This window comes from Rhinolophus hipposideros (assembly GCF_964194185.1).
Source record: "Rhinolophus hipposideros genome assembly, chromosome: 20".
Classification (NCBI taxonomy): Eukaryota; Metazoa; Chordata; class Mammalia; order Chiroptera; family Rhinolophidae; genus Rhinolophus; species Rhinolophus hipposideros.
In genome coordinates, this window is record NC_138066.1 from 38,887,432 (window position 1) to 38,948,379 (window position 60,948).

The 60,948-nt window shown below is 51.1% G+C and overlaps 1 protein-coding gene across 1 annotated transcript; it reads right to left on the reverse strand.

Moving 5' to 3' along the window:
* Positions 1–27,260: 27,260 nt before the first annotated feature.
* On the reverse strand, positions 27,261–51,087 carry WNT9B (Wnt family member 9B). Its single transcript, XM_081028294.1, has 4 exons — positions 50,949–51,087; positions 33,929–34,185; positions 32,308–32,573; positions 27,261–31,453 (listed from the first exon to the last, which is right to left on the reverse strand). The coding sequence occupies exons 1-4, from the start codon at positions 51,026–51,028 to the stop codon at positions 30,980–30,982; spliced, it is 1,077 nt and encodes a 358-aa protein (XP_080884420.1). The 5' UTR covers positions 51,029–51,087; the 3' UTR covers positions 27,261–30,979.
* Positions 51,088–60,948: the final 9,861 nt, after the last annotated feature.

Sequence of the window (60,948 nt, forward strand, 5' to 3'; positions counted from 1 at the left end):
GGTCGGACAAGTGCTACGATTGCTACAAAGGACCGTTTCTCTGGAGAAGAGTAAGAAGTGTTCGTGGACCAAATAACATGAATAGGGCCTTCAAGAATCAACAGCGTGTTTGATTTTCTGATCAAGACGGCAGAGGAGGTAAATGCTGTGCTTCCCTTCTCTCATGACCACATCAAAATTACAACTGAACTACAAAACCACCATCATTGAGAATCACCTGAAGTCTTGCTGAACCAAAACCCTACAACTAAGGACATGCAGAAGAAGCCCCCTCGAGGCTGGGAGGAGGGTCAGAGATGCAGAACAGGCTGGTCCCACACCTGTGTGTGACCATTAAAAATCTGGGGACCTTGACTGCAGAGGTCCCCTTTGGAGGAGCAAGGGGTCACAGTGCTGCACCAGGCTCCCCAGCCCAGGGTGCCAGTGCTGGGGATAGAAGGCCCCATAATTTCTCGTTGTGAAAACCATGGAGATTGTGGCTGAGTGGGATGGGGGACACTACACTCTGAGGCTCTCCTCTTGGAGGGCCCGTGCATAGGCTTACAGACAGACTCACTCTGAGCTTCAGCGCTGGGGCAGCAGCTCAAAAGCTGAAAGGAACATATCGGGAGGAACTGAGTTGTCTGGCTTTAAGATGAGGGCTGGAGGGGCAGCTTTTTCTTGGATGGAGGCATTGTTTCTTTGATGAGCCCTCCCCCTTCCTAGTGTACAGACACAGGCAGCCACCATATCTGAGTCTTCATCATCCTGGCCAATGCCTTTCATTCGCCTCGCCGTAGTGATTCTGAGACCATGCCCCACCCACCTTCTGGGCACACACAAACCACTACCTTGGTTCATGCTGCAGACTTTCCTAAAGTCTCTCAACTGTTCAGAAAACCCAAACAAGCAGCATCTGACTTCAGCATGTCCCTTACCTCTGGCTGAGCAGCCCTAAGCCCAGCACTAGCAGCAGCTGGCCTTGGACTCTCAAGGCATCTGCAAGCACAGTGTGGGTGGTGGCCATGTGTGGCTCATGACAGGTGGCTCATGCCAGGTGGCCCTGGGCAGGGCACAGGCTACAGCTGAACTGGCCTGCAGCAGGTCCTCTTCCAGGTGGCCCTGGGGTTGGCATGCCCAGTGGCCAGCTTTGAAATGAGCTGGAGCATCACCCAGCCACCTCCAAGGATTACACACCCAAAGGGCACTCTAGGCAGACACCAGAGCCCTGCTAAAGCAAATTCTGCTCCATAAGATCAGCCCCTCTACAATAGCTTCTTCACTGTAGTCAAGGCCAGTCCACACAACCAATGAACCTGAGGATCACTCCCTCTCACCGATGTTCAAACAGCAACCAAGGTTCTTATATAACAGGAGGACACACACGAGCCACACAAGGGACACACCTGGAGCACCCAGCTCTGGTGACCAGGGAGACTGTGCCATTGTGCCCCACAAGACACCTACTGCATAAGGCCACTCTTTTAAGACTGGGAAACACAGCAGCCCTACCTAATATATAGAAACAAACACGGGGAGGCAGCCAAGTGGGGAGACAAAGAAACATGTCCCAAATAAAAGAACGAACAAAGCTCCAGAAAAAGAACTAAACAAAATGGAGACAAGTAACCTACCAGAGGCAGAGTTCAAAACACTAGTTACAAGGATGCTCAGTGATCTCAGGGAGAACTTCAACAAAAAGATGGAAAACATAAAAATGAGATAGAAAACATAAAAAAGAGAAGCAGTCAGAAATAAAAAATACAATAACTGAAATGAATACTATATTACAGGAAATCAACTGTCGATAGGATAAAGCAGAAAATCAAATCAGCGATTTAGAAGATAAGGTAGCAGAAAACTTTGCTACAGCTCCCATCAAGAGGTGGATTCTAATTCCATTTCTTTTTCATCTGAACTGATCTTTGTGATTTGCTTGACCAATAGAATGTGGCAAAAGTAAAATTCTGGGATTTCCAAGGCCAGGTCGTAAGAAGCCTTGCAGCTTCTATCCAGCCTCTTGGAGCACTGCCTCTGGTAGCCCTGAGTCACTTGGGAAGAAGTCTGACTACCCGAAGACCATATGCTGGACAGGCCGTGTCTGTAGGTACTCCAGTCAACATGCCCAGCTGAGCTCAGTCTTCCAGCCAAGGCTCCAGAAATGTAAGTGAAGACATCTTGTACCCTTTATACTAGTCTATCCATCTGCTAAATCCTACCAAGTGATTTCTGCAGACTCTACATAGAACAGAAATTTGCCCAGCTGAGCCTGTGCCTGAATTTTTATCCCACAATTCAAGAGATATAGTAAAATGGATGATGTTTTAAGCCACTGAATTTGGGGATAGTTTGTTATACGGCAATAGATACCTGACCTCAAAATGTTTATCATCTAGTTGGGGAGAGAGGGTTCAGGGCTCATGAAAAGATAGCAATGCAAGACAATGTATGAATGTGCAATGAGTAGTAAAGACAATTGAGTTCTGTCAGAATGCAGAAAAGGAAGAGATCTCTTTGAATTTGGATGATGAAGGAAGACTTTCCAGAAGACATGGGATTTCAGCTAGACCTTAAAATACAAGAAGGATTAAGACATATGGACAGGCAGTCACAAGTCATTCTTGGCAAGCAAAGAGGTAAAGTTGGGAAGATGTAGGTAGTCCCAGGAGGCAGTCTGTGGTTCCTCTTGCTAGAGCAGAGGGTTTCTGCAGTAGAGAAAGATGAAGCTAGAACAGTGAAGTAGAGTCTTGCTGTGGACAGGAATAATGCTTTGCCTCCATCCTGTGACCTTGGGGACTGGTTGGAGGGCTTGGGTAATGACATCGTGACTATTTCAGGAAAATCACTATGATGCTTCATGCTCTCTCCTTTTATTGGAACGTTGAGAGATTCCCCAGCGTCCTACAGTTCCTGGATTTGACAAACCAATCCATAGTCAGCCTGTTTGTTTTCTCTGTAGTTTGATAAATTTGGAATGCATCCTCCGAAGAGTCTTTTTGGTAAGTCCAATTTAATGAAACAGTTCTTATCTCTGAAACTACTTTAACCTGTTGTATGTCTCTGGACATCTCAATCAAATTGAATAGAATAATTCTGTTATCCCTCCTACGAAACCATCATTGCTCCCTATACTCCCCCTGCCCTGGGTTCTGACCCCTCCCAGTGCACCCTCTGTTCCTGTTTCCTCCTGACCTCCCCCTTTGCCCTATTGTCTATCTCACCTGTGCCAATGCTCAAACGTCACCTCACACACTTGGTGCCAGATGTGAATGTCTCACTTCCTCTACTAAACTGTGAAAGCCTGTTGGAAGGCCCTCACCGTTCCTTAACCTCTCCCTTCCCTTTCTAATCATCCTCTTCAATGTTGCCCAAAAGATCTTTCTAACGCAAAGGTCTGATGTTAGATATACATCAAGACTTTTGATAGCTCCCTGGTGCCTACAGAACACAGTGAGAAACACACTTGGCAGCCAGAGCCTCCTTACGGGCCACATCCCTGGTCATTTCCCTCATCCTAACTAGAGTAATTGCTGCTCTTCTCACAAGGGCCTTTGTGTCCTCTGGCCTCTGCATGCACTGTTCCCTGTGCTTCAAACACCCTCCCTTCTGTCTCAAGCCTGATGAACTCTCGCTCATTCAAGTCTCTGCTCTGGTTTCACCTCCCTTGGGGTGCACCCCTGACACTCAGGCTGAGCTGATACACCTTCCCTGTGCTCCTCTGGCACGGGATGTTCCCTCTCAGCATTTGTTACAGGTGTCACAATTCTCTGTCCACTAACCTGAGGGCAGGAGATGTATCTTTCACCTTGCATTTCCCCAGCATCAGGCTCAGTGACTGGTACAAGGTAGGTGCTTGTCAATTATCTGCTGACCTGAAACAGACTCTATTTAATCAACTCATTCTCCTAAGTATTCTACCTGCCTGCCATTTCAGAAGCCCAGAATGATTTGAAAGTTGACCTTTCGGCAATTATATACTATGTGATCAGTGGAGCCATATTCTTGTGGAAAGAATCAGCACTTGAAATAAATGCAGAGTGCTAAACAAAATGCCTCCTCCTTAACTACTTTTCCAGCCACATCTCATTCTGTGCTCATAAGCCCCTGGGGGGAGGTAGGACAGACATCACCATCCTTGTTTTCTAGACCAGATGCTGAGCTTCAGAAAAATTAACTTGCTCTCCCAAGCTGACCCCGGGAGAGGGGAAGTAGGCCCAGGCTGCAGTCACACACTGCCCTCCAGGTAGCTTCTGCTTCGTCTCCCCCCAACGAGGGCTTGCCACAGATAAGACTCCTCTGACGGCTTCCGCTTGGAACAGCAACAAAACCCCACTCAGCCCCACCAAAGCCAGAGAAATATAATCTCACCGCCTCTGGGTTTGCTCCTCAACCCCTTCGATTAAAGCTGAGCAGACAGAAAAGATGACATTTCTGAACTCTGAGGCTGCAATGAGCTGAGAAAAACAAGCATCTGTGGCCCCTGCTAGGACCCACCAGGTGGAGGGGATGTTGCCCCGGGTGCTGTAGAATGTGGGGAGGAGTCACCCGGGAAGCCACCCTCCAAGGAGAGTCCATCAGCAAATTGTCTCATCTAGCCATAACAGCCAGGAGCAAGGGGGGGGGAGTAGGGGTTTGTCCGAGGAGAGCCAGTGTATTGTAAACATGATAAAAGGGGCTGGAAAGCCCCACTTATCACTGACTAATGTGTCCCCAGGTCATGGGGGAGTTGGACCCCCACCAGCAGCCCTGTGCCGGGAAAGAGAATTCCTGATTAACCCCATCACCTGTGAGCCGGGCCCAGGGCAAAGGTCTGGCTTTTCCTCTTGCTAAGTGATTCCCATGGTCGTTAGGCATCCGTGGGGCTCAGCACAGTTTCTAGCCTGCCCTCTGCCAGGCTGCACAAATGCCTCTGAGTCCCCTGCTCCTTGGAGCCACATGGAGCAGAGTGGGTACCTGGGCTGGAGGGGAGGAAATCTGAGGAAGGCAAAGATAACAGGAGGCTGAGGGCAGGTGCAGGCGGAGGGTGGCGCTCTCCTGGTTAATTGTGGGGGAGAAGGAGGCTTGAGCTCCTTCTCATGGAGCAATGGGTTGGCTTAATTTACACTTGAGGGACTGACTGAGAGCTTGATTTCTCTCGGCTCTTAAATCTAATGGTCTCATTCATTCCTTGCCAGCCCCTGTGTGCAGTTATCTTAATTTATAGATGAGAAAATGGAGGCTCAGAGAGGTTAAGTAAAATGCCCCGAGTTACGCAGTGGGTAAGTGGCCGGCTGACACCTGAACTCAGGCCTTGCCGACTCCCCGCCTGGGCATTTCAGCATCAGTGGGACCAGATGCACCAGATCAGCAAGTGTGACAACTTCTCAGGGATGTTTGGTCAGGTGAGTTCTACTTTCCTCTAAATGTGCTTTACCCACATACACCCAGGGAGCCTTCCAGGTCTTATCTCTGTCTCCTCCTTTTGGGCCCCCTTTTTCCTGGACCACTGAGACAAGGGGTAGTAGACAGAGTTCAGGCTCTGATACAGAGAGCCTGAGTTTGACTTTCCAACATGGTCCTTTGGGCCAAATCAATTAATTCCTCTGAGCCTCAGTTTCTTTATCTGTTAAATAGGGACAATAACACCCGCCAGGTTGAAGGAAGAACACATGAGACGGGAAATGCAGGGCTTTGCACAGGATTTGAGTGTTAGCTATTGTCACAGTGATTGTCGTGGGACCTCCTGAGTCAGTTTCTTGCTCCAGTTGTTGCCACCTGGCCCACCTGCCTCTCTAGGCATATTGCCTTCAGCTTCATCTGCCTAAAACACCACCTCATGCGTATCTCCTGCTCAGGAACCATCAGCCTTTCTACTGCTTTCTCAGCCTGGAACTCACCTTTCCTGGCCTGGCCCACCTCCCACTCCCACACCTGCAGCCTCTGCTTGTTGCCCCGCTGTGGGCGACGATCCTAATGAGTCACGATCCTACTTGGGGTGTCCAAACACACTGCGTGTCCTCATACCTGTGGGCCTGTGCTGGCTCCTTGAAGGGGTCGGTCCCCTCTCCCAAGCTGGCGCAGACCCCAAGCTCCCCTCCTGCGGGCTTCCTGACCACCCATCTTGTCGCAGCCTCTCCGCCCTCTTGTCTTGTCATTGTTTGGGCCTCAGCAGTCACGTCCTGGAAGTGTTGGTTTTCCTCGTATGACCTGTCTCCAGGTTAGATCATAAGCTTCTTGAGGACGAAGCCCTGCTAGTGTCCTTCAATGAATCTGGTCAACTAATCTAGACCAGAAGGGCAGTGGGCTTAAGGGGACGTTCTCCGGAGTCTCCATCCACATGTCAGAGGAGGGTGCCTTTCCCGCCAGGTGTGCCCTGGGAGCAGTGACACTTTGAGGATCTGGCTTACTGGAGGGCTCAGTATACATCCATGAATTGACTTGAGCTGTGGCAGGCCACTGCGGAAGGGGGATTGTTTTGCCAGGTGGCAACTTTGTGGGACCTGGCAAAGAGTGCCAACCTAGAAACCTCCTATTCTACAGCCACATACAGTTTCCTTGAGCATGCAGGAGTGCCTGTGTCATCGCCTTTATCTCCACCGTTCAGTGAGTCCTCACGGTTTCAGGTGTGGGGTGGGGAGCAGGGCTGTTGAGTAATTTCCTTCCATGTCCTTGATAACCAGTGACCTGAGAGCCAATCAGCCCGCTCAATTCCCCACAGAGAAACTGAGGCCCAAAGAGGGGATGTGACCTGCCCAGGCTTCAAAGCCTGGTTGGGGCTGGAGCTACATGTCCTGACTCCAGCCCAGTGCTCAGCTCAGCTCCCTAGCGCACACTGCCCCTTGGGGGACACACACGCAGCCATGCCCTGCAGACAGGGATTCTGGAAGAGCGGAGAACAGTCTCCAAGAAGACATCTCTGAGCCCCTCTCCAAGGCCCCCCAAACCTGCCAGGCCTTGGTGCATCCTGTTTTTTTTTTCCTTGAGATGAAGGTGCTGTCCCCACGGCCCAAGCCACCTGGCTCAGGCTGCTCTGCCCCACACGCCACCACTAGCCACACTAGCTATTCAGCACTTGAAGTGTAGCTTGTGCCAGTTGACTTGGGCTGTAAGTGTAAGTTACACAGCAGCTTTCAAAAACATAGCATGACAAGTATGTGTACGGTCTCAATATTGTTTACATTGAGTCGTGTTGACATGATAATGTTATGAAAATGAATTGCAACTGTTTCTTTTTCCTTTTTGAATTTGACTTCTAGAAATGTTTTTTAATTTATTGGGGTGACAATTGTTAGTAAAATTACATAGATTTCAGGTGTATAATTCTGTATTACATCATCTATAAATCCCATGACTTCTAGAAATTTTAAATGAAATATTGGGCTCCCATGTAGAGCTTGTGCTACATTTCAAATCAGCGTTGGTCTAGAGTCCACCCTTGGGCTCCCCTCCGAGAGTGCAGGTGCCTGAGGGCAGACCGCTGACCTGGATAGTACTACCCCCACCACTCAGCCCTGCCAGCCTGACACCCAGGGCTGACACATGCTGATGCACTAAGTGGCTCCCCAGTTCCCCAGATAGGCTCCTCCGAGGTCCCCCAGATCCACAATCTCAGAGTGGGGTCTGAGGGCAATCAAGACGGACTTTCTGTCGGAGGACAATGGGGTTCCAGCGCCAGAACCAGGATTGAGGCAAGCCAGGATCACAAACACAAAATTTAAGGAGGCATCACTCCCTGGAGCTGCGGCTGACCCTAGGAACTTCACTTGTTGCTTCCCATGCTCCCAGCCCTGTCAGGCTCCAATGTGGCTCCTTCAGCAGGACCCGGGAAGGGGCTCCATGTCCGTAGATGTCTATAGCTGAACTCACTAGATTCCCCGGGTGGTCCTCCTAGCACCCACCTCCCACGGGCAAAAGTCCTACTCAACACCCACTTACTGGCCCCAAATAAGCCAAATCTACAGCCAGGGTCTCCTCACCCCGCTTTCAATGCCCTCCGGAGACAAGCTGCATTAATGGCGATAATTTTGCAGCTTTGAAAGGGAAGCACCCAAGACCCTGAGGCGTGGGGCTAGAGGAGCCCTCTGAGGAGAGGGCCAGACAGCAGGCATCCCTCAGAGGCCTCCACCCTGCTGCAGGCCATGGGACCAACGTGTCCCAACACTGACAGGCTTCCTTGCACAAGCCAGACCTCACAGAGTGAGGGGGCGCATGAGGAGGGGGGCAAGGAGGCTCGACAGGAGGGTCGGAGGCTCATCCATCAAGAACCGTCAAACAGCAGGGCCACAGACCTGCCTGAACGTTTGCCTTTTTAAAGAGGACTTCTACTACGGCTCCCCCACCCCCAAAACCTTAGCGTTCTGGAATCAGGCACATTCCATTGGTGGGGGATTAAGGGGTCGGCAACCCAGGCTGAGTGGCCCCCCATTGCCGCTCACCCACAATGCTGGGACTGAGCTCCCCTATACCACCCCCCAACTGGAGCTGTGGTTAAGGGGCCCAGGGCAAAATAGAAATTGGTGGGGCCTTTTTGTCTGTCCCTGTTTTTAAGAAACTAGCATACAATTTGAGAAGCTATCTTAACTATCTTTTCTTTTTTTAAACCAGGAGAGCTGGGTTGCAGAGGGAGTCTCCAAAGCCTTATTTATACCAAGAGCTGGGGCTGAAGAGTGGAACGGTCTCTCAGATAAGAGCAAAGGACCAGCTGTCCTCCCCACCGAGCCTAATACCTGCACCTGGCTCCTCCTTCTGAAACACCAAGGGTCAGCGGGCTTCAAGTGTCCTGAGTGCTCATGGCCATGGTCAGGCCCTCCCTGATAGGAAGGACAAGCGCATGGACTTCATTTCTCTCCTTCCTTCACAAGGGAGTCCCAACTGGTGGCCTAAAGTCCTGAGAACAGGGCCAAGATGAACCTGAAGACTGGCAGTTGTTCATCTAGGCATCAGAAAGACCTGTGTCCAAATCCTGCCTCAGCCCCCTGCTGCCTGTTGACCTTGGCAGGTTACTTGAATTCTCTGAGCCCAATTTCCTTAATTAACTCCTAGTAGACTCCTGGTGTAGTGGAAAGCCATCTGGCCTTGCTATCAGAGAGACCTGGGATGGGTCAGTGGCCGGCTCTGCATCCTTGAGTAAGTTACTTAACTACTCTGACCTTCATTTTCCTTAGGAGAGTTTTGCAAGGATTAAATTAAATAGCGTATTGGAAAGTAGCTGGTACAACACATAGTGGCTGCTGCTCCCAGATGGAATTCATTCTCTGTTTTCTGCCCTTGCACTTCATAATATAGCTGCCCTTGGTACCTTCACAATATAGCTCCGAGCACCCTAATAGCCCTAATGGCAGTGTAGCTGTGGCATACTTATATGCTGGTCTTCCAAGAGGCATACTTATATGCTGGTTCTAGAGGGACGCTGTGACAGCACCCAGTGCACGCGTAAGCAATACTCTTATTTTTGTACCTTTGGGCTGCATGTTAGCTAAGGGCATCAACTCTGCAGCCTGAGTTCAAATCTGGCCTCTGTCACTTACCAGATGGTCAATCTCAGGGGAACTGCTTAACTTCTCTGTGCCTCAACCTCCTCATTTGTAAAATGGATATAATGATAGCACCTTGCTGACAGGGCTGTTGTAAGGTTTAAATAAGTTAATAGCTACAAAGGGCACATACTACATGCTACAGGAGAGTTTTGTTACATGGAATGTATTGACTGCCTTCCCCATCCCGAGATACTCACCATCCAACTGTGGGCCCTGGCTCAGGCCTTTTGCAGGCCCTGTTCTGTTAATTCAGGGAAGTCCTTTCTGACCTTGTGTCTATTTTCTTATGGGAGAGGGGAGAGAGCCAAGCTGTAGAAGAGGCCCAGGGAGGGCCTTGGGGTGGCCTCTGGTCCTTGCCTCTTGCCCCGCCCATCAACACTGGTCAGAAGCCAGAGTGTGCCGTTAGCTCCTTCCCCGGGAGTGGGGGGCTGGGCTGGGCTGGGTGAGCTGCTTCTCCCTTCTCAGGAAGAGACTGGCAGGCAGGGAACGCATTTGTAACCGCCCTGTGGTCAGCACAAAGGTGGCCCCAGGAGGAGCTTCCTCTCTAGGAGGAAGGGAGAAGGTCAGCAGCCCACATCCGGCCCTGCCTATTCCTCCCAGATGCTGTGCAAAGATGTCCTAGCCACTTCGTCATTGCTGGGCGGGGTCTTTCCTTCACACTGGGGCAGATCCCTTGGAGGACCCTGGTCTGCAGGGCTGGGCACACCCTCACAGCCACACAATCTACATACACACACACACACACACACACACACAGTCCAGGGGCTGTGGGATGAGGCAACCAGTTATTCACTTGACTAGTTGGCTTCACATTCCACTAGGCTATCCCAGGATGCAGACACAGTGCACCACCGAGGGTGACGACTTAACTGTCAGTGTTCATTGCCCAAGACGTCAAGGTCATAGGTCAATTTCTAGATAGAGTCATAGACTTCCTTCTCTTCCATAGCCACAGATGCCACCCTGCCCCAGGGCTTGCTCTCTCACACATGTGTACCATGTACAAAAGGGACCAGTTTGTGACTGAGCAGGAGGATGAAATTCTGTCTTCTTGCTGCTGCTGCACGCTCAGGCTGGGAGTGGTTATTCCAAGAATCACCTTCACGGGGGCTCTTTGGACTCTGCAATGCAGGCTGTCGAAGAAAGTCATCTCACTAGGGCCACTGTGGTTCCCCTTTATCCAATGTAGAAACGGAGGCTTTGGCCACGCGGAGACCTGTTCCAAGATCCTGGAGCTGGTTCCTTTGTGGTGGGGGTAGGCTGCTCCTGCTCTGTGTTTTGGGAGGTAGAAGCCCAGGTAGGGGGCCCCAGGAGTGCCTCATTTCCAAGGGAGAGGCAGAGTTCTGCAGGAAACCCCGGGCAAGGGGGCTCCAGTTTTCCTGCAGCCCCAGGCAAGACTCCGGCCTGTGTTCATGTGAAGGTTTCATGTAGGTCTTCTGAATCTAGGAATTTATGCTTCTTCAGTCCACTCTGACCTTGATCAAGGATAAAACGAGATTATAAGAGTAGATACTGAGACAAGTTGCTGTGAGAGATGATGAGCTCCATCCATCCATCCACCCACCCATCCAACCATTGTTGAGCACCCACAATAAGCCAGGCTGGGTGTTGGGTGCTGGAGATCCAGAGGTGAGGAAACAATGGTCCTTACCTTCATATTGTTTTCCAGTGAGGGAGACGGCATCGATTATGATAGAAGTACCTGGGGGCCCTGTTTGAAATAGCTTAAATAACAACGAAAACTTATCTCACATGACAAGAAGGCCAGAGGGAGGAGGCTCTGGGATTGGTCAATTCAGAGACTTAATGCATCACTGAGAACTCAACTTTTTCCTGTCTTTCCGCCTGCCTGCTCACCTCAAAGTGGCTGCCACATATCTGAGTACTACAGGCCAATACTCTAAATAACTGAAGCATAAAAGGAACCATTTCTTCTTGTAACCCTTTCTAAGAGAGAGGAGACGTTTCCCACAATCCCCAGCAGAACTTGCCTTCAACTCTCATTGGCTAGCATTGCGTCACCTGCCCACGCTCAAATTAATCTCTGAAAGGGGAAAAGGGATGATTGCACCCTTAACTGCAGGTAGAGGTCCCTTCCCTACAGAGGATGGGTGGCTCTTAATAACTAGGCTTCTTTTACCTGGAAGAAGGGGGAGATGAATGCTCCGTGTCTGTTGGCAAGCAGATCCCAGAGTTTTGTGTTTCTTCCCCCACCCCAGGGGCAACTTTGGAAACCCATCCCTGACTTTCTCAACCCCCTGCTCTGTTTGTTTTTCCCTCTACACTGAATGCTTGGCCACAAACTGCTCCTTGTTTGTTGTTGAAACTTGGCGAAGTGAAAATTTCCTGCCATAGTTCTTTCTCTCCATCTCGGTCTTACACACACACACACACACACACACACACACACACACACACACACAATCTAGGTGTCCAGTGAACTACTCTGAACCCTATACCTGTATGAGGAAACCGTCTGTTCCAGTGCATTGCCTTCCCCAGCAAAGATACCCATTCATTTCCCGCATTAGATTCTGACAGGGTTTGTACAAGTAGGCACACCTATAAGCCTCCATTTCTGCAAACACTTCACAGCCAAAGACTGGGCTTGATCTAAAGCAAAGGGAAAAGTGTGGTTGTTGTCTTATTTGATTCACCTAGCCTCACGTGCTCCACGTGGCCCGACCACAGGGAAGGTGCTTCTGAGGCCCGTGAGGGCCAAACCCTGGACTGACTTGGTCCCCACTCTGTCCTAGAGCCTAGAGCTTGGCCTGTAGATGATGTTCAATAATGAATGAATTAATGATGTCTCCAGCCCAGAGCACTTTTCGGAGATGAAATGAAAACAAACAAACAAAAATCTGCTGCAAAAGAGCTGGTAGGGATTAGCTAGAATTACAGTCTCCCCACCCTGCTGTGTCCTGTGATGCTGAACACGCATGAAGGAGTCGATAGAGAAAAGCAGACGTCACACTCTCTCATAAATGCTTCTCCTTCTCCCTCACCATCTTCATCCTCCAAGGATGACTACAATACAGGGGACTTGAGAAGTGGAAAAGGATGGGAGGAGGTTGTGAAGCAAGCCTCTCTAACAGTAATGATACCTACTCACTCCAGGCCCTGTGCTGTGTGTGTAACATACAGATTGTTGTGCCCATTTTACAGATGAGGACCGAGTCTTGAGAAGGTTGAGGGACTTGCTCAAGGTCCCTGAACTAGTAGAGGGTAGAGTTGGGGCTATACTCTCAAAGCCGTACTAAAAAGCCGTGCTCTGAACTACTCCATTAGACCACCTTTCTACCTCTGATGTGGGTCACTGTGAGAATTGAATGAGATAATAGTCAACTGACCTAAAAGTTTCCTGGTGTTTTCTAAATAACAGCTCTTTTGAGGTAGAATTCACATGCAATAAAATTCAGCCTTCAAAACTGTACATTCAGGGGCCAGCCCCATTGGCTCAGGCAGTTGGAGCTCCGTGCTCCTAACTCCGAAGGCTGCCAGTTCGATTCCCACATGGGCCAGTGGGCTCTCAACCACAAGGTTGCCAGTTCGATTCCTCGAATCCCACAAAGGATGGTGGGCTGTGCCCCCTGCAACTAAGATTGAACATGGCACCTTGAGCTGAGCTGCCGCTGAGCTCCCGGATGGCTCAGTTCATTAGAGCACGTGCTCTCAACCACAAGGTTGCCGGTTCGACTCCCACAAGGGATGGTGGGCTGTACTCCCACCAAGGGATGGTGGTAGTTGTACTCCCGTTGCAACTAGCAACGGCAACTGGACCTGGAGCTGAGCTGTGCCCTCCACAACTAAGTGACTGAAAGGACAACAACTTGAAGCTGAACGGCACCCTCCACGACTAAGATTGAAAGGACAACTTGACTTGGAAAAAAGGCCTGGAAGTACACACTGTTCCCCAATAAAGTCCTGTTCCCCTTCCCCAATAAAATCTAAAAAACATTTTTTTAAATGAAAAAAAAAGTGTACATTCAGTGGTTTTTAGTACATTCACAGAGATGTGCAGTTATCACCACTGTCTAATTTCAGAGCATTTTCATCGCCTCTCCCAAAACACCTATAGCCATTAGCAGTCACTCCCCTTCTCTCCTCCCCCCAGTCCTAGGCCACCACTACTCTCTTTCTGACTCTGGACTTTTCTAGTCTGGATATTTCCTATAAATGGAATCATACAATACGTGTATTTTGTGACTGGCTTCTTTTACTCAACATAATGATTTCGAGGCTGATCCATGCTGCAGCATGTGTGAGTACTACATTCCTTTTGATGGTCTAATAATATTCCACAGTGGAAATTCAAGGATAAGTGTTCGCCCTTGGGTAGGTGGGATGAAGAGGTGTGATTTATAGAGGCCCTGACCCCAGTGACCTGTCTCTGATATTGCTCTGCTCTGTCTCTGGGACATTAATGCTGCCTCCTCCAGGAAGTCCTTTGATCCTACTCCCCAAAGTACTTTCTGGAAAAAGAATAGCACATTAGGAGGCCAGGCATTGCTTTCCTTGCTGAACAGGCCTCACTCAGAGATAGTAACTGGGTGTGTAAGACCCACCCACATGACACACAGCACCTCTGTTTTCCTCTTTGGAAAGTTCACAGTGAAAAATAAAGAACAAAGAAAAATAAGAAAAACAAAACAAAAAAAATTTTAAAAAAAGAAAGTTTACAGTGGGAATCTAGGACCCAGGAAGTGAGAAGTCCTTTGGTTCAGGCAGTGGAAGAAGTGACCTAAGAGTCTCTGTGACATTTCATTCCCAAACAGTCAATAAAGGAAAACATACCAGAGCCCATACGAGGAAAACCCTTCATTAATGCCAGCGTGACCTTACGACAACGTTCCTCAATCTAATACGAGTTTATGAACGGACTAGACATCAGTGACTCTGTGGCTTCACTTCCTGGCTCAGGTGACCCTAGAGTTCTACTTCATGGCAACCTTCGATGGGCTCTTCTGAAGCTCTTGGTACCTGTGTCCTATGGGTCTAGGTGGTTCCAGGTGTCACTGGCACCAGGTAACGGTGTCCCTGGGTTTCTACGTGAAGGTGGCCCTGGCTAGTGGTGACGTCTGATTCTAGGCATCAGTGGCCCTTTGCTGCCTCTTGGAGGCAGTGGCTGTAAACTTTGGTATCCCTGGGCAACCTGGGTGCTGGTGACCCTGTGACATTAGTGATGGAGGCCCCGTGGTTCTACGTGCTGGCAGTCTCTGGCATGCAGTGACCAACAAATCTATGGGTGTTGGCTGGAGCCGGTCAGAGAAGAAGGGAAGAGGAGCTAAGCCGGAATTGCCCCACGCTCCTGAAGTGCAGCTCCTGAGCCTGCGTGGTTAAGCCCTGCGCTGCTGTGACCTCTGAGCTGAACTCTCTGGAAGCACTTGGTAGGGACAGGCACCGTGCACAAGTTAGTGACTATAAGTCACTGGGAGGGCAGGGCTGGGGACCCAGCCAGCAGCCTCTGCACTAAGCAGTGGCTGAACCCGTTGGGCCCCTGCCCTGGAAGCAGAGTGATGCCTGGGGACAGATGGCCCTGAGTCCTGTCACCCTGACCACTGACAGCTTAAGGCCACATCCCAGTGGCCTTTGCTGAGGTACAGAAAGGGGTCGCTGCTGAGGAAGGTGGGACCCAGCAGGTCTGGGCAGGTCTGCTCTGCCGAGGCCCGGCCCTCTCCTGGGTGGCTGGGGCACCCACCGTGGGCAGGAGAGCACGTCCTGAGCACTGGCTCCCACCCGGAGGTCCGGCTAATGACCCCGCAATGCATTCCGGCCTGTATTGGCAGGAATTGGCTGAGGGCAGACCCATTAGCCTGAATTCTCCCAATGCTCACACATCAGAGTGGAGGGGGGAGAAGTGAAAAGTTGAAAAAGAGCTAATTATTGCTTTTATCAGAGCGGGTGGGTTGATGGGTCCTGCCGGAGGGCAGCTAGGGCTGCATTAAAGATTAAACGCCAGGTGGGAGGGAGCAGGGCTCCTCATTCCACAGGAGGGAGGCCAGCAGGCCACTTTATGGAGACCTGGTGGCAGGCGGCAGCCTTAGATCTGTCAGCCGAGCCCTCTGTCCCAGTGCCCACCACGACTGCATTCCACCAGGAGACCCCCACGGCGCCCAGCACTTCCGCCTGCCACTGTGGGTGGGGGGGCAGCTAAGGTCCATTCTGCTCCCTCAAGGGATAAGGGGTCGGGTTAGCCTAATTATCCAATTGGTAGGTTTCCTGGCACCTGTCTTAGGGGGACTTAAATGATTCCTGCACCCCACCCAGTGACCTTATGTAGGACCTACAATGGAATTATAGGAGGCCTGGCAAGGACTCAAGGTCAGGGATCTGACCCTCCTTGTTATTACAGCAGGAGCCTGCGGCCCAGGGAAGGAAAGGGACTCAGTCAATCACATTGCTGTGTGGTTAGTCCCATGAGGCTGTAAGTCCCTTGAGGGAGGGGGCTGCGTCTTCAATTCTCGTCTTTATTCCTACAGTATTGAGGTTAAAGAAACTGGGTGATTAGCTTAGAGCAATCAAGGCCCGGGTGACTCCATTATTGCAACCCAACAGGATTTTGGAGACCCTGGGTGCTCGATGAGTGTCGTTTATTTGTTGCCTGGATGATGACGGGTAGCACCCAAGAGGGCCTGGTGATCATTTGGAGCATCTCCAAATCTTGAAGCTAATTCACGGGCCATAAATAATAGATGTAGGTGAATACCATGGTCCTGAGTTACCAGGTCAAACCAAGGCGTGGTGGGGACTGGGTTGCTGAGTGCCCCAGGCAGACTGAACGTAGGCAGGTGGTGACAAGGCAGCCAGCTGTGCCAATCCAGCTGTGCCAATCCTAGCTGTGCTAGTGTTCATTGTGTTTGTCTTGACAAAGATGTCCATCAAGACATCTCCACCCCCACAGAGACCTCGGAAACATCATGTCCACTCTCTGGCCCCACTAGCGACCTACAGTCCTACTGGCCCGCTCGGCTCTTCTGAGGATCTGCCTTTGCCCAGGAGAAGGAATTAGGCTCCTTGGTTTTTTTCTCTCCTCTGAGCTCTAGAAGCCAGAGCCTTTCCAGTTAGGTTTCTTCAGGTTTCCAACCTCAACTCAAAATTTGATGCTGTTCTCATCTCTCCCCATGGTGAGAAAATCCCCCAAATGACCTCCTCAAGTCAAGGGGACCCTGTCCTTGCCAGGACTTCCCATCCACTGTGCCACAGGCAGACACTCTCCAACCCCACTGATCTGGACTTGACTGGGCTGGTAGAGCCCAGATCACGTGTAGTGGATGGAATGACTGAGTCTGAGCAAGGATAAAGAAAAAGGATCTGGAGTTCACAAAAGACCACAAGCTGAAACTGCACTGGCCCACGTGAATGTTCTGAAAGTCAAACCAATATGATGCTGAATTGTTTTGAGCAACCTGCTGTTTGTTAGCAAGTGCTGCTAAAGAAAGCTGAGGTAGTCCTTTATTGAAGGATAGAATATTGGAGGGAAGCAAGGAAGATGGAAGGAAGAGGGGAAGAATTTTTCAGGAACAGAGGTGGATGAGGGCCAGGCCTTGCTCACACGCAGCTCAGTCTAGGGAAGAGAGAGATGCCCACAGTGCAGGGTGGTCAGTGCAAATGTAAAGGAAAAAGCCATCAGAGTGAGTGGTTTATTCTGGGGAGCATGGGGACGTTTTCTATAGCTGAGTCTTTGGGGCTGGGCAGGAGCAAGTTAGGTGGACAAAAGGAGGGAAGTCATTCTCAGCTGAACTGGGAGGAGCAAAGGCACAGAGGTGAGAAGATAAGACCTGTTCAGAGAGAGGTGATGGGGCTCAGCTGCCTAGGGCATGGGATACCATGAGCAGGGCCTGGAGACGTGGGCTGGGATGGTGGGAAAGGGCTGAGGAGTTCACCTGGGGATAGACAACCAAGGTTTTCAAACAGGGCTGTGGCATGTCCAGCCACCAAAAAGAGTAAAGGGACAGACTTGGAAACTTTGAGGACTGGCATTAACATTCACTAGAAAGAGAGACTATTTTGTTCACTTCCAAGAGGAGCTCTGGGGTCCCTGAAGCCCCTGCACGAGGTGCTTCTTTGGTCTGAGGGAGCAGAGCACAAACAAGAACCTGGATTTGCTATACTGTAAGCCTGGGCCTGCAAGAGGACACTGCAGGCTGGAAGGCTGTCGGGCCGGGTGGGATAGGAGACATTTCATGGCAATTCTCTCCCTAGTGTTCTCTACAGCCAAACTGACATCCTCCTAACTGCACAGACAGATGGAGAGGGGAAAGTTTGAGGGGCCCAGATGAGATTACTCGTCTTGGGTACCGACCAGAAGCGTTTCAGCTCTTGGTGCCGCCCATCTGGGAACGCTACAGAGGGTGGGGGAAATGACAATCCTCATCCATTAGAGAAATCAGAGTCCAGTGTCCCCACTCTGCTCATCTGGGCCTGAAGACCTTCTTTGAGTTCTTGCTCAGAATCTTCCATCTGTGACCTTGGCAAGGGTCTTCCCTCTCTGAGCCTCAGTGTCATGGAGGGTCTCTGGTCCCGCTCCCCGCACAAGAACACAGGATATGGTGAGGCCAAAAAGAATACCAACGGAGCCATGGACAGGGGGTTCATACCACTGTATTCTTGATGGTGGCTGGTTGAGACACAAAAGCAAACATCCACCAAGATCCCAATGAGGGGTCTTCCTGCACTCCATTCTCGCTGGTGTCAGGGTAAGACACAGGAAGTAGGATCCACACAATCTGCAATCCGCCATCCACGCTTGCTAACCCCACTTGCTAGCTGGAACGTGCCCTCTGCTTCACTGCCAACCAACCAACCAACCAGCGTAACCACGGCAGTTATATTAGTGGCTAATGGCCAACTAGTCACAGCTGATGGCCATCTACTACCCGAGCCCGCACTTTTCCATGTGATGCCAAGAGCCTGGAAACTGCTCTCTGGGACTCTGGCCCCACACTCAGTTTCCTCATCTGCAAAAGGGGATGATAACTCATGCCCTGCCTACACTGTGGGCTACTGCAAGGCTCAGGGAGAGAATAATCGCCACAGAAGACACTTTGTATACAGGAAGGCCCTATACGAAAATTCCATGTGATTATGAACACCACGTTATTACCTAGTCACAGAGCAGGGAGAACCCAGACACGGAATGTCCGGGTCCCACACCCAGATCTGTGTAGAGAGACAGCCAGAGAGAGCCCCTGAAACTCTGCTGGGGGCTCCTCTCCTCGTCAGATGTTCTGCCAGGGAGACAGGCAACCTGATTTCAAATCCCTTCCTAGCTTTTCCCTTCCTAGCTGTGTGACCTCGGACAAGTCACCTCACTGCTCAGGGCCTCAGTTTCCTTACCTATAAGGCAGTCATAGGAGTGCCTACCTCAAAGGGCTGTCATGGAAATGAAGTAAGAAGAGGCCTGCGAAGACCTGGCCCACAGCCAGTCCACGGAATATGCTCATCAAAGTGGTTGTTTGTTTGTCTACCTCCCCTCCTTGCCCTCAAGCCTCCCGCAGTTCCCTGCTCCCATTTTTGTCTTCTAGTGAGCCGCACTCAGGGTTCCTGAGGGACCCCACCGCTCCCTGTGTGTGGTGAGATCCCTGGAGATTACACCTAAGGAAGGTAGGCTTGTGCTGAGGCCTGAGAAGGGCTACCACGGACGATGTCATCTAGAAGAGACCCACCTGTGGCCGATGGCCCTGGACCACTGCTCAAGGGCCACGAGCTTCCCAGTTGCAGACTTCTCCACTCTGGGACACCTCTCAGACTGAGTCCCTAAGACACAGCTCCCGGTGCGGCTTCCTTAGTCACAGGACACTGGGCTGGGGGTCCAGGGTGGCGGTTCCAAGACACCAGCTCCCTGGTCTCTTGAGTGTCGTCCATGGAGGGGCTGCTCCCCCTGGTCCCCCACACGCCACCTCAGCTCCATCTCCGAGAGGCAGGAAACCAGGAAAGCCCATTTGGGGACCTTACAGTCCCACATTCCACCTCCTCCGGAAGCTTCCTTCAGCTGCGCAGCCCTTGCCCCTCGTGGAGCACTTTGGGCAGAGCTGGGAAACCACAAAAATTTTCAGTTGTAATGAAGGAACATAATGGGCTCTAATCTGAAGTGACAGCAGAATGGTTAGTCAGCAAAGAGCCTCAGGAGCAGCAGGATAGCAAGGACCGAAGGGGACAGAGGAAGAGAAGGAACAGAGGACTAGACAGAGCAGACGCAGGAACGAGGCAGGGCCCGAGCGGTGGTATGAGAGGGGCTGCCCAGGTGCCCAGGGTGGGGGGTGAGAGACAGAGTCTCACAATAACAGCAGCGAAAACAATACTAAGAGCAGCTAATGCTGGTTTGCAATGTGCCAGGCACTGTTCTAAGCTCTCGTATTAACGAATGTAGGTGTAGGTGTAGGTGTTAGGTGTAGTACTAACACGGTGTAGGTGTTAGTACAACTCTCTTCATTTTACAGAAGATGTAGAAATTACAGCAGAGAGAGGTCCATCAGTAATGAATACTGATCCCGGTTCCAAGGCTGGCGTCTGCTGCTCTCAGAGGCCATCTGCCTCTAAAGGTCAGAAGTCAAAGGCCTCACTCAGGAGACAATGAGATGTAACTGCCAAGTTCAGGATAAAGAAGGGCCTTGCGGAGCCCCGGCCTCCGGGACCTGGACGGGGAGCAAGGCCCTGAGCTCACAGCCACCACTCAGGCAGGGCTGATGGGTCCCAGGTGGGTGCCAGGGAGAAGGGGGGCTGGGAACCCAAGGGTCAGAGGTCTTGATTAGCCTTTAGGAGTCAGTGGTCAAAGGTCCATTTAGCCAGCCAGGGTCTGGAGGCCATGACCACTGACAGTTGGCTGGGATCCTGTCCAGGCCGTGATGGAGCTGTAGGTTAAGATGTGACTCCTGCTTTCTTCCAAGAGGAAGAGAGGGGACATGGTTACCATACTGCTTCCCTTGGCTGACTAGCCCACTGCTCTCCCACGGTCAGGGCTCTTCCTCTCTGGCCCTGGCCACCCACGTGGGAGACCTGCCAAGTCCCCTCAGGAGGGAAGCACTTCCCGTTGGGCTAAGGCTGTCTCATCCCAGAGGGCCTGATTCCAAAGGGAACACCTCTAAGTGAGCTCTGTACCCTCCCACCCCATTTTGCCTCTAGACAGAGTCAACCCGTGACCATCCAGCTTCCCTGGAAATCAGAGATTCAAAATTGTATTGATGTCACCATGGTTCTAAGCCTAGAACACAAATAAGGTTTTGTGGCATTTAGTGGCTGCTGAGTCAAAGGAAATGGCTGTCTTCCTGTTGCAGGGAAGGGCTGAGAAGGCAAGCAGTGAAAGTTTGATACAAGCAAGCTCTGCTTTAGGGCCAGTGGGTGGCTAAGAGTCCACCTGGGGTCAAAGCGTGACCATGTGACCTCATGAAATGACCTTATGAAGGTCACTTAACCTTTGCACACCTCAGCTTCCTCACCTGTAAAGGGAGGTGGTGATTCCAGGTCCTCGCTCCTGGTGGGGTGGTTGTGAGGATGAGGAGCTGGGTATCATTCGTGCTCACAGCACTGGTGTTCATCGCTGTGCCGTCCATAGCCTGGGGCTGGGGCTGGGAGGGATTCTTTCCCTTCCAGGCCTGGCCATGTTTCTTGGTCTGTGACACGAGATGAAACGTACACTATAAAAGGCAGGGCAGGGAGTTCCTATCACCAAGGGACTCCCAGAGGCCCGGGAATGTATCACAGAGTCAGTGGCAGCTTGAGGGCGCCCTTCTCCCTAACCCCTGCCAAAGGCGCACCCATAATCGGGAAGACTAACAGCAGTGGCTACCATACATTCAGAATGGTTGTCACTGCTCTCGGGGGCCTCTCTCACTTCCCCTGGGCCAGGTCGGCACCCACACCCCTGCAGTGTTCCGGAAGCACTCTGGACTTACCCCTTGTTAACACTGCTCACACTTTGTGTTTATTGTATTTTTCATTGTATTTATTTTGAGGGGTAAGTACTGCATCCACATGGTTCCAATCCAACAGCAACCACGAGGAATAGTGAGAAGTCTCCCTGCCCTCCCACCCAGTTCCCCAGCCACTGAGCTGAGCTGCCTGCGGCGGCCAGGGTTGTCAGTGTCATCACACTGACTAGTGATGACTTCTTTACGTCTTCTGTCCTTTAGGAGCCTGTGCCTGCCTTACCTGCTTCATCCCCTGGGCCTGGCTCAGTGCCTGACCCATAGTAGGAGAACTTCGCACGTGATCTGCCTATGTACCTATCTATCCTTCTTTTTTTCCTATCATCTATTATCTATCTATTATGTATCTATCTGGGGATACTATAAAGAGGGTTTTGTTGTTGGCGTTTGCTTGCTTGCCTGCTTGTTTTAACGAATGAGGCTCAGAGAAGAAAGGTAACTTGCCAACTTGGCTCTAGCTCCCTAGACAGTGCTCACCCGGTGACTCTGTTTATCTGACTTTTAAAGACATCTGTCCCTTCTCCTTGGACATTTGAGCATCCTCCGTGAAATAGATCCTGATTTAAGTTTTCACTTTAATTTTATAATTGGAACAGAAATCGTACCCTCGATAAATGATCACAAAGCAAAGAGCCGTGTGTCAGGAAATAGAGTGTCATCACACTTCAGAAGCCCCCCTGGTGCCCACCCATCCTGACCCCATGTTGTGTTCAGGATGTCATTGCTGCTGCCTCAGTTTCTTATCTGTAAATGGGAAGGGGCCTGCTGGGTCTGAAGTTTGATGGATTGTTGACTTCCTCTGTGTTTTATCCCTTCGAGCTGGTACTGCTTCTGGCAGCACTAAAATGAAATGACAGCTCGGAAAGCCTTTTCATTAAAGCTAACGCTTGATACCAATGCAGCCAATGCATGAGGTGGGTCAGGACAGCTTTCTCCACACCAGCCAATCTGGCCAAGGGTCAAGTACACACAGCTGTACATCCTTGAAGAGCTAGAGGAGAGGCAGGAAGAGGTAGCAGGTGGAGCTGAGAAGTAATGACCACCTTGGGGAGGGAGGGGTGGCCCATGCACCATCTTTCCTAGGGGACCAGCAAGCTGCTTTCCAGCTGCATTAACTCATTCCCTGCCTAGGACTAGAGAAGGCAGCCTGCATCTTGGGGAAGCACCAGGTTCAGGCTTCTGCACAGCCTTGTTTCTGGTGGTTGAGGCAGCCAGGGATTCTGGGAGTTGGGAAAAGGAGGCAAGAGAGTGTGAGGGGAGGGAAAGGGAGGAGAGAAAAGGGCAAGGAGCACGTCCAACGAGGAGCCGGTGAGTCAGGGACAGACATGGTGGCTGCTACCACAGGAAGCCTGCTATGGTCTGGTCCTGCTGGGGACGGAAGTGGGGATGGGGAAACAGGATGGAATACAAGGTGCACAGATTCATTTATTCATTCATCTTTTCACTCCTTCATCCAATAAAAATGCCAATACTGACATAATTGCTGATCAAGGTATATGCCAAATGGTAAGAAAATGTAAAAGGAGCAACTAACTTTGATGGGCTGCAGGGGAGGGAAAGTTAGGGACGCAGGCAAATTTCACCAAAGATATTTAGGCCAAGCCATTTAGCAAGCAAAGGAGAAGCCAGCCCCCAAGTCCTGTCCAGCTCTGCAGCCGGTCTCTTCCCAGATTTCCAAATCCCAGTCTGGCTGTTGTCCTCAAGGGCTTGAGGCCTAGTTCTACCACATACTTGCTGTGTGATCTTAGGTAAGTGCTCTAACCTCTCTGAGCCTCCATCTGTTTCAGCCATAAAGTAGGGATGACACCAACTTGGAGGGTTGTCCTGAGATTCAAATACAATAATGCATGAGAGCCACTCTGCGGGCGCCTGGCGCCTGTACGGGACAAGCTCCAAACAACCCACCATTGGTGTCGTCAGCGTCAGCAGCAGCACCAACTTCATTTACCCAACTCGGGGCCTCAGATTCAGGCAGGAGAGGAGAGCTGAGGCTGTTCCCAGCATCCCCTATCCCTGGCCCTGGGCCCTTGGGGAAACATGAGAAGTAAAGCTTGAGGATCTAATGTGCGCCCCCCCACGCCCCTTAATCCTTCCCGAACTTGGGGGCTGGGGTGGGGTGGGGGCGGCACCACCGTAACACCTGCGCTGCTCTGACATCTCCTGCCTCTGGGCAGAGAAAGCAATTTCAGAAATGACATGTTGCCAACAAGCAGAAATCAGCTTCTGAATTAAAATGTGTCGGCATCAGGTGACCCCAGGCGCGCAGGGCTGGCTGCATGAAGACAGCTGAGATTAGGGCCTGTCAGCCACAGGGGGGGCTGCGCAAGAAGGGGTGCAGGCACCTGGGGGCTACCATTGGCTGCCCTGGACTTGTTCGGACAGGAGGGCAGGAATCCGGACGCTGGGTCAGGTTCTCCTGCAGCTCTGACCAGCCTCCACCTCTCAACTGTCCACTCGCCCTGGTGGGGGAGGGGCGGGGAGAGTCGGGGCTCCAGGGCTCCAGCATAAACACACTAATGGGCCTGAGAGAGCCAGGGAGGAATGTGGGCCCCACAGTGCCTGGGGACTCAAGGAGGGATGAGAGTAGAGGGGATAAGAGCCCAGGTATGCAGGGAGGAGAGAAAGGGAGTGGGAAGGAGAGGAAGACCATGAGGAGGAGGACAGAGAAAAGCGGTGAAGATCTCACCAGCCACACTGAACCCTTGCAATTCCTCAGTGCCACCTTATCTCCCGTCCCCAGGCCTTTGCAAAAACTGTGCCCTGCACTATGGGAGAAGAGGCAGGAGGGGCAGTTTAATTTCCCGACCTGTGATTTACTGTGTGACCTAAGGCATGGCAGAGAACCTCTCTGAACTTTAGATTCCTTATGTATAAAATGGGATCGTGGTTTTACGTGCCTCTGGTTTTGGCACAGTTTTTAAATGAGATGATCCGAGGAAACTGCCCTAGAGTTTGATGCAGTCAGGAACCTCTCCCAATGCTTAACAACTAGTGATCTCTTTTCCTTGTCTGTGACCTCCCTGAAGGCCCAGCCTGAGTCTTGTCACCACGGCACCCTGGCCATGCCTGGCACACCATAGGTGGCCACTCATTTGCTGAGTGAGCGTTTGTAAGAAGGCAGGCCAGGTGAGAGGGGGTCAAAGCAGAGTGGGGCATGATAGGGAAGGGTAGGTGGTAAGCAGAGGACCCCACCCCATGGCTCTCCCTCCAGAATGTCCCCACCCCAATCAAGGGTCATCCCTCTGGTCTTTTACAGCCTTTCCTCAAGAGCAGGGCTTGGCAGGCTCTGCTTGCTGGCTGGACACCATATTTCCCTAGTGGAAATTGGACATGTGGGATCATTCCACATGTCTTCTGGAGTCGGTGGGGGGTGAGTAATTGGCCTCGGGCCATCTCAGGAGCTCCAGGACTTGGGGTCACTACTGGCATGCTCCACAGAGACAGGAACCTAGCAAGGATCAGAGCAGGGCAGATCCTGAGGGGTAGCAAAGAGAGAGGCTGAGGCACTGCTTAGCCTCTAGGGTAGGAGGTGGGCTGGGGAGGCAGGAGCAGGGTGCTCTTGATTTCAGAAGAGGAATCTCCTCCCTTACTCCCTCTACATGTCTTCCCCACCTGCTACAGAAATTCCACTGGAAGTGGGAACCACTTCTCACTCCCTGCTCAGAGCTAAGTCATCAGAGAAGAAACCCAGGAATTTGAGAAGATTCCAGAGGGCAGTTGGGTGTGAGCTCAGGTATGAGAACAGTCCAAGATTAAATCCCAGCTCTGCAACTCACTTGACAAATTATTTAAACCTACTGCACCTCAGTTTCCTTATCTGCAAAATGGGGTAAACCTGCAAGGTAAATGTGAAGACAAAGAATACCATGGAGGTAAGGAAGAAGCGAAAGCTCTTCTTTAAAGGAGAATGTCAATTAAACATAGGCAAGGAATGACAGAATTAAAAAGTCACCATTTGCAATCGATTTGAGCAAGGATCACCAAGTGGAAGCTAAAATTATTGGGTAAAATATTGGCCAGAGGATAGCCTCACAGCCTCCAATCATCACCCTGCAGACAGAGGAGTCATGAATCCCAAAGGGAAAAGAGCAACTTTACGTCAGATAGGTGTGGTGGAAACCACCTTACCCAAGTGATGAAATCCAACATCACCCGTACTGTCAACAAACCGACACTCCGCGGCCCCTGACAGCATGTACAGAGAAGGACACACATCACCTAAGTACACTTCTTAAGAAGGTGTTTCACCAGAATGTAACCGTAAGGAACCAATCAGACAAATCGCCATTAAGAGACATTCTACAAGACTTCTGCCCCAAACTCCTCAAAATGTCAATGTTGTGAAAGCAAAGAAGGCAGGGAGACTATTCGAGATTACAGGGGGCTAGAGACACATAACAACCACATGCAAAGCCCTATTCTTGAGTGGATCCTGAATCAGGAAAAGAAAAATTTATGAAGAACATTTTGAGGGATAATGGAGAAAGTCTGAATAGGAACTGTGTAGTAGATAATATTGTGTCAATATTTAATTTCTTGGGAGTGATGATGGCTTTGTGCTTCTTGTTCGTACGAGATATATAAGAAAATATTTAAGTGTCTTGGTGTCTGCAGTGTTCTCACAAATGGTTCAACAAAATACACACACACACATACACACACACCGAGCAAATGTGGCTAAATATTTTTCAAAGGGGTAGACCATAGGTAAATTACCCGGCTAGCTGTTGTGTCAGCAAGTGCTGGTCCCCAGGAAGAGTGATACACCAAGCTGCTAAGGGTGGAAAGGCCAGAGGGTCTGTTTGGGAACAGGTTTATGGGCAGGAGCAAGGAAAGGCTCAGATGGGGGTAGAGGAGACTGAAGGCAGTGTAGGGTAAAAAGAACAGAGTTTGGAGGCAAAAACCTGGGTCACCTTCCTATCTATGTGGCCTGCAGTGAGTCACTTCACCATTTTGTGCCTCAGTTTGCCTATCTGTGAAAAGGGAAGAAGGGTGCCCGCCTTGCGAGGCTCAAGTGAGAAATCCTTTGGTACCCTGGAGCCTGCTGCTTTGTGTGGATGCTTCTGTCTCTGCTCAGAACCAGCTTGAGGCCCAGAAACACCAGGCAGGAAGAACACATTAGGACAGGCACGTAGGTAGACCTCAAGGTTGGACTATGGACCTCCCTGTGCTTCCCTCCCTGGGGAATCCCTTATGGATACCAGCAAGGCTGGAGAGTGGAGGCAGGGCAGGGACAAGCCCTCTCTGCTGCCCTTTGGTCAGAAAGTGGCCTCCTGCCCCATCAGATCCCCAGGAGCAGTAAGTAGTTGAGGACATGCACTTCCCAAAGCATGCTGGGAAGGCAGTGTGGCCAGAACCATGAATGCTGGGGCTGAACCATGAATGACCCAAACCGTTGCATGGTGAGCCTCTCATTTCTCCTAACCAACCATAAGTCCCTGAAGGCTCCTGCTTTGTCTTGTCTTGCCCCCACCCCGACACGCATTGCTGGCCATGGATTGAGGGCACTAGAAATACTTCTCTCTGGGAGGGGACCCAGGCTCCAACCAGGCCTGTCTTAGCATATAAACTTGGATGGGTTACTTCCTTCCTTTAGGCCTGTTTTCCCAGAATCCATAAAAGGGGGTGATCCATCCCTGTAATACCTACATCTGAGGGGGGCCAGCAGGGGAGAGAGGAAAAGAACCCATAGTTTGGAGTTCAGCAGCTCTGTGTTCCAGTCCTGACACCACTGCTTGCTCGGGAGCCTTCACGTCTTACAAATGCCATTTTCTAAACCATAATATTGGGGCGATTCTGTCCAATGCGCAGGGTGATGGCAATAAATCGAGACAAAATGGGTACAGATAACTGACATGTAGTTTATTGGTTTATTGTCTCTCTCCCTCACTAGAATGTCAGCCCCAGGAGGCAGGGACTTGATATTGCTTACTGCTGTACCCCAGCCCCCAACGCAGTGCCTGACACTCAGTAGGAGCTCCCTAAACAATTGTTGATTGAATGGATGTGCAGAACAGGTGTTCGATATATAGCTCCCACTGTAACTCTAAAATGTGCTGAGAAAAAGAAGTTGAAGTTCATGGTTGTTGAGAAATAAAACTCTGGGGAGCAAGAAATAATCTTCAGGGTCGGCACAGGTCTGTGGGTCTGCCTGCCAGGCAATGGAGGACACCAGGGAAGCTGGCCCACGGGTGGAGAGCATGTGCCCACGAGCGCCAGGTGGAACCCGTGAGTGCGGTGGGCTGACGCGGATGGTATTTGGCAAACTGGGGAACCCCTGATAGAGCTCCCCATCTCGAGCTGACTGTGACCAGGTTGGAATGCAGGCCCAGCCTGCCAGCACAGCTGATTTTATGATAGAAGCCAGAAATCTAACGGAAAATATTTCATTTTTAAAATAAAAACATAAATGAGAGCAAACAAAACACATCTGAGGGCTGGGAGGTGTCCTGTGATGTCACTCAACTCTCTCGGGCAGCTTGGGCAGAAGGAAAGAGGGCCCAGTGGTGAAGTCCTTCTACAGGGTCCTTGTCTGCCAGGCTTCGGGGAAGTCCCAGCCCCTGAGACATAGGATTCCACTCGGAGACATGCTGAAGTGCTGTCCTGATCCAAATGGCCCCATGTCACACAAAGCCGGGTAAGCAGCCTCTTCGCTGGGTCCTTGGGCTCAGGATAAGCCAGCTCCTATAGCGCCTGGCCCATGAAGAAGTTCCTTGAATGTTCACTGAAGGAACCTCTTCAGTGTGACTTTGAGCACAGCCCTCCATCCCTGGGCTGCATCTATAAAATGGGCGCAGTGAGGTCCCCACCAACCTCACAGGGACAATGGGGAGATGGAGAGAGGTGAAAAGATTGAAAGTGTTTCTGAAGATCGAAAGTGCTCTACAAATGAACGGTGCGGTCATCCTTGTTGTCACTATTATTATGAGCAAGATGGTTTTGCCAGAGCAGAAAGGGGGCACTGGGACCCAGAAGAGCAAAGAAGTTGTGGACTTCACAAGGAAGATCTGGACTGAGCCCACGAGGGCTCCCTCATGTGGGGGTGGGGTGTGATCGCCAGCTCTGGGGCAGAGCCGGAGTGGGACACAGAAGCCTACATGACCTCCTCCCAGCCACTTTCTGTCCAGCTCAGTGGGAGCACCCGTTGGTTAGCCAGACTGTATTTCCCCAGAGAGATGGCTTCCGGCAGAACACGCAATCCCCACAGGTGCTGCCCACGGAATATAGAAACTATATAAATAACATAAATATTTTCTCATATATCTTAGCTATATAAATTATTCTCTTTTGCTCTAAAATCTATATATGTGAGGTAGACAAAAAAATACCCTGTGAGTGTTTCCCTTAAAACTGTAGAATGAGGGGTGTAGTCACTGGCCCCAGGGGCCAAGCAGGGCTGGGATGGACCTTTGGGAGCAACTGGAAAAGAAACAGGTAGGAGCAAGTGAGGAGAAGAGGGGAGAGGGCTAGAGACGGAGGACCCCACAGGCCGAGGGGCCCTAAGAGCCTGCCCTCTATCCTCGTGCTACCCCAGTGCCGCCAGCCATGAAGTTGGGGTGTGGATGGTGTGTTGGTGGATAAGGCCCCTTCTTCCTGCTGCCTTACTTCTTGGGCTGAGCTGGGGTATCTACAGAGCTGGGTCTCAAAGGAGCCAGATGGATCAGGCGGACAGAAAGTCTCCATGCAGTAGGGGTATGGAAGAAACCAGAAAACCGGCCCTCTCCTCTTTGCACTTTCTGCCAAGATGTCGGCCAGCTGCTTGGGGCAGCAAAGTCAGTCTAGAAAGGGGTCTCAGGTCATTTGAGCTCCTCGTCAGAGCCTCTGCAGCCAAAGATCCAGCATCCTGCAGGCTGCGCTGATCCACCAAAGACAGGGCAGCTTCTCGTCATCCTTGGAGGTCTCAGGGAGCCCCCAGGGCTGCTTCCTGGGCTTACACGGACGATTTCTGAGCAGTCAGCTGATTCTGAAGTTTCCTGTTTCGTGGAAGGTCAGCAGCTCTGGGTTCAGGGAGACAGGAAGCTGACAGAGGGTGCGGCAGGGCCAGCAGCATGGCCAAGGGCGTCCCAGGGGAGGTCACTTCCGCCTGGCTGGCATCAGGCACTCCTCTGGGGAAGCAGGCAGCCTCCAGCAAAGTGACCCCTGCAACGTCTTGATCCTGAACCAAGGGGTGTGTGCTGCTGAATGGGAACCTCAGCCTGCCAGGTCCAAAGGGTGGGCGTGTGTGTGCATGCATGTGTGTGTGTGTGCGTTCATGTGTGTGTGTGCGTGTGCGTGTGCGTGTGTGTGTGTGTGTGTGTGTGTGTGAGCTCCTCTCTCCTCCTACACTAGACCTTGGTAGTCGCCCTGGAAATGTTGGAGGAAATTAGCAAAGTCACTTTTGTTCCTTGGGTGAAAGCCAAAGTGAGGGGCCGTTAGTAAATGAAGAGTCCCCAAGAAACCAGGCTTAGCAAGACTTTCACACACCTATACCTCCAGCCAGGGCAAAAACATTAATAAGATGAGTAGCCATAAGAGAAAAAATGTAACTGGAATCAACCCACCAACCACCTCTTTCACATCATGAATATCAGCTGTGTTGGGGCCTCACAGCAGATGGGGACCCCAGCCACGGCGAGTTCACCAAAGCAGTCTCAGGGGGAGGCTGAGAAACTGAGCTCCCTTCCTGGCACCAGGGGGTGTCACCCTCTCCTGGGCTAGGACTATAGATTCTGTGTTCCAGGGAAACTGGGGAAGGGTCACTGTCTCCCTGTGCCACCCCAGTGGCCTGTCTGAGCCCACCCTGGGGACTGGCTCCCCTACTAGTTTTGCGTCCACTAGTGAGCTTACTGAGTAGGGCTGGGTGGGCGTGGATAACTCAGCTCTCAAGACAAGAATGAGGCCTCAGCACAGGCATATTTTAAAAATGAAATCAAGGACACAGGGTTCTAGGACATGTTCTGACTTGGATCCACAGAAGCCCAAAAAGCTTTCTTTTCTCCAAATCAACAGGTCCCATCACCTGGCCTTTCCCCCCATCTCTAGCACAGTGAAGCCATGTGTTAGTGACAGTGTGTGGGCCCTGGGCTCATTGTGACCTGAGCTGGCCCAAGAGCTGGACTGCCCCATCCCAGCCTCTACTTCCATCTCACAGGTCTCCCTGTGCCTTCCTGGGCTAGGTCTCGCCTCCCAGCCTCTTGCTGGCTCTAGGCCACTCATCCTAGGATTGAGACAGAGGAATATTCCCTCTCTCCCTGCCAAAACCTCCGTCCTGCCCTCCTCATTTCCCTTTTTTTCCCTCCACATCTTTTCCAGTCTGCCTTCCTGCCCCAAGTCCTCCAAAAGGCTGGGGACCCTTGGGTTCGGGGAGGGGCCTGCACCTCTCATTGCTGAGTGCTGAAGGAGGGAAGGGCTGCCGAAGCCCGGTGGAGAGAGGAGTAGGTGTGCGCTGGCACATACATCCGTGAGTGCATGCACGCTGGTGAACCTGCCCGGAGGGGCTGGTCGGACAGCTGGGTGGCCTCAAGGAGGCCGGGTGCTGAGTGAGGTCCTGGCAGTGCCCCGCTGACACCCTGGGAAGCAGACCTAGTGCTTACAGGTGTACACGAGCTCCTCCTGCACGCACTGCTGGCACTCCACATAGCAGCACCATTGCACCTGGCAGTGGCAGGAGAAGGCCGCCAGGCGGCTCTGGGTATCATAGCCCCGCCCGCAGCACAGGCTGCTGCAGCTGACCTCCCGGGAGCACACCCTGCCCGCTGTGCCAGGGGAGTACTTGCTGGGCCGGCAGAAGCTGGGTGAGTCTTCCATGTAGACCAGGTCTCCGGATCGGGGGGCCAGGCCCTTGGTGGGGCTGCCAGGCCTGGCGGGTGCCCACAGCTCCAGCCGGCCCAAGGCCTCATTGGTGGCACTGGACACCTTGACGGCTGAGTCATAGCGCAGCTTTAGTGCCTGGCCCGTCTCGCGGAATGGAGAGAGCTGCTTCCAGCAGGTACGTACGGCACAGGAGCCTGACACGCCGTGGCACTTACAGGTGGTCCTGAGGCCACTCTTCACAGCCTGTGAGGAGAGGCAGAATGGAGGCGTGGTCAGAGGCTAGGGCCCACAGTCCAAGCTTGCTCCCAGAGCTGCAACCCTGGCAGGAGTGTGGCAGCAGGATGGGAGAGATGGGGGAGGTTCATGTGACGGGGACAGATAGGACCCAAGCTGGCCCATGTGGCACCTTTGTGCAAATTAACCCAAGGCTCCCCTTCCACTGGGCCGAGGCAGTCCTGTGTCAACGTGCACCCCCCACTGAGAGCAGTGTGGGCTGACCTCAGCCCCATCTCCTCCCATTGGCCCAGAGTTCTTGTGGGGTAGACAATTTGCACAGCTGAATACAGCAGCCCTGGTTTACACCAACTCAGTGACGAGGGCACAGAACGCAGAATTCAGTTTCCTACAGAACTGAATCCCTAGTTTCTCCCAGTCTTCTCATCCCAATAGACCTAAATACTTTCTCCTGTCTAGTCCTCCCACTGCTGTAGGACCTCAGCTAAGCCCCTTCGCTCCTCTGGTCTCCTCCTCTTCCCATTTGTAAAAGTGAAGGAGTGGCAGTTACAACAGATCAGCAAACTGTCTTGGCTTCTAGGACCTCCAGAAAGGCCAGTCCTTGGAATGGAGACCTCTCTCCAAACGTGTTCCTGCCTCACCATGGCCCGGGCCAGCTATGGATGACACGCAGGACTCTTCTCTGCTTCCTGATACCTGGTAATTGTCCAGAGTAGATGGTTGAAGGAATGAGGTTCGTCCTGCGGTGGCTCTGGGTGTGTGCTGGGTGGGGGGCAGGGCATGTGCTGGCCTCCTGCAGACCGTGGTCCTCGGCCCTGCACCCTGGCTGGGAAGGGCTCTGGACCACCCGGGAACATGCTCACCTTGATGCCCACGTGGGTGTTGTGGGCATCGGCCCGTGCACGCAGGTCTTTGCTTCCTCTCTTGGGTCCCAGGAAGTTGCTCAGGAACTTGGTGCTGTACTTGAGGTTGTCGCCGCACACCCCCCACTGCCAGGCCTGCCGGCTCTCCAGGCCCGGAGAGTCATCGCAGGTACAGCGCTCCATGCGCCCAGCGCTGCAGGCCCGGGCCAGCGTGTGGGTAAGGGCGGCCGAGGACACCGCATATAGGAAGGCCGTCTCCTTGAAACCTGGGCCGGGCACCGGGTGGCATCCGGGAGGGAGGACAGTGGGGTTAGAGGCTGCTGTGGTGTGTACAAGGGGTGTGTCAACTTGAGGACACAGCTCGAGGCAGCCTCCCCAACGCCTGCCCCTTAAACTGAGGATGCAGGTTGCTGTTTAAATGGGACTTTCAAATTCACTGTGGAGTATGTACCCAGATTCCCCAGGTGGCAGGACAAAGGAACCGTCAAGAACACTGAGGTGCTAAGAGAAGTGACTCAGGCACCTGTTGAGGGCAACGCTGGGGCTAAGCCACTGATAATGACTCCAGGTCAATGTGAGAGCAAGCTGGACTAAGCCATTTCTGAAGTCCCAGATCTCCTGAAATGTGCCCTGTGGGCCCCTGTGCTTTACAATAACGCTCAGGTGTCATTCTCCCTTACCTACTATGGAGTGATTCAATGACAGCGTGACCTTGGGTCTCCTGCTTGACTTGTCCCAGACTGACCATCCAACCACTTTTTGGACCATCGCAAGCAACTCTTGCACTGTTGGGGCGTGGTCCAAATCCATGAACTTGCTACCTCCTGCCTGCTCTCTCCTATGTCCCTGGGGTGCTGGTGACACAGCGTGGGGGGGTGAGGGTCAGCTCCGCCCCAGGCCAGCCATGGAGAGCACTGGCCTAGAGCAGACTCCCACACAGCATGGCTGCCTTTTTGTAAAAGCCCCTGCTGCTTGGTGATGGAGCCACAGAATGACCTGTTTTCCCCTTAGGCTGTATGCTTTGTGAGGGCAGAAGGAATCTTGATCAGCTCTGTGCCTCCAGCGTTCAACCTGGCTCAGTGAGGCATAAGAAGAGATGGCCAGGTGGAGGTGTGGAGGGAGGGAGGGGAGGAAGGGGGGAGTGAGGGAAGGAGGGAGGGATGGAGGAAGAGATGGATCAACAGAAGTGATGAAACAGGTGAATGAGTGAACAAATGAATTCGGCCTGTCATGTTATTTGGCCATGTATTAACTGCCTTTCATCTTCATACGTTCTTATACCTTGTTGTGTGTTTGTATGTGGAGGAGGCTGAGGGAGGGGACTGGGGTGCCACCCATCTCATCTGTGGGCTCCTCCAGGATGGGCTGTGCCTCCTCTTCTCTTGTTTCTTCCTTGCTCCTCTCTTCCCCAAAACTGAGGGAATATCTGGGTCTCATTAACTCCCAGGACTCCTTTCACTTGGGAATATGCTGGGTTTGCAAGGACAGTGTGGCTTGGGAGCCAAATTTATTTTACAAGGGTGAGGGAATAGTGGCCTTCCTCCCAGACCCTCTTTCCCCCCAGCCCTCCTCCTGCCAGCCCTCCTTCTTCCCAGCCCTCCTCCTCAGCCATCCTCCTTACCTCTTTTGAGCAGGCCTGTCCTCCCCTCCAGGCTGCAATTCCAGCGCTCGTGCCGGAACTGGAACTGGCACTCTAGCAGGCTTAGGTGGACAGCATCCTGCAAGGTCTCAGCCAGGCCGGGCTCCCGCCGACAGAGCTGCTTCTGCCGACGGGAGAGCTTTAGCAGGTCACACTGCTTCAGGTGGGCCCCACCCTGCGCTGGGGCTGCTGCAGTGTCCAGCCCTGGAAAGGGCGTCAGGACTTCCCGCCCAGTCAGGCTAAAGAGGGTGAGAGAGAGGAGACCTGTGACCCCTGGGGATTGTGAGGGGGGGTGGGGGGTGGGGGAGATAAAGGATGATAACCCCTGAGGACATAGGCAGGTGAGGGGAAGGGGACCTTCTTAGGGGCTTCATTATTTGCCCTTCTGGGAGGGAGGTTGGCCCCATAGGGTTATGTCCCCACTTTGCAGAGTAGGAAACCAAGGTGCTTACAAGGGCTGGTCAACCCAGATGCCAAAGTCTCTGCTCTTCTTACACACCCAATTTCCCAAACTTGCCCAATCAGAACAGTCATCTGGGGAGCTTCTGTTGTTCTGGAGGAGGGCATGGGGACCTGCATATTTACCACATCCCTGGGCAGCTTGGATGATCAGGGAAGTTTGGGAGATACTGCATATAGTGTTGGCTGCTGCCCGGAGGGGAGCGCCACAGTCCTAAGAGGGGGCAGACGGAGGGATGTAGATATTGAGCAGATACCCAGCCAATCTCCCCAGTAGGCTTCTCTCCGTTACATTATGTCCCTGCCCATGTAAGCCCACCCCAAATTAACTTGTTTCCATAATTTCCAGATAGATCTTCAACCTTCTGGCCACTCAGTACCTGTTACAAAGAGATGCTTGGGGAATACCTGGATGGAGGAAAGAATGGATGGAAATAAGGAAAGAGGGAGGTAGGGAGGGTGAGTAGGTTGATGGATGGGCAGACTGACAAATGGGTGGATGAAGGTGAAGGAGCTGAATTTCCATCAGGCCGCCAGCCCCAGACTTCTTGTTCTACTATAACTGAAAGTTTATGGATTCTGGAGTCCGCTGCCAGGTTTTAAGCCTGAATGCCACTTATTTCCTAGCTATATAATCTTGAAGCTTTGGTTTTCTGCTCTGGAAAGTGGAAATAGTGATCCTCTCTACCTCCTGAGGCTGCGGGGAGGATTACGTGAAAAGTACTAACCACAGTGCCTGGGACATGTTGGTTCACCTTCCCGCTAGCTAGAGTCTCTCAAAATTCTTTCCTCTTGCAAGATGCTTTATTCTCTAACTTTGGCAGAGTCTCCTCTTTGTCCAGATAAGGAAACAAAAGTTTTATGAAGAGGCAGTGAATGGCCTGAGTCACCCAGCTTATAAGCAGCAAAGTGGGAACTAGAATTAATTGAATTCACCTTCCCTCTCCCCAAAAGCTCTCTGTGAAATGGTTCTACTGGTTCAAAATATTTATTGTCCGGTATACCCTGGTGGCCCTCAGTGTGGGTGGAATATAAATCACCTTGGACCCAGGCTGGAGGAGGCAGCCCCTTTCTGGAACATGCCAGCCTCATTGCTCAAAGTACAAGAGCAAAAGTATAACCATGCAATGGCTCTTAAAGCTCTTGCTTGGATGTGGCACTTGTCACTCCTGCTCATGTCCCACCAGCCAAGGCAATCCCTGGCCAAGCCTGAGTGGTCAGACAGGCCCATGTCCCATGGGCACAGCTCTCCTGTTTAGAGTAACCTGCCCCAGTCAGGACATCTGGCTGGATGCCACACCCTCTCTGTCTGCCCCAGAGAGGGTGTGTGTCCTGGCCAGGCCCCAGGTGCCCCCCGAAAGTGCCCATAGATTCCAAATCCATCAGGTGCAGCCAACCCAGTGTGGAGCATATCTCCGAAACCTCTGAGCAGAGACAGATGCTATCAGACTCCTCCTGGCCCAGCCTGGCCCTGGGTTCCCCTCCCAGACAGGGTGAGGGCCGGGACCCGTTAATCATTAATCTGGGGGCAAATGGGTAAATTTCCAGTCCACCAGGTCTACACCCAAAACCCTCCCTTCAGCCTGGCAGGAAACCCTTAGAGCTTGACCCTTGGCAGGTCCACAGCAGAAACTGATGTCAACTCCAGCTGAGGAGGCCCCACCCTGACTGGTTTTCAGTATGGAGGGCCACTCGAGGGCTGCAGGGAGCCAAGAGGCAGCAGCCATCTACCCCTCAAATGTCCTCCTCCCCAAACCATGGGCTGATGTGAGGAATAAATTCTGCTCACACAGTTCCTATGTTTCAGAAATTGGGACCTTCCTTGTAGCAGCTGATTGACAGATGAGAGAACAAGTACGGAATGATGGGAATTTTGACCAATGGGGCTGCATATCCTTCGAGGCCTGTCTTAAATGCTATTTTAAGAAGAATAGCTATTATTATATCATTGTAGCCACATCATACATTATATTAGCTATCACTTTTTGAGTGCTCATTACAAAACCCTTTAAATTACAATTGTGGACACTCGTTGGGTTGGCTGCCTACCTGTTCCTTTTATCTATGGTTCCCATGTGGTCCTTGTAGGCCATTTTATACCACATGACCTTGCTGCTCTCTCCTGTGGATTGGACCAATAAGGATCACATGACCCAAGATGGGCCAATCAGTCCTTTCTCTGGGAATTTGGAATTTGAATTAAGAGAGCATACAGTCACTTTCTCTTTTTCTTTCTTTAGGTATGTGGGCCTGTAACTAAGGAGAGAAAAATAGGAAGCTGGTCTAAAGAGAGAGAATGAACGAAAGCCGTCAAGGGACGCAGAGGTGAAAGTGGGAGGGAGAATTTGGGAAGCACTTCAGCCCCTGGTGCCGGAGTGTCCCTGAGGTCCGCTGTGTTCTTGCCTGAGACACTCCTATCTGCAGTGCAGTGTCAAAGCTTGGAGTTGGTTTGTCTAACTCAGGGTGCCGTCCCTGACAATGACCTTCTGACAGCTGTGGAATCCCAGCGTGCCCTAGGCTGCACTTGTGAGCCAGGCTCAGCACCTATTCCCCATCCACAGGCACCTTTTTTTTCTTTTTTTAATTTCATGTAATAGACCCTGTGATTGATGGCCCCAGGAGTCCAGTATAAAGTCGGTTAATTTTATTAGCGGTAATGACACTTAGTAGCGATTAATGGTCAGGAAAGGCAGCCAACCGCACAAGGGCCTCAGGCCACACTGGGCCTTGGTCTGCCCAGGGCTTCTCTCAAAGAAGGCTCCTTGGCAATGCCCTGCAGGGCCTAGAAAGACAGCTGGGAGCCCTTTCAGGACTCAGTTTCCCTCTTATTTGTTTTCTATGTTGCGGTTTAAGATCATATTTCCTTTGAAGAAATAGGGCCATGACATTAAATTTAGAAATTTCAAGGCATTTCCTTAAACAGTGCTCGTGAACTCTCCTGCCTATGCCCAGGTGCTAGGGAGGGTTTTCTTCCTGGACCTTAGAAGAATTCTAGGCGGTGTAGGTTCCAGGGTCAGTGGGCATGATCCCCTCCCCTTGAAGAAACTACATTCCCTGGCACCCCCAGGCCTGAGAATCCCACCCACCAGCCCTTCTGCAAAAATCTCAATTGCCCACATGTTAGTTGAGCTCTGTGGGGGGTAAAGAGGAGAAGAGCAAGTGAGTTTCACTAGTCTAATGAATCCAGACAAAATTTGGGGTTTTAATAAAAACACTGTGCCATGGTTAGATCAGATGCCACCAGCCAAACCAGTGACCAGTGTTCTGAACTGAAGAGCAAAGGACAGATAATTTTGGAACTCGCTGATTGCTCTTCTGAGCTGGCGGACAGGAGCTCCTCAGACTTCTGACTCAAGCGCTCCTGAGGCCTGGGAACCATCCCTCCTCATCAGTTGCACCTGTTTGGGCCCAGCTGGTCTCCCCAATTCCTGACAATCGGGCTCCCCCAGACTGACTTCCAGCCTCTCTTTTCCTATTAAGAAAGCAACAATGTCAAGTGACCAGCTCCATTCTCCTCCTGTCTTTGCCCCCAGTCTGTGCCTCCCGCTCCCTGTACCCTTGGTTCATGGCCCTTAGGTTAATAAGACCGGAAGCCCCCACACAACGAGATGTCTCTGGCTTTGAGCCCAGAGCATCCCCAGCCACTCTCCAGGCCACTTTGTCTCCCCCCAGGGTGGGAAAAGTCAACGGTGCCCCTCAGGATTTCATCTTACATGACTCCCCACCCCACGCCCCACCAGCTCTCTGTCCACTCCTGGCCTTTCCCAGCCCTGCTTTTTTTCACATTCCCCAATGCTCATCCCATCCACAGTTTAGGTTGAAGCTACCCCATCTGGGATGACCTTGAAGGAAGCAAAAGAAGGTTCTCCAGCCTTTGAGGAAAGCTTCCCAGGAGATTACTTTGGTTTACTATCAGCAAAACCCCAGGCACCATCAAACCCCTGAAAAGAAATGGGACTCAAAAAAAAAAAAAAAATGGGACTCATCCTGGAACAATCACCCACCACCTGCTGGAGTGTGGGAACCCAAGGACCTTAAGCTCCCAAGGCTGTTCTTGCCTGAGTAGATGGGTCCCAGGTCTGCCTTCATTTATTGGTGACCTTGAGGACCTAAGTTCATTCCATCTAACAAATACATGTTAACTAGTGGGAGAGGGTGACTGGAACCATACTGCTGGGGTTCAAATCCCACCCCCACCTATTATTAGTTGTGCCACCTTGGGCAAGGGACTCCACCTCTTTGTGCCTCATCTGCAAAATGCAGATAATCACAGTACCTACCTTGCAGGCTTGTCCTCAGCATGATATGAGTTCACATTTGTAACGCTCAGAGTGCCTGGCACAAAGTAAGCTCCAGGCGAGAGTCATTCTGAAGCACCTACTATGTGCTGGGTGCTGGGACCCTCTCCTGCCCTCAAGGAGCTCACGGTCTGGAGAGAACTTGGCTGGATTCAAGAGTACTCAAAACTCTCCCAAGGTCCCAAGGGGAAGGGGAGGGAGAAGAAAGCTTTGAACCAGCCCAGCTCCCCAAGAAACAATTAGTGGCTGCTCAGGGACTCAGACAGAACTCCTAGCTCTACCTGCGTGAGAACATGACCTCTGCCAGTCTCCATCCTGCCGGCAGTGGGAGGCCTGGGAGTGGGGGAGAGGCAGGAGGAAGCTCCCAGACCCAGCAGGTGGAGCGCACTTTCCATCACCTGGGGGTGCCCCAGGCTCTGTTCTTCCACCCCGACCCCCTCCCTTGTTTCTGCTCCAGAGGGTCTGATGGTTCCAGAGGAGGTCACCCCCAGGATGTGGGTAGGTGCTGCAGGACAAGGCTGGTGGTTCCCAGGGCACCAGGTCATGCCAGCGTGTTTGGACCCTTAGCTGGAGGGGCCAGAAGCTGTGCCTGGCACCAGGGCCCATGCCAACTGCGGGCAGCTGCCTGGGAACCAGGAAAGCTTTGCCCTGCCTGGAGCATTGGCCTTGGCCTGCAAAAAAAACCGCCATTAGATGCTCTGATAACAGGCTTCCGCTGCAGGGCCATTTGCATGGTAAGTGCTCCCTTTGTGCTTTCATCTCAAACATCTCAGCCCACCTTTCAGGCCCTCGCTAAACCTCCTACACACACACACACACACACACACACACACACACACACACACACACACACACACTGGCCACCCCCCACCTGTGCTGTCCACTACCTAACTCTTCCCAGCTGGGAGAGTTCATGAGGGCAGTGACTGGCCCAGGAAGAGAGGGCCTGGCTGTGGGCGGCAGTCTTTCTTCAGAGACGGGGGACCCTCAACAACCACTCTAGGCTTCTCCTCCTCCTGTCATCTGATGCGCTCAGCAGCACAGCCTTCCCTTCATCTTGCAGACTCTTGTCACCTCTCCTGGATTCAGCATCATCTCACATGTCCGCCAAGAAGATGTCCTTAATGAGCAGCCTGGCACATTCGGCAGTTACCATTTCCTACCTGCACTCCAACTCCTTCCCTCCCCTCTTTTCATTCACTCACTCACTCATTTAAATATTAATATGAAGGACTTTGCTGAGCATCAGCTTCGTGCCAGGTCTTTCCACAGAAGACCAAAATAAACAAGGCCACTCACGACTTCCCTGTCTGGGTCCCTCTCAGCCCCTCCTGGGTCCAGCCTTCTTTTCTTCCCCAGCTCTTAACCTCAGCACCCACCTTGAGAACTGAATCCAGTCACCACGACCCCCTCCCCCAGGAGCCCACCAGAGCCTCACCCTCCACCCGCTTCGCTTCGTCCCACACCCTGTCCCTGGCTCAGAGAGAAAGAGCCTGTCCCAGGTGTGGGCTTTGTCTCTCCAAGAACAGCTCCATTTCCTGTTTCACAGCTGCAGACTGGGCTGCCCACTGAGGATGGCATCGGAAGGAAGACGTGTGCTCATGAGCTAGGCGGGCAGCAAGCAGCCCACACAGGAGGCATGCTTTGCATCTCAACAATCTCAAGTATTCAGAGGGTAGCTACTGGAACATCTGGGGAGGAAATGCTTCCCCCTCCTTCCCTGCTGTCTTTCTCCCTCTCCACTCAGGCCTAGGCTGAAGCTCAGGAGAGGACACCTTCGTCCCTGGCATGCATGGATCAGGTGGCATGGAGGGTTCTAAAAGTCACTCCAGTGCAGGGAAATTCCTCACGTCTACATCTCCCCCAGTTCCCTGGCTGGGCCCAAAAGTACAGTATTTAAATCATATATTTTACGGCTGCAGAAACTCTTTAAGATTACCCAATCCAGAGGGGTTTTTTTCCTGATGGTTCCTGGGAGGTATTCCAGAGGCTTCTGGGGACAGGGAGAAGGGCAAGAGGTTTTGTCAGGTGTGAGAGTCTCTGTCTTGACCTGTCTGGTGTCTTGGGAACTCATGTAAGACTTATTGTCCAAGGTGACCCACTGAGTTAGTGGCAGGGCTAGGGCTGTGCCCCTGGGACTGCTTCTCTCAAGCCTGGAGGTTTCTGCTTTCAGTTTCCACGTAGCACTTCAGGGAAGCAAACTCAGCCATCACCACAGCAAATGTCTAGGGTGATAGGAACACAAGATAGGTAGGTTTGATGGGAAGGAAACCCGGTCAGGACTCCTCTAGCTCCCTGGGCAGCCGGAGGGAGAGTAGGACGCTTTGTTTAAAAGACTATTTTCCCTGGTCTGAAACTCACTCTCTTTTCAGCCAAAAGTCAGAAATAAAATTTCTGGCTTTAGAGAAGCAGACTGCCTATTCATACTAAAGTATGAGGGTCTGATATAATACCAGTATCTGAGAACACACTTTGCTAGATAGGAGAAAGATCAAAGGAGAGGGTCTGGGATTGTGAAGAGAGAAAGGGAGAGTCTGGGGTGAGGAGGGAGAAGAGTAAAGGAAGGCCAGAGGCCTTAAAGACTAACTCCCCCAGCTTTGGTTCATAGGCCCAGCCCTGACCCAGGTGAGTAGCAGTGTAGGAAGCACAGGGTGGGGACTACAGAGAAAGGCCAGCAGTGACTGAGTGCTATAGCCCCTTGTGGCAACCAGCATTGCCATCCAGTTCTGCCCCAGCCATGAGATCCTGGATCCTGGACTGGGTAACTTCGGCCAAAGTATTTAACCATGGCAACTTGACCGACTAACTATAACTAGCTTGGCAGGCTCTTGAGTGGTCATCCTCTTTCCCAGGCAGGCTCAGGCTGGACTGTGGGTCCTAGAAAAGCACCCTGGGGAATGGCTCATGTGTGATCACTCTGTAATGAGGACAGTTCCATTGTTTGCAGATGCTCCAGGCAGAGATGTCCCCTGTTGCAGATTCCATTTGTCTTCCCACAGCTCCCAGGGATGGCCCATACCCCTCTTTGCTCTTCCCCTCAGCTCCAGGGATAGCAGGAACCTACCAACCTGGTCAAGGAGTCACTCCCTGAAATACCCATGGAGGGCCAGAATGGTCCAGGAGAGCCCCAGGCGATGCACTCTCGGGAACAGACTGCGGTCCTCCAGAGCAGGACCAGGACAACTTCCCACCTTGGACCATCCTGCACTCACAGCCAGCTAGAACTGTAAGACTGTAACAGAGGGCCTCTCCCCTCAGGCCAGGCCGTTCTCTTCCTTGCCCTCCTGCTCTACCTCTCAGTCCAGCCTCCACGCCTTTCTTCACGCTGTAACCCTTACCTGGATGCCTTTCCCAGTCCAATAGCCCTCATGGGTCCCCTGGACTATAGCCACTGCCTTTTTCCACACTGGACTCAAAACTGCAGAGAATGGGAAAGGTGGCACAGAGGACCCATCCAGCCCTACCGTGCTGTGATACTTGTCTGTCTCCTCCAGGAAACCCTCTTTATGTGCCAGCCTCATTCCATTCTAACCATCCTCTTTGTCTTCTCCCACTTTTGCAGATATAGTACCATTAGTTTTGCGTGATTGGCACTCTTTTCTCCCTCCTCAGGGCTGTACAGACAGGCTCTCCAAGTAGCTGTAAGCTCCCTGGCAGAGATCATAGTTTCTCATCCCCTGAGGGCCCCCTGACCCCAGCCCAGATTCCACCACCCCCAAGCAGGTGCTCCTCAGATACATGCTGATTGCATAAATCTCTCAGATGTCCAACCCCAGCCAGAGTGTAGCTCTAGGCCAGGGGTGTCCAAACTGCGGCCCGCGGGCCAACTGCGGTCCGCAATCCATTGTTAATTGGCCCGCAGCAAATTCCAAAAATATATTTAGTTTACTTAAATAAACCAGGTGAGGCAATACGTACTTCACCTCGAGTGAGTGGCCCGGCTGTTTGTGTATTTCACCGCATATGACCCTTGGTGAAAAAACATTGAAAAAAGTTTGGACACCCCTGCTTTAGGCTCTCTTACTCAGCCTCCCCTACCCTACTCCCCTGGCCTTCCTGTTGTCTGGCTCCCATTTCCCGTCTTGCAGGTTCTGGGAGGGCATGGCCATGCCCTCCCCGGTCCTCAGACTGTGATCTCTGGCAGATACTTTCCCCAATGCCAGATCTCAGGGCCACGGTCAGTCAGACCCTGAGTGCTCCAGCCCTCATGGGGACAGGGAGAGCCAGGCAGGTTCCCTCGGAAGCTCAGGTCCTGGGGACGAGCTGTGCTCAGAGCATCTCAAGCCTCCCTTTCATACACAGGGAGGACCAACTTGGACCAAGCCTTTCTTTAAAACTCAGCTTGCACCACCTCTCGTGGTGACACAAGCGGAAAGTTTACTACAGGTTCACAAACATTTAGCCACAATTCCAAACTCCAGAAAGCTCAGAAAACTACAGGTTTTGTACGGTTGTGGTGCACTCATATGGCAGAGACTTGATTTATCGCAACATGTAGATGTTTTTCTGCAAAACGAAATGTCTGATGATGGGTGCTGTCCTAGACCTTGCTAGGGACGTTATGTTATACATGGTATACGTTTGTTTCTAAAACCCGAGAATTCTTGAATTCTGAAACTCATCTGGCCGGCCTCAAAGGCATTGTAACTGTCAGGAAAGCAGACCTTCTCTGCTGTTGCCCTAAAACCCGTCTCTGGAATTTCCAAGACTGACTGAACGTGGGGCTCTGAGTCTCTCCTGGCTCTTTGAAGCTCTCCAGCGCCCCCCCACCCCCCACCCCCAGTCTCTGTCTCTCCAGTGAGGTGGTCTGGGCTTGAAGTGGCTGCCCTGCCCCTGCGCTCATCTCTGCTGCCATCCAATTCCCATGGAAGGCCAGGGATGGCTGACTTCTGGAGTCTGATGGGGCCAAGTTTCTGCTCTCTGCTTTTCTTCTAGTTCCTGTCCAGGCAGGGGCCAGATTGTGACAAAGCAGTGTATGCTCGAGAGAACCAGGCGTGAGCAGAAAAGGAAAGAACAAATGGGGTGAGGCAGAGAGGGAGGTTTTGGCGAAGAGAAAGGACCAATGAAAGGGAGAGGGGCCTGCCCACCCCAACATTCACTGCAGATGGGAAAGCCATGCCAAGGACTGAGGGGGCTACTCAGCCAACAGTCGGGCCGCAAGGTCTCTGCCTAAAGGGAGCTATGCGTGCATTGGAAACATGAGCACATGAAGAACTGGGTAAGAAAACAGGAGTTTAAGACATGTAGTACAAGAGACGCCTGTGACGTAGGCCAAGTGAAAGGTGTGGGTGACAGAGTGAGGTCTCAGAGCGTCAGAACTGCCCAGGGGGAGGCAGCCTCAGCTGGGGCACAACAGGCAGCATGAGGCAGAGATGAAGAGGTTGGCTCTTGATTCTGATAGGCTAGAAGTCAAATCTTGGTGCTGCCAGCCACTAGCTGTGTGACTTTGGGCAAGACACTTGGCCTCTCTGAGCTTTCCCCCCACCCACTCGGAAATGAAGATAATTATACCATGACTGACTTCCTAGGCTGTCACAATGATTAAATGAGATGATGCACATAAAGTGCTGAGCAGAAGAAGGATTCAAATTAAACAATGACTGAGCTAAAAATGGAGAGGAAGGAAGCGATATTACTAAAAATGCTCCTTAACTTGGGATGCTCTAAGACGGACCACTAGGTTTCTTAAACTCCTTATATATAGATAACTTTTCAGCACATTTATATAGGTTTATTTAACCCTCACAGCAACCCTATGTGGTAAGAATTTACCCATTTTATAGATGGGAAAAATTGAGGTCAGAGCAGCTACCTGACTTGCCCTGGGTAACAGTTAGTAAGTGGTGGGATGAAGGATTTGAACTCAATTTGTATGACTCCAAGTCCAGGGCCTTGGGCTGCCTCCAATCCTATTCAGGCTGATGCCTGAGGGGTGGTGTATACCACGCAGTACCTGGCCCACCTCCTCTTGAGTCTCACGTCTACCTGAGGAGATAATCCTAAAGGCACCAGGACCTCTCTGCTTAGGAGATTCCAGCCTAGAAGTCCCCCTTTCCTGCTTCCCTCCCCTCCTTTTTCCCCTCTACAGCCTCAGAAACTCCACCATCCACTGAGGAGGCTGGTTTGACTCTGAGCCCAACTCTAGAGCCCACCTCCAGGGGCAGGGGGCGGGGCGGGGGTTATATCTCAGCCAGGGACAAGCAGCCTAAATTCCTTCCCTAAACACAATGATCCTTATCATTGTAATCCACCACCCCAAAGCAGTAAAATTTCTTTTACCCTTTCTTCCCTCCAACCCTGTGTTTTTTCAGGACCCAATCTATTCCTTAAAATGGTTTTTAATTAAAAAATACCATCCAAATCCAGAAAACACTTAAGAATAACTTTTTAAAAATATTTGTAAGACCTGTATACTGAAAATTATAAAACACTGCCGAAAGAAATTTTAAAAGACCTATACTTAAAGAGAGGTCCTGTTTATAAATCAGTAGACTCAATATCGTTAAAATGTCAATCTTCTATAAATTGATTTATAGATTCAATGTAATCCCGGTCAAATTCCAGCAGGCTTTTCTGTAGAATTGCTGCTAAAATGTATGTGGAAATACAAAAGACCTAGAATAGCCAAAACAATTTTGTAAAAGGACAGTTAGAGAACTTATAGTATTCGGTTTCAAGGCTTACTAAACAGCTACAAAACAACAAGACTGTGTGGTATTGGCAGAAGAATAAGCATATCGATTAGTGAAACAGAATAGAGAGCCCAGAAATAGGCCCTTACATGTTGGGTCAATTCATTTGCAACAAAGATCATAACGGAGAAAGGATTATCTTTTCAACAAATGGTGCTGGAACAAGTAGCTATCCACATGGAAAACCACAAACTTCGACCCTTACCTGGCACCACACACACAAATTAACTCAAAAAAAATCACAGACCTCAGTGTAAAAGCTAAACCTATAAAGCATTTAGAAGAAAATATAGGAGGAAATCTTTACAACCTTTGGAAGACAGAGATTTCATGGATAGGACACACACAAAAAGCACAAACCATACAAGAACATGTTGAAAAATTGCACTTCATCGAAATGGAAAACTTCTGTTCTTCATAAAATACAAATAAGAAAATGAAAACACAGGGCAGCTGGTTAGCTCAGTTGGTTAGAGCACAGTGCTCTTAACAACAAGGTTGCTGGTTCAATCCCCACATGGGCCACTATGAGCTGCGCCCTCCACAACTAGATTGAAACAACTACTTGACTGGGAGCTGATGGGTCCTGGAAAAACACACTTAAATAAATAAAAGTTTTAAAATAAAAAATAAAAAATAAAATAAAATGAAAACACAAGTCACAAACAGGGATAAAAACAAAGGACTTATATCCAAAATATGTAAAGAACTTTTATAACTCAATAATAAGAAGACAACTGAATAATAAAGATACTGTTCATTGGTCAAATGACCAATATTCACATAAAAAAGTGTTCAACACACCACTCATCACTGGAAAAATGCAAATTAAAACCACAGAAAGATACCAAGACATACCCACTAAAATGGGCAAAATTAAGACTGGACAGTAACTGACAAGAATATGGAGTACTTGGAACTCTGAACACATTATTGGGTGAAATGGTACAACCACTTTAGAATACTATTTGACCACTTCTTACAAAGTTAAACAAAGTTTAACATGTACATATGATCTGACAATCTGGTCCTAGATGTTTATCTAAGAGAAATAAAAACATATGCCCACAAAAAGATGTGTACATAGCAGCTATATTTGGAATAGCCCCAAACTGGAAACAGTCCAAATGTCCATCAATTGGTGAATGGGTGAACAAATTTTGGTACATCTGTACACTACTTGGCAATAAAAAGGAATGCGCTACCGATATACGCAACAACACGGATGAATCTCAAAACATTATTTTGAGCAAAAGAATTCAGACACAAAAGGCTATTGCCATCTGATTCCATTTATATGAACGTTTACGGTGGGCAAAAGTAATCTAGTGACAGAAGGTAGAGAAGAGGTGGCCTGGGGCTGCTGGGGGAGGGTTGACTGCAAAGAGAACAGGGATCCTTTGGGATGAAGGAAATGTTCCATATAGGAATTGTGGTGGTGGCTACATGGGGGGTACATATTTGTTAAAACCTAACTGTACACTTAGAATGCATGAATTTTACAGTATAGAACGTTGATTTGGGGGGGGAAATAGGGTTGTGTTTTGCTTTTTCACAATAATGAAATCTCTAGAACCCAATGATGAAATCTCTAGAACCCAACGATGAAATCTCTAGAACCCCACCAAGTACTGAGTACTGGTCTGAACACTTAGTATGTGCTTGGTAACCTATCAGGCCCTTTCATTCATTGTCTCAATAAAGCCTCACACCAGCCTTGAGGTTGGGTATTGTTATCACCCAAAGCTCAGCCTGACGGAGTCAAACAGGGCTTCCTCAGTGAGAACTCAGGCTGAATCCTGTCTGTTCTCGGAGACCAAACGCATACCAGCACAAGGCCCCAAAGTCACACAGCTAGCAAGAGTCCAAGTCAGGCAGGATTCAGACTCATCTAACTGCCTCAAAAACCTGTGCTTTCACAAACTTCTGGGTGCCATCCCCAGAGAGAAAATAAACTGAACCAGTGCAGAGGTCACACATTTAAAAAGCACGACCAAAGTCAACTATGATTTTAAAAGTTGCACCCACCGGAGCTATTTCTAGTTACAAAGCCACTGGTACGGCTTAAAGACTGGATTGGGTGACAAGGCCTGTCATTTGCCCAGCTCGTCACATAATACTGTGTGTGTTCATTTATAAAACATAACAGAAGTTAATATTTACAGAATTCCCAACACATCTGAGCCAAAACATGAGCCCTTGAATGATCTTAGACTTCCAGGCCAGGACCAGCCTGTGAGGAACCTTAGGACCTTAGAACCTCCAGGTGCTAAAGACCTTGGAGGCAAATAATTTAACCATGAACAACACAGAGAATAGTCAAGAGCTAGGACAAACCTGGGCCTGACTTCTGGCTTACCTCCCATCCTCTGGGAGCCCACATGACACCCCAGCAGGGCTCAATGCATCTTGTCTCACTGCTGAGACAGGAGATAGGAGAATGTTATGGCCTCACGCTTCCCACCACAGCCAAGAGGATCTGACAGTTAGCCAAGCAGGGGAGGGGGCCACCCTAGACTCCTGTACCCTCTGCAGCTCCTTTGCAGCTGCTGCTCGCCTGGGTGACCACACATTATTAGCTCTGGGGGCTGTAGGGCAAGGAGAACAGGCTGGAGGTGGGACTTGGTTTCTATCCTGCCTCTCCCACTAATTTGCTGTGTGACATTGGGTAAGTCATTGAGCTTTCCTGACCCTTGCTTTCCTTTTGGGCACTATTTACACCCATCCTATATACCTCAGGAATGGTTCTGAGTATCAGCCAAGAGAAGAGCTGTATGAGAAAGTAATTTGTAAATTGCGATACTAGTTATTATGCTATTATCATCAACAACAGAATTAGGCTCATGCAAAAGCAGAAGCAGCAGCTGGCTCACTGTGGTTTGGGAATAATGGTTGTTTCGTCTGAAAAATTAGGATAATAATACATGACCTGCTCAAAGCAAGAAGTTGGACCAGAGACTCTTTAGGGGTCACTTCCAACTTGTAAGTCTATAATTCTATGATTTCAAAGACCCCAAGAAGATTGGCCTCACCTGCTCTCCTGATGTTTGAACTTTCTTTTATCAAGATGTCAAAACACTTCACCTTATAATCAGAAATAAGACTTCAAATTCAAATGACCTGGATAAAGGAGAAGCAATTGCCTCACTTTCTCACTACAGTGTTGATAACTGATACAGATTATTTCCAGAGAGCAAATTCTGTTGGGAAGCTGGAAATCCTGGCCTGATTAAGTCAAACAGGGCTTTCTCAGTGAGAATTCAGGGGGAATCCTGTCTGTTCTCTGAGACCAAACACGTAACAGCACAAGGCCCCGATTTTAGCTTATTCTCTGAATATTTGTCCTGCTCCCCAGACTGGGGTGGTGGTGGCTTGAGTGTACTTTGCTAGGTCTTTGCCCGGAAGAGATGGCTCCAATACTCACATGACCCCTCTCAGTCCTAACCCAGGCCTAATTCACCATTTCCCTTCTCATTTCCAAGACTATCCCCTTGCTCACAGTCCTCAAATTCTAACCCAATGCATTGCAGCAAACTGCTTTCCCTTTCAACCATGCCAGCCAGGATGGTCCAGGCCTCCTGGAGCCCCTTTCCCCTGCACCACCACCTGATCCCTACCCCATCCCCAACCCTAAAACCTGAACAAACAAAATAATTGTGAAAATGAGCTGGTGTCCAAGAGGATGCAGGCGCTATTTGTTCTCCTTCACCCTCTCCCTCCGAGCGCAAAGACCCCTGTCAGGGCTGGGATATCAAGATACTCTGCCTGGTCTCTGTAATCATCATCACCATCCTCTTCACTAACATTAGTTGAGCATTTACTATGTGCTAGATATTGTCCTGTAATACATGCACTAACTCATATAATCCTCATGTGAAATAGTCACCATTACCCTCATTTTACAGATGAGAAACTGAGACACAGAGAGGTTAGGTGACTTGGCCAAGAGCACACAGCTAGCAAGTGGCAGCGGTGGGGACTGAACCCAGAGTCTGTGCCTTAACTATTATATCACACAGCTAGCAAGTGGCAGCGGTGGGGACTGAACCCAGAGTCTGTGCCTTAACTATTATATCACACAGCTAGCAAGTGGCAGCGGTGGGGACTGAACCCAGAGTCTGTGCCTTAACTATTATATCCTGCCCGCTGAAACAACAACAGTGCCTTCAAGCCTGAAATCATCGGGAAACAAACATGTTTACGCACTGCTCTTGGACTGGACCTAGAGGCTCAGTCATATCAAGTTCATTCTTTTTGTAAAAGGGATAATTGAGACCCAGAGACTTAGTGGTCTTCCCAAGTCACCAGCAAGCTAAGCCCAGAGCCAGGGTCTGGGGTGACAAACCCTTCCCCTTCCATACATTTCAAGAAGCCATTGCCCACAGCCAAGGCACGTCTACACCAGGGGTCATGACCTGGAAATTAGCCCACAGCCTTTATTCCAGCCTGCAAGGGACTTCTCAGACCCTTGTTTGCCCCTCCCTGGTGGGTCCTTAAAAACAATCTCTGTCAGGTCACTTGCTTGGTGTTGTCCTGCCTTGGCTGTGGTCAGACGGTAAACCCCACCCTGGTTTGGAGTGAAGACCACAAAAAGTGGCATGACTGAAAGTAACAGGCTACCCAGTCGGAGCCGGCTTTGGGTGGAGGTCAGGAAGTGCTTTCGCAGCAGCCACCGCATCTCCCGTCCCACGTCCCTGCAATTCAGCTTCAGAGGAGGGACCGCTGCCCTGTACCTTGCGTTCCAAACGCTTCCCACTCCCGCCCCACTCTCTCCCCAGGTGTCAGCCCAACTCCGACCCTCCTTTTCCAAATATGCACACCGCCTCCCTTCTCACGCTCTTCCTCGTTCTCCTGAGAATTCACGAGACGCCAGGGCTGAGATTTGGTCGGGTTTCCCCAGCTGACAGCTCCCTCCCGCCTCCAGCTGAACCGCACGGCCCGCAGGGTCCTCCATTCATCTTGGATCTGCGCGATTTCCTCCGCAACAACGCACCCCCACCCACCCACGCACCCTCCCAGCCCTCCGGGTCTCCGCTCCGCTGGGTGAAGGCAGAGGGTGGGGAAGAAGCCCGAGGCAAAGATTGTAGCTAAACAGAGTCCAGGAAGGGGGCAGACAGGGCGCCGAGGGAGAATTGGAGAGGGACTCAGAGCGCGGGAGCGACACCTGGACAGGCAGGGACACGGCTCCAGGGCGAACGGGGTCAGGGTCCGAGACGCGTGCCGAGTCCGGGAGCGTGGGCAGGGGTCTGAGATGGGGCGGAGTGAGCGGGACGAGGTCTCGGACCGGGACTGGTGAGAAGAGCGGCAGCGAAGGGGACCAGAGAGGGGGTCGCTAGAAAGTGCGATGGGGGTCTGAGCCGGGGAAGCCAGAGACAGAGCTGGGGCGCGACATCCGACCGCAAAGTGGGGCTGGATGCTGCCAAAGCTAAGGTCTGAGTTCGAGATCCGACCGCAGTCGGGGCCAGGTGGAGGGAGAAGTTGGCCCTGCAGCAGCCGGAGGAGGCGGAGACAGGTGGGCTGGGGGCTCCGGCCGGGGGCGCGGCGGGCACTAACCCGAAGTAGGCGGCGGCGGCGGCGGCGGGCAGCGCCCACAGGCAGAGCGCGGCCAGGGCCGACGCGGGCGGGGGGCGCATGGTGCCGGTGGCACGGCGCCCAGTAGCATCTCCTCGCGCCGCTCAGCGCTCGCAGCGCCGCCACCAGCAGCCCGCGGGGCTTTAAACACGGGCGGGGCGGAGCGCGAGTGAAGGAGGGAGCAGCCCGGCGGCACCCCGGGGCGGCGAGCCCCCGGCCCCATTGGCCTCGCCGGCCTCGCCCCGCCCCGTTGCGGGCGGGACCGCAGACCGGGGCCCGCCCCCGGCCCGCCCCCATCGCCCCCGCCCACCCGCCCCAGGTGAGAGCTCACCTGACGCCGGGCCCGCCCGGGAACGCGGCGGCGGAACGTGAAACCCCCGGGGCCTGGAGAGGCGGGCATGGGAGGACGAGGCGGGGATCAGGGAGTTTGTGCCTCTCTCTCTGGGGCGGAGTGGAGGGACATGCAGGATTCTGTCCTCGGAGGAACAGGGTGTGGGGGCGGGGGAGGGAGGCGCCTGGCGTCTGCGAGGAACCGTGTCCTGTCGGCTCTCTCGCCTGGCGGGTGCGCGTCTCTCTGCTCAGGGCCCGGGATTCTTTGAGAACAGGGCCGCTCTCCCGGGGCGGGAGATCCACTAGCAATGGCCGGAGGACCGACCCTCTTGCCTGGCAAAAGGGGTCCAGGTGGATTCCTTAGAGCGGAAAGGGGGGTGGGGAAGGAGCCCTCTTTCGAAATGGGAGACTGTGAAGGGTGGAGTGCACAGTGGGCCTCAGTGGACGCTTGACAACGTGCTGCTGATGTTTCTGAGACAAAAAATCCAGATTCTCTGGTCAGTGGAGCAGGCAGAGCAGGGATGGGAGTGGGAGGCCGGGGAAGAACCTGCTGTCTGAAGAGTGTAGATGCCAGAACCTCTGTCAGACAGGATGGGCATCTCCAGGGTTGGGTCACAAAGCTCTGTCTTGCTTATTCTTTTTTAAAGTGTAACCCCAGTTCCTGCAGCAAAGGTGCAGTGATCTAGGCAGCGGGGGGCACCAGTCTAGGAGGGAGACAAACAAGTTTTAAAATGTTTTTGAGAGTCTTGAACACTGGGTCAAATCAATCAAAACAAAATGTACATAACTTGTCCTGAATGTCAAGATCTGCATGGCATGTAAAGTTTCCCCAAGACCAGCCATGCATGTGGCACATCAGGTGACAGTGACCTTGGCTTTGCAGTAGACACTGGCGTGATTGCAGAGACGGGTGGGAAGATGGCAGCTGTGACATGAGGCAGTGTTAGCAGAGGAATACATCCCTCCCCACAGTGAGCCTCTCCGAGCTCAGTTTCCCTGTCAAATGAACAGAGTGATTAGATGATGGACGATCTTTAATAACTATGGCCGCCCTATCAAATCTACGGTTCTATCTATTGAGGCACACGGCCCAGGGTGGTGGGCAGAGACCTGCAGTCAAATCACGTAAATATGAGGCCCAAATATGAAGTGGGGATGATGACAAATACTTCACAGGATTTTTGTGCAGATAAGAGTGATGCCGAATGCCTAGCAGGTGCTACCACGCAATATGGATGTTGTTATAACTGCAAGCAGCACGCGGGATGTGCTGCTGAGTTTTCGCATGCTTTGGGGGGCAGGTGGGTGTCTGCTTTGTAGCATTTGCTGACTTCTGTGCTGGAAATATTGCCACCATGTCTGATTTCAAGCTACCGATGTGGTGTCATCCCTGATCTCTGGAGTTTGGAAGAGGATGGCACAGTCAGCTCTGCAAGCCAGTCTGAGCCAGCCCCAGCATACCACCAGTAAGACCTTGAACCAGACTCAACGAGGCTCAGAGGAGGGGAGGCCGAGCTGGACCAGTGTGAGTCAGAGAGGAGGCCCCGGCCATGCCCAATGGACACGGAGTGTAGGCAGGCAAGGAGAGAGAGCAGGTCCAGCTTGGGCTGCCCCAGCTGCCTATTCTGTCTTCATACATATCAGCACATGTGCCAGAAGGTGAAGGGTGAGGGGGAACACATTCTCCCAAAATGACACGTTTTCAACATTTCATAAGTTACATGTTGACGTCTGTGATGCAAAGAATTTGGAGGAAGCACTGGAGTCGATGAAGATGTCAATGGTTGCACACCGAGATCCGTTTAGAAAATATCCACATGGATGTACTGAGCCCCCATCAGCCATCGGCATGGACCCCGCCCTCGGGCTCTGTCCTCCTGATGTTAGAACCATGCTGCTCTCTGCCTGCTGGGGAGATGCCCGCTTCCCCATGGTGGCTTCAGAGTTGTGCTTCTGCCTTCTTGGTCAACAGGGCTTCACGGGACTGCCCAGGTGGCAACTGCTGTTACTGCCATGCCCTAAGCTCTGTGTGTATGTGTGTTCCTGGCCCACCACATGGTCTCCCTTTGAGACCGTTGAGGTTCCTTTGAGGTTAGGGCAATCGTTATCCCTACGGCACAGACGAGCAAACTGAGGATCAGAAAGCTTAAGTAGCTGGTATATGTGACCCACCTGTAAATAGTGGAAGCAGGAGTTGAGCCCAGCTCCAGTGTGACTGACACCGGATGTGGCTCTTGATGGGCAGTGGCTGGACAGGCAGGGACACGGCGCTCCAGGGCGAATGGGGTCAGGGTCCGAGACGCGTGCAGAGTCCGGGAGCTTGGGCAGGGGTCTGAGATGGGGCAGAGTGAGCGGGATGAGGTCTCGGACAGGGACTGGTGAGAAGAGTGGCAGCGAAGGGGACCAGAGAGTGACCCAGGCAGAGCCCAAGTCACATAACCTTTGCATAATTCATCCTTATGGAACATCGCGTACCAGATAAGTGCTGACCCTCAAGCGAAGGTGGGGAGTTGGCAGTGAAAACAGATCATCTCTGCAACTGTGGTATTGTGGGATCCCTGAGGAAAGACATGAGGGGCGGCTCTCAGACTTGGAGCCTGTGCCATAAGTGGTTTGTGGCTCCCAACTGCCCCTCTGCCCTCTGAGCTCCTCAAGGGCAGGCCTGAATTTTATTTCTCTCTGTATATCCAGCGCCTGGCACAGGGCCCAACACATAGTAGGTGCTCAGGAAATACATGTTGTTGCCAGCTTATAACCTTGGTCTGTGGCCTTTTTATGGGGCTGCAGGGGTAGAAAGTGTCATACTGACACAATGCATGCTCATGAAAGCACCCCTTCCCACACTCAGACACATGCTCCATTACACACACACACACACACACACACACACACACACACACGCACACACACACTTTGACACTCTACAACACAAGCCCAGGCATTCAGTGACACACAGACACTCCCACTCCTCCCCCATGGATATCTAAATTCCTAGGCAGCCCCACAGCTGCTCCTGGACCCACACGTTCACACAGGTATGCAAAAGAAGCATTCTTAGACATTCACATGCAGCTACCTGTCTCCATCAACCAGCCCAAGGCAGCCACAAGGGGATGGAGTCCTCCCCTCCCTCTTCGGGTACACACACACACACACACACACACACACTTTACAGTTACAAATGCGCAGCTGAAAGGTTAGCAATGGCTACATCGATGCCAACTCCAGGGTATCTCCAGACACGTCGAGCCCCTCCACCCCCATTCTGGCCCCAGGCCTAGCCACCCTGCCTGAAGCAAACCCTCAGGAACCATGCCAGGTTTCCCACAACTCCAAACCCCAGCCAAGCCCAGGTCCTAGGCAGAGCCTGGCAATCACAAAATCCCCAGAGCTTACCACTAGGCCTTGAGCTAGTGGAAGCAAAGAATTCCAGGCTGGCTATCTCCCTCTAATCACCCTCACACCTGCACTGGAAATGGACCCAACCCAACAGGAAGTGGAGCAGGGGATGCCTGAGCAGCTCTGAGGGAAGGCACCAGTGCCCAGGCCAAAGGCTGCTCAGGAAAGCTGGTCCTGGGAAGGCCTGACAGGACTGGCATGGATGTGCTCACCTGTCCCACTGCCTGTCCTTCCCCCATCCCCATGACCCAGCCTTCGCTGCTGTGGCCTCAGTGTGACTAGTTCTGTTTTGACCATTCCCATCCATCCTATCGCTCCCTCCACATTTGAATTGGACTTGACTCCCACTTGCATTATTTGGATCCGGGCCCTGTCACTGTCCCCACTGTTATAGACAGGACACTGAATTCCAGAAAGGTGAGTAACTTCTTAAAAGTCATGGAATTTCCTGGCACTGGGTGGTTGGGAACTTGATGTCTTCAGAATGTCAGGACGAAATAGAACTAAAAGCTAACTGACTGGGGAAAGTGGGTTACAGAATCCCACATGCAGGACACTCATGGCTATGCTTGAAAACAACAAAAAAAGATGGCGAAGACACCAAAATGTTTAAAAAGTGAGTGCCTTGGAGGTTGGCAGAATGAATGAAAAAATGGTGGCGTTTTTTTTTTTTTTTTTGGATTTTCCAAATTTTCTATTACAACCATATTTAACATTTATAGTGAAAAAAATTCCTTAAAAGGGGGAGGGAACAAATCTCTAATGATGAAACTTTAAGCACTGGCAGAAAAGCTCTCTGGGAGGGAGGCGGGAGAAATAGTCTTGGATGTCCTGCTATGGTATCCATCCATCCATGCTTCTATAGGAAGGGCCCCTATCCTCTCTTGTGGAGCTTGCTTCTGTGATGGCAGAGCTCCCCCCATCCATGGAAATTCTAATTTAAGGCCTTATTGCCTCTGTTCCTTCCTTCCTCGCCTTCCTCCAGAATTGCTCTCTGAGTGGAGGCTACGTTATGTGGAGGATGGTATGACCCTCCCTTGCCCCTTGCCTGCCTGAGGCCCTTCTCTAGCTCTTGATACAGTAGCATCTGAGCTTAGTCAAGGCTGAATGCAGAGGAATACCCTTTAGCATCTCCCCACCCAGCCATGCTTCCATTGCCAAGGCCAGTAGGTTTCCTGCTGTGGTGTACCACTCCCTCCTGGAAGCCTGCTTTGACTGACCACTCCTGGCTCTACTCACTCACCACCTTAGCCCTAGAGACTTCTTTGGCATAGCTTAATTTTGTGCCAGTGGCTACATTAATGCACATTGTCCTTGAGTTTGAGGGGTGTCAGGCACCCCTGCTATGTATAGATTGCAGATTTCTCAAAGACCAAAACCCTGGCCCATGTTTCTTTTATATCCCGTGCCTTGTCCCCTAGTGGAACTGAGCTTTAACCCAAAGTGAAGTAATCATTAAATATTTGAATTGATGAATGAATAAACACTGCTACAATTCTTGCCCTTGATCTTATAATCTTCATGAGTGACAAGATGTTGAGCCCTCTGTACTAGCATGGTTGGAACTGGGCGGAGTGTTCTGAGCCGTCCAGTTTGGTCGAGTAGGTAGGTGGGTGGTTAGGCAGTGGTAGGTAGAGAGATAGCAATCTGAATGGACAATCCCAATTTTTAATAGCCTGCTTCATTGTCCCCATATGTAGACTCACAAATGTCAGGGGACACACATATCTGTACTCTGCCTGGGCACTGGGCTCACCATGAATATCCCCAGCCTGGGTTCCCACTTCCAGAAGCATTAGAACACGGTGAGATGACCACGTAGGCAGTACTGAGCAGCATGCTATTGTGACTCCCCTATAGGGCCTTCCCTGGTCCCATGGTCAAACGCCAACAAAAAAAATCTGTACTGGGGTATTTCACAACAGAGAGGTGTTCCACGCAAAGCACATCTACTCATGCAGCTTAAAAGAAAGAAAAACGAAGGACGAAAGAAGGCAAGAAAAACAACTTTCTTGGGAAACAGAAATGAAAAATAATCCAGAATTTACTATAAATAACATTCTAAAGACTCAACTCTGAACAGAGGCGTTCTCAACATCATTTGAGTTTGCTTTCCTCTGAGGAACTTCTTGCTCTCTGAAAAGGAAGGCTGAGAGGAAAGGGATCCCATGGTGAAGTTCAGAATGCAACTTGTGCCTGAAGGAAAGCAGTCCCCTGCGTGGTTGGAGGAGATGGCCATCACAGACCATTTCCTCCAGGTCACATTTTCACAACTACAAGTATGATAAGTTTGCAGGAAGTGTTCGTTGACAAAATCTGGACTCGTAGACAGGTGGGCCCCAGTTTCTTTTCGTGAACTCAGCGTGGGACTCTAGTGGCCCAGCGAGAGGTCTTTCTTTAAACTAGGGAGAGACTCAAACCGTGATTAATTTCTGGGAAACAGTAAGCTCAGGTTTGACTCCTTAAAAAAAAAAAGAAAGAAGTGACTAACTCTATTTTACTGCAAAATTTTCATTTCATATAAAATATGATTATATAATATTTAATTTAACAAACTTTGATTGAGCGTCTGGTGCTCAGTCCTTGGAGTAGGAGATGATTAAGCCAGGTCCTATTCTTGAGGAGCACACAGTTTGTTGGGAAAGACAGGCAAATACCGTGTTTCCCTGAAAATAAGACTGGTCTTATATTAATTTTTGCTCCAAAAAAACACATTAGGGCTTATGTACAGAGGCTATCACCCTGAAAAATTGTGCTAGGGCTTATTTTCCGGTTAGGTGTTATTTTCAAGGAAATACGGTAATACCTACAGCATTTTGACATTTCTATTAGATTGGTGCAAAAGTAATTGCAGTTTTTGCAATTATTTTTAACCTTTTAAACTGCAATTACTTTTGCACCAACCTAATATGTAAGTGTAAGTTACTTATTGGCTACTTACGAGGTGCCAAGCATTGTTCTAAGTCCTATAGGAATCTTAACTCATTTAATCCTCACCACATTTTATGGATGAAGAAACTCAGGCACAGAGAAGTAACTGGCCAGTTAGTAAACTTGGAACTGGGATTAGAACCCAGTGAACTAGCCTCAGGAACATGTTTCACCACTGTGCTGCAGTAAAGAAAAGAAAGTACCAAGTGAGATGAGAACCCAGGCGAGAGGACAATCCATCTATCATTCCAGGGAAGGTGTGTCTAGGACAATACCAAGAGACAGTGATAGTTGAGCTGGATCTTGCACCAATTTTTTTTTCGGTCTTTCTTTCTTCACTTTACCAAATGGCACAGTCCATCCTAATTTGCCACACAAATGTTTGATAAGGAATCAAGTTTCCCCTGTGGTTGTCATTATAATTCTAAGGAATAACCCTACAGAGCATTCCTTTGCTGTAGCGGGTTCAACTTTGGAGTGAGAAGTAGATTGAAAAGGGCGTTGGGGACTTTAGGAAATGTCTTTGAGACTTGCTGAACCTTACCACTCTGTGTTATTGACTCTGGAATCTCATTTTCACTCCCAGCTCCAATGTCAGGGCCTACCTATCATCCCTCTCTGGGTTTAGTACTCCTGGATGTACGTACTACCTTCCTCCCCATGACAGAGCATTCAGTATCTACTACGACCTGGCTGCAATACCACATGTCTCCAATAGGGATCGCTGACTACAATGGCATGGGGCACCTCTGGTTGAATGGAGAGAAACCCGGATCCTAATTTAACCTTGTTCCTGGTATCCTCTGTGACCTTGATTTCCTCATCCGTAAAATGGATATAACACTCCCTGTCTGTCTTCCTCGGAACAGTGGTGAGAAACGTGAGGGTGAACATGGGCACCTTCCAGTGTGATTCAGAAGAGTCCAGATGATTTCAGAAAACCAATCATTCCACAGCTACCTTCTGAGAATCACTCACCGTGCCAGGTGCCATATGGAATCCAGAAATTATTCCCACCTTTGCATAAAAGGACTTTCAATAGGTTTAAAGCAAGCTATAAGGGCTGTGGGGCAGGGTGAGGGGGGCGCTAGCTCTCCCTAGCGGGAGGTAGAAGCAATATCCCCTCCCTGGGAAAGATAGCGGGGTGTGAAAGTCCTTCCCCCCAATAGCTTATGTCTTCTTCACACAACCCAGTTAGCTCATGGGGAAACCGAGGCACAGAAAAGCGAACTGACTTACGCAAGAACCTGGATTCCAGGACCCTTCCAGACAGTCAATTTTAGAATGTAGGGTGGGAAGGGGCGGTGAGGGAAGGCAAGTGACTTGAGCAGGCTGGGAGGGACGGAGAAGGGAGGACCTTCCTGTCCCACGCCCTGGCCAGGCAGACGGTGCGGAGGGCCGCCGCGGCAGCCAGCCTTCTGCAGGAGCGCCCCCTGCTGGTGACCGGTGCCGCTGCTTGCGTGGAGGAAGACGCTCCGCGCTGGAGGTTCTGTTCTCTGGGAGACTACAGACACCCGCAGCCACTACCACCCTCCCCACCCCACTCCCAGAGTAGAGCAGGAAGGGCCCAGAGTCACCCCGGACCCTTCACTTGGCAGACAGCAAACACGAAGTTTAGAAAAGGAAGTGGCTTGCTTAAGGGCTCTCAGCGACCAGCGGGGATGTGAAATCTCCCAGTCCTCCAGCCTCACACTGCAGAGCCCTCCATCTGCCTCCCCTCCCTTCCTACCCCGCATTCCTGAGCCCAGAGGGCCCCTCCCGCCCTCCCTGCACCCGGCCAGCCCCCATTCCTCCTTTCCTCTTCAGTCCCTACCGCCTCACAAGGCCATCTCCTCCAGGAACCCTCCCTCACTTAGCCCCGGAGTGCTTTCATCTATGAAGCCCTATTGCCTCCGGGGAACACAAGTTTAAATGGCTTTTAATTCCAGGATACGGCTTTGTCTGCCTGTTGGCAGGATCTTGGGGACCATAGAGGGGACTCTTTCTTTTGGCTCTTCCACTCACCAGCCTAGCTCCTTCCGACCCCCAGATGTGCCTGGAACAGAGCTGAACTCTCACTCCGTATTGAATATTGATGGATGACTTTTTCTTCTTCCCACCGCAAAGCAGCCCAGCAGAGTTTCTCTGGCCCTGGACAGCCAGGATGCCTATGATGGCTTGGAGGCTTTCCTTCCTAGCTGGTGACTTTGGACAAGTCACTTAAAAATCTCTCAGAGCCTCGGTTTCCCCAACTGTAAAATAGGAATAAAGCTTTTTGGGCTGGTTGTGAGGAATAATTGAGATCATGTATACAATGTGCCTGGAACACAGCAGGTGCTCAATAATTGGCAAGGTTGATTAGTCAGACTTCACGGGAGGCTCAAACTGGAGGCCTCATCCCTCTCCTATTTGGTGCCCTCTTTCCCAAAAGTGAGTGAACCTTCCCGCCCTCATCCTCCTTACCCCCACCTCCAGAGCAGCATCAGGGGAGGGGCTGCACAGTGACCATGAAAAGATCAAGGGCAAGGAGGATGTTAGAGAACAGGAAAGGCAGAACGATGGAATAATCAAGCCACACTATCGCTTATGCTCCCCCCAACGCGGCTTCCAGGTACCTGGTCTGCCTTTCTCGTTCCCCTCTTTGTGCTGGTTTCCTCACCCTATATTCTTTCTGAACATGTCTATCTGCTTCTGCTCCCATGAACTCCTAGTTCCTGCTACTTCGAGCTTACAGCCTGCACGTGGCCGTCGTGACTGCCCTGACACCCTCGCTGCATCATGGCCATTCGGCTTTGGCACCTGGTTGCATTTGCATCAAAGGCTATTGGCCAGCTGTGGGCTGGCCGCCCGAGGGTCAGGTATCCACGCCTGGTCCAGGTGGCTGTGGTCATAGGGACAGAATATGTGCTGTGAAGCAGGACCACAGACATATTTACATGTCCAATAAAACAAGTGTTCGATAAGCACTGTTATAATTAATAATAATATTTGAGACTTGCTGAAAATTCATTCGACATTCATTAGAAAAAGAAACAACTCTTGTGAACTGTTTTATGTGGTGAATAATCCCCTGTACGTACACAGAGCTCCATGCCAAATTATTATGTTTGGTACACCCAGATTTATACAGATTGCCTCTGCTTAAAGCTTGGTATATTCACATGCTTGTTACAACCAATACTGCTCCAGGAAACAATCTCAGGGTTCTCAAACTCAACTGTGATGGCATTGGGAGAAGGGCTTCCCCAAATGACCTATGGTGTAAATTTGAAAAATGAACCTGAGATGTGGGGGGGGAGGGAAGGGCCAACCCCTGCTCTGCATCTTCCATTCCATTCACCCA

Coding starts and splice junctions, on each gene's coding strand:
- WNT9B (XM_081028294.1), bottom strand. CDS start 51,028: ATGCGCCCCCCGCCCGCGTCGGCCCTGGCCGCGCTCTGCCTGTGGGCG. Junction 32,574..33,928: donor GACAGGCCTGCTCAAAAGAG/GTAAGGAGGATG, acceptor TGCCCGGCCCAG/GTTTCAAGGAGACGGCCTTC. Junction 31,454..32,307: donor ACACCCACGTGGGCATCAAG/GTGAGCATGTTC, acceptor CTCTCCTCACAG/GCTGTGAAGAGTGGCCTCAG.